Genomic DNA, 72089 nt, shown 5'->3' on the forward strand with positions numbered 1-72089 from the left:
GCGAGGGATGCATGCTCATGCACACTGCTGGCACCGCTCACACCGCTCACTCCCTCTCACACATTCACCTGCGAGGGATGCATGCTCACGCACACTGCTAGCACCGCTCACACCGCTCACTCCCTCTCACACATTCACCCGCGAGGGATGCATGCTCACGCACACTGCTAGCACCGCTCACACCGCTCACTCCCTCTCACACATTCACCCGGGCGAGATGCATGCTCACGCACACTTCTGCCACCGCTCACTCCCTCTCACACATTCACCCGCGGGGGATGCATGCTCACGCACACTGCTGGCACCGCTCACACCTCTCACTCCCTCTCACACATTCACCCGCGAGGGATGCATGCTCACGCACACTGCTGGCACCGCTCACACCGCTCACTCCCTCTCACACATTCACCTGCGAAGGATGCATGCTCATGCACACTGCTGGCACCGCTCACACCGCTCACTCCCTCTCACACATTCACCCGCGAGGGATGCATGCTCACGCACACTGCTAGCACCGCTCACACCGCTCACTCCCTCTCACACATTCACCCGCGAGGGATGCATGCTCTTGCACACTGCTGGCACCGCTCACACTGCTCACTCCCTCTCACACATTGACCTGTGAGGGATGCATGCTCACGCACACTGCTGCCACCGCTCACACCGCTCACTCCCTCTCACACATTCACCCGTGAGGGATGCATGCTCACGCACACTGCTGGCACCGCTCACACCGCTCACTCTCTCTCACACATTCACCCGTGCGAGATGCATGCTCACGCACACTGCTGGAACCGCTCACACCGCTCACTCCCTCTCACACATTCACCCGGGCGAGATGCATGCTCACGCACACTGCTGGCACCGCTCACACCACTCACACATTCACCTGCGAGAGATGCATGCTCACGCACACTGCTGGCACCGCTCACTCCCTCTCACACATTCACCCACAAGGGATGCATGCTCAGGCACACTGCTGGCCCCGCTCACACCGCTCACTCCCTCCCACACATTCACCCGCGAGGGATGCATGCTCACGCACACTGATGGCACCGCTCACACCGCTCACTCCTTCTCACACATTCACCCGCGCGAGATGCATGTTCACGCACACTGCTGGCACCGCTCACACTGCTCACTCCCTCTCACACATTCACCCGTGAGTGATGCATGCTCACGCACACTGCTGGCACCGCTCACCCCGCTCACTTCCTCTGACACATTCACCCACGAGGGATGCAGGCTCACGCACACTGCTGGCACCGCTCACACCACTCACTCCCTCTCACACATTCACCCGCAAGGGATGCATGCTCCCGCACACTGCTGGCACCGCTTACACCGCTCACTCCCTCTCACACATTCACCTTGCACCGCTCGCACTGCTCACTCCCTCTCACACATTCACCCACGAGAGATGCATGCTCATGCACACTGCTGGCACCGCTCACAATGCTCACTCCCTCTCACACATTCATCCGCACGAGATGCATGCTCACGCACACTGCTGGCACCGCTCACAATGCTCACTCCCTCTCACACATTCACCCGCGCGAGATGCACGCTCACGCACACTGCTGGCACCGCTCACGCCGCTCACTTTCTTTCATACATTCACCCGCAAGGGATGCATGCTCACGCACTCTGCTGGCACCGCTCACTCCCTCTCACACATTCACCCGCGAGGGATGCATGCTCACCCACACTGCTGGCACCGCTCACACTCCTCACACCCTCTCACACATTCACCAGCGAGGGATGCTTGCTCACGCACACTGCTGGCATCGCTCACAGCGCTCACTCCCTCTCACACATTCACCCGCGAGGGATGCATGCTCATGCACACTGCTGGCACCGCTCACACCGCTCACTCCCTCTCACACATTCACCCGCGAGGGATGCATGCTCACACACACTGCTGCCACCGCTCACACCGCTCACTCCCTCTCACATATTCACCCGTGAGAGATGCATGCATTGCTCACACTGCTCACACCACTCACCCCTCCCACACATTCACCCGCTAGAGATGCATGCACACACACACTGCTCACACTGCTCACACCACTCACTCCCTCCCACACATTCACCCGCGAGGGATGCATGCTCACGCACAATGCTGGCACCGCTCACACCGCTCACGCCCTCCCACACATTCACCCGCGAGGGATGCATGCTCACGCACTCTGCTGGCACCGCTCACTCCCTCTCACACATTCACCCACGAGAGATGCAGGCTCATGCACAATGCTGGCACCGTTCACACCGCTCACTCCTTCTCACACATTCACCCGCGAGGGATGCATGCTCACGCACACTGCTGGCCCCGCTCACTGCTCACACCGCTCACACCACTCACTCCCTCCCACACATTCACCCGCTAGAGATGCATGCACACGCACACTGCTCACACCGCTCACACGCTCACTCCCTCCCACACATTCACCCGCGAGGGAAGCATGCTCACGCACACTGCTGGCACCGCTCACACCGCTCACTCCCTCTCACACATTCACCCGCGAGGGATGCATGCTCACGCACACTGCTGGCACCACTCACAACGCTCACTCCTTCTCACACATTCACCCGCGAGGGATGCATGCTCACACACTCTGCTGGCACCGCTCACTCCCTCTCACACATTCACCCACGAGAGATGCAGGCTCACGCACACTGCTGGCACCGCTCACACCGCTCACTCCTTCTCACACATTCACCCGCGAGTGATGCAGGCTCACGCACACTGCTGGCACCGCTCACACCTCTCACTCCCTCTGACACATTCACCCACGAGGGATGCAGGCTCACGCACACTGCTGGCACCGCTCACACCTCTCACTCCCTCTCACACATTCACCCACGAGGGATGCATGCTCGCGCACACTGCTGGCACCGCTCACACTGCTCACTCCATCTCACACATTCACCCGCGAGGGATGCATGCTCACGCACACTGCTGGCACCGCTCACACCGCTCACTCTTTCTCACACATTTACCCGCGAGGGATGCATGCTCACGCACACTGTTGGCACCGCTCACACCACTCACTCCTTCTCACACATTCACCCGCGAGGGGTGCATGCTCACGCACACTGCTGGCACCGCTCACACCTCTCACTCCCTCTCACACATTCACCCACAAGGGATGCATGCTCACGCACACTGCTGGCACCGCTCACTCCCTCTCACACATTCACCCACGAGGGATGCATGCTCACGCACACTGCGGGCACCGTTCATACCGCTCACTCCTTCTCACACATTCACCCTCGAGGGATGCATGCTCACGCACACTGCTGGCACCGCTCACACCACTCACACATTCACCTGCGAGAGATGCATGCTCACGCACATTGCTGGCACCACTCACTCCCTCTCACACATTCACCCACAAGGGATGCATGCTTGTTAGACGGACCGGGAGGGTCGGCCGAGATTACGGGGAGAGGTCTCCAGGGAGAGCCGTCTCCAACGACTGTACAGATAAGTAACTTCCCCCCCACAGACGGACACCACACAAGATTGAAGGTTAACGAGACTTTATATGCACTTCTTAGGTTACGTTGATATAATACAAGGAGGTCTGGACTCAGGGGTCCCCTCGGTTCTGATCTCTGGTTGAGGAAAAGGGTAGCGGGACAGTCTTAGTTACCAATGAGTTCAATAGCTCTCAATCCTCGAGCTCGGTGTGGTTGCTGGTCGGGCCGTGGAGGAGCCAAGCAGGTCCCGAGATGGATGAAGGGTGGTCGGCGGGCCGTGGAGAAGCCAAGCAGGTCCCGATATGGATGAAGGATGGTCGACGGGCCGTGGAGAAGCCAAGCAGGTCCCGATGCAGATGACAGTTACAACGGTCCGCGGCCTCGCCAGCAGATCCGGACGACGGTGAAGGATGAAGGTTACGACGGCTGTGGCAGCGCCAACAGGCAGGATGATGGTGCACAGGACAGAGCTACGGCAGCGCCAGTAGTCCGTCCAGGATGAGTTCTTCTTTCGTCTCTCGACTCCAAGATACAACTGCCTTCCTGTTCTGGAGCTGCCCCAGTTATAGGGCTGGCGTGCTTTGATGTCCGGACCCTCGCACTTGGAGGTCGGGAGGTCCGGGATGAGGGAGTCCAGACACCCAGCAGGGGGGTGGAGCCAGCGCCCGGGGAGGCGATGGGCGAGCGGCACTTGGCGGGGGAGAGCCATCGGCACCTCTTTCTCCCATTGACTTGCCAAGTAGCCCGCTCACCTCCTGGGTGGAGGGTGGTGCCGGAATGTCTGAGGCCGGGCTAGGCCCGGGGTTGAGGTCGATCGGGGGCCAGGCGGCCTCGTGGCGAAGTGTCCAAGATGGCGGCCCGGGCTGGGCGCGTGGGTCGGCCGTGGATCGGACCCACGAGGTTATCATGCTCGAGGGCAGGTGTCCCTGAGGGGACGTAGGACGTGCAATGGTGGTGCGTGGTGCTTGTATGACTGGCTCGGGCTTGGTCGAGCCGGGGGAGAGTGGCCCGTCATGTGGCCTGTCCAACATGCGTCCCCCCCAGCTGAAGGCGGGGAGAGTTACCCATCCTCTTGGGGACTCTCTTCGTCGAGGCGGAAAAACCGGGACAGGCCATCCGCGTTGGCGTGGTCAGACCCAGGCCGGTGTTCAACGGTAAAGTCCATACCTTGCAAGGAGATGGACCAGCGTAGCAGTTTTGGGTTTTCCCCCCGCATATGCATCAACCACTGCAGGGGTCGGTGGTCAGTCTGCACCCGGAAGTGGGTGCCAAAAAGGTAGGGTCGGAGCTTCTTGAGGGCCCATACCACAGCGAAGGCTTCCCTCTCTATGGTGCTCCAGCGTTGCTCCCGTGGTAGGAGTCTCCGGCTGATGAAGGCCACCGGTTGATCAAGGCCTTCGGTGTTCACCTGGGACAGGACCGCCCCAATGCCCTGGTCGGAGGCATCCGTCTGGACGACGAACTCCCGGCTGTAGTCTGGGGCCTGGAGTACAGGAGCGGAACACATGGCGGCCTTTAGCTGTTCGAAGGCCGCTTGACACTCTGGGGTCCAGTTCACCTTCTTGGGCTGATTTTTCGACGTGAGTTCGGTGAGAGGCCCCACGATGGTACCATAGTCTTTCACGAACCTTCGGTAGTAGCCCGTGAGGCCCAGGAAGGCTCGCACCTCAGTTTGAGTGTTAGGGGGTTGCCAGTTCTGGATGGCAGCAATTTTCAGTTGAAGAGGGGCCACTAGACCGCTTCCCACTTGGTGTCCGAGGTAGGTTACTGACCCTTGTCCAATTTGACATTTGCTGGCCTTGATCGTGAGGCCAGCTCGCTGAAGGGCTTGCAACACTGCTTGGAGGTGGTGGAGGTGCTCGGTCCAGTGGTGGCTGTACACAGCGATGTCGTCCAGGTAGGCGGCGCTGAACTCTTCGAGCCCCGCCAGGACCTGATTGACGAGCCGTTGGAACGTCGCTGGGGCATTTTTCATGCCGAAGGGCATGACCGTGAAGTGATAGTGGCCATCGGGGGTGGAGAAGGCCGAACGTTCTTGTGCTCGGGGTGTGAGGCCGATCTGCCAATATCCTGCCGTTAGATCGAAGATGCTGAGGTAGCGGGCAGCGCCCATTCGGTCGACCAGTTCATCTGCCCGGGGGATGGGGTGTGCGTCCGTTCTGGTGACTTCATTCAGGCCCCGGTAGTCGACACAGAACCGGAGTTCGGGTGTGGTTCCGGGGGCGGCTGCTTTGGGGACCAGTACGACCGGGCTGGCCCATGGACTGTCGGAGGGCTCGATGACCCCGAGCGTGAGCATCTTAGTTACTTCCGCCTGGATGCAGGCCCGTACCCGATCAGGTACGCGGTAGGCCCGGTGGCGGATAGGAGGGCTGTCTCCGGTGTCCACATCGTGCACACACCAGGAAGTGACACCTGGGGTGAGGGAGAACAGGCTGGCAAACCGTGATAGGAGGGCTTGGCACTCTTGGCGTTGTTCCTGGGAGAGGGTCTCCGAGAGTCGGACCCCATCCACGGAGCCGTCTTGCTCCTGGGTCCGCAAGAGGTCAGGGAGAGGCTCGGAGTCGTCCTCAACCCCGTTGTCTGTGGCCATCAAGAGGCTGAGTTCTGTTCGTGCAAAGTGGGGTTTCAGTCTGTTGGTGTGGAGGACTCGGAGCGGATTCCGGGCGGACTCCATATCGATCAGATAGGTGGCGGGTCCCTTGCGCTCGATTACTTTGAAGGGTCCCGTCCATTTGTCTTGGAGAGCGCACGGTTCTGTGGGGGACATTACCCAGACCTGTTGCCCCGGCTCGAATTCAATAGATGAGGCGTTCTGGTCATACCATCTCTTCATGTCCTCTTGACTGGCCTCTAGGTTGGTTTTCGCTAGGTCTCTGAACCGCTGGGACTGGTTGCGGAGGGTGAGGAGGTATCGGAAGACATCTGGAGGACTCTTGGCCGGAGGCAACTCCCAGCCTTCTTTGATCAGGCTGAGTGGCCCCCGTACTGGGTGCCCATAGAGCAGCTCGAATGGGCTGAAGCCTAGGGACTTCTGTGGGACCTCCCGGTAGGCGAAGAGGAGGCACGGCAGCAGCACGTCCCACTGGCGACGGAGGGGTTCTTCCAATCCCCCGATCATCCCTTTTAGAGTGCGATTGAACCGCTCAACAAGTCCGTTTCCTTGGGGGTGATAGGGGGTCGTGAAGCGGTAGGTGACCCCACACTGTTGCCAGAGGGACTTCATGTATTTGGAAATAAAGTTCGTGCCTCTGTCACTGACGACTTCTCGGGGGAACCCCACACGGGAGAAGATCCCCATCAGGGCCCTGCCGACCACTGGGGCTGTGACGGTCCGGAGAGGAATAGCCTCAGGGTAGCGGGTGGCGTGGTCCACTAGTACTAGGATGAAGCGATGGCCTTGTCTTGTACGTGGGTCTAGGGGTCCCACAATGTCTATTCCGACCCTCTCAAATGGGGTCGTGACTACGGGAAAGGGTTGCAGGGGGGCCTTTAATTTGCGGCCGCTCTTCCCACTGGCTTGGCACGTGGGGCAAGATCGGCAATGCTGGTGCACATCGTTTCTCATTTTTGGCCAGAAGAAGTGGGTCACTAGGCGGCTGTAGGTTTTATCTTGTCCCAGGTGCCCTGCCAGGGGGACATCGTGGGCCAGATTTAGCAGGAAGTCTCTAAAGCGGAGTGGCACCACTAGTACTCGGTTGGCCCCCAGCTCGGCGATTCGTTGCTCGCTGTACAGTAGGTCATTGTCCCAGTAGACCCAATGAGTTCCGGAGGTATCCCCTGCGCTTTGGGCGAGCGCTTGTTGTCGGAGTCCCTCAAGGGAGGGACAGGTCTTCTGCTCCTGACGAAATTGTTCTTGTGTGGGCCCCCCTTCTTGAGCCCACTGGTCGAGATTAGCAAGGTCGGAAGGTTGAGCAGGTTCGAGGGGGATGCCCTGGTCGGGGGTCTCGGCGGGGGCGACCGGAGGCGGAGGCGCCGGCCATTCTGGTTCTTCCGGGTGATGGTTGGCACGGGCGGCCATAGACCGGGTGGTGACGCACGCCCAGTCTGGGACGCCCAACATCCCCAAGTGTTCTTTTCGCTCCACGGCTGCCCACGGGGAGCTTTCCAGGTCATTTCCGAGGAGGCAGTCCACGGGGGCGTCGTCTCGGACCGTTACTTTCAACATGCCGGAGACCCCTCCCCACTCAAAGAGGACGCAGGCCATCCGACACAGACTCTCCGAGTTGTCGGCTGATCGTACAGGGCAGAGAATGTTCGGTAGATATTGTTCTGGGGTCACCAGATGACAGCGGACGGCTGTCACACTGGCCCCGGTGTCTCGAAGGGCTTCGGCCCGTTGTCCATTGATGCTCACCCATTGGCTGTACTTCTGGGTGTTAGCGGGTAGGGGGACCCGCGGGACCATGTCTCTTCCCCCTAAGCACGCGAGAGTCATGGCGGCTGGCTCCCACCCTTGATACTCTTGCTCGTCTGTTTCTGGTTCCTCGGAGATCTGTTCTTCCCCTAGTGCCGCGGCGGCCACCTGGCGGGGTCTTGGGCTCGGATACTGCGGGCAGCTTGGGTCATTTGCATAGTGGCCTACTCGTTGGCATCGGTGACATGTAACATTGGTTCTGTATCCCGGTCGCGCCGGGGTGCTGCCCCGGTTGGCCGGGGGGGTGGTGCTGGTAGTGGGGGCGGCCGGAGTGTTGTCTCTTCCTCGTCCTTGGCCCCCTCCTCCTCCTCTGGATCGGTGGTGACCATTGTTGTTCCTGTTCTGCTCGTAGGACCCAATCCGGCCCACTCGGGTGATCTCCCACCGGTCAGCTTCGGCTGCGAGCTGCCGGGGATCGGTTAACTTGCTGTCGAGGAGGTGTTGGCGTAGTTCAATGAAGCAGTTGTTGGACAGATGCTCCCATACCATCAGATTGAACAACTGCTCGTAGGTCGTGACGTTGTTCCCTCTGATCCAGCCTTCGAAGGCTCGGCTGAAGTACGTTACATAGTCCACCCAAGTTGTACCTGGAATGCGTGTGCAGTCTCGGAACCTCTGACGGTACATCTCGGGCGTGAGGCCATAGCGAGTGAGGAGGGCCGCTTTCATATGGTCGTAGGAGGTCATCTGGTGGTCTGGGAGCTGTAACAGAGTATCGCGGCCCTCATTGAGGAATTTGCCCCATAGGCCGGCTCCCCAGTCGGCTCTATCGATCCGGTGCGCAGTCATCGCGATTTCATATGCCTTAAACCATTGCTGGATGTCGTCTTCTCGAAAATATTCTCGGACCACATCCTTGGGGATGTGCACTTTTTTGTCCGTGGTCCCGGGGGTGGACGGTCTGTCGGGCACCCCTAATTCTTTATTCTGTTTGCGCAGGTTGATCTCGGCTAGGTTCCGCTCGTGCTCGTACGTTAGCCTTTTTTCCTCGAGCTCCCTTTGCCTCTGTTTCTCCTCTCTTTCTTCTCGGAGGCGAAGGTGCTCTAAGTTTATTTTTTGCTCGGCCAATTTGAGTTCTATGTCCATCTTGAGTCGGGCCATTTCAAGTTCGTGTAGTCGGGCTTTTTCTCTTTCTTGGATCTCGTCTTGCGAGAGACCCGTTCTTTGCTCTTCAGGGGCCGTGTTGGTCTTTTTCGCGGTGCTTTGCTCCGGGGCTTCGACATCCCCGGTCTCTGCCCAAGATTCTAGGGCATGCTTAAAATCGTCCTTGGTACTTAGTCCGGTGGTAGCGATACCTAGTTCGATGCAGAACTGCTTTAGTTCACGATGGCTGTATTCCTCTAGCTTTTCCATTTGGAACTTCTCAGTTGATCCGCTCTCTTTAGTCGACATTGTTGTTCGTTGTGGGGTGAGCTACTCTCTGTACGTTATGCGGTGATTCGGATCGCGCCGCTGGCCACCAATGTTAGACGGACCGGGAGGGTCGGCCGAGATTACGGGGAGAGGTCTCCAGGGAGAGCCGTCTCCAACGACTGTACAGATAAGTAACTTCCCCCCCACAGACGGACACCACACAAGATTGAAGGTTAACGAGACTTTATATGCACTTCTTAGGTTACGTTGATATAATACAAGGAGGTCTGGACTCAGGGGTCCCCTCGGTTCTGATCTCTGGTTGAGGAAAAGGGTAGCGGGACAGTCTTAGTTACCAATGAGTTCAATAGCTCTCAATCCTCGAGCTCGGTGTGGTTGCTGGTCGGGCCGTGGAGGAGCCAAGCAGGTCCCGAGATGGATGAAGGGTGGTCGGCGGGCCGTGGAGAAGCCAAGCAGGTCCCGATATGGATGAAGGATGGTCGACGGGCCGTGGAGAAGCCAAGCAGGTCCCGATGCAGATGACAGTTACAACGGTCCGCGGCCTCGCCAGCAGATCCGGACGACGGTGAAGGATGAAGGTTACGACGGCTGTGGCAGCGCCAACAGGCAGGATGATGGTGCACAGGACAGAGCTACGGCAGCGCCAGTAGTCCGTCCAGGATGAGTTCTTCTTTCGTCTCTCGACTCCAAGATACAACTGCCTTCCTGTTCTGGAGCTGCCCCAGTTATAGGGCTGGCGTGCTTTGATGTCCGGACCCTCGCACTTGGAGGTCGGGAGGTCCGGGATGAGGGAGTCCAGACACCCAGCAGGGGGGTGGAGCCAGCGCCCGGGGAGGCGATGGGCGAGCGGCACTTGGCGGGGGAGAGCCATCGGCACCTCTTTCTCCCATTGACTTGCCAAGTAGCCCGCTCACCTCCTGGGTGGAGGGTGGTGCCGGAATGTCTGAGGCCGGGCTAGGCCCGGGGTTGAGGTCGATCGGGGGCCAGGCGGCCTCGTGGCGAAGTGTCCAAGATGGCGGCCCGGGCTGGGCGCGTGGGTCGGCCGTGGATCGGACCCACGAGGTTATCATGCTCGAGGGCAGGTGTCCCTGAGGGGACGTAGGACGTGCAATGGTGGTGCGTGGTGCTTGTATGACTGGCTCGGGCTTGGTCGAGCCGGGGGAGAGTGGCCCGTCATGTGGCCTGTCCAACAATGCTCAGGCACACTGCTGGCCCCGCTCACACCGCTCACTCCCTCCCACACATTCACCCGCGAGGGATGCATGCTCACGCACACTGCTGGCCGCGCTCACACCGCTCACTCCCTCCCACACATTCACCCGCGAGGGATGCATGCTCACGCACACTGCTGGCACCGCTCACACCGCTCACTCCCTCTCACACATTCACCCGCGCGAGATGCATGCTCACGCACACTGCTGGCACCGCTCACACCACTCACACATTCACCTGCGAGAGATGCATGCTCATGCACACTGCTGGCACCGCTCACTCCCTCTCACACATTCACCCGCGAGGGATGCATGCTCATGCACACTGCTCACACCGCTCACACCGCTCACTCCCACCCACACATTCACCCGCGAGAGATGCCTGCTCACGCACACTGCTGGCACCGCTCACACCGCTCACTCCCTCTCATACATTCGCCCGCGAGGGATGCCTGCTCACGCACACTGCTGGCACCCCTCACACCGCTCACTCCCTCTCATACATTCACCCGCGAGGGATGCATGCTCACGCACACTGCTGGCACCGCTCACACCTCTCACACATTCACCCATGAGAGATGCCTGCTCACGCACACTGCTAGCACCGCTCACACATTCACCCGCGAGTGATGCATGCTCACGCACTCTGCTGGCACCGCTCACACCCTCTCACACATTCATCCGTGAGTGATTCATGCTCACGCACCCTGCTGGCACCGCTCACACCCTCTCACACATTCATCCGTGAGTGATTCATGCTCACACACACTGCTGGCACCGCTCACACCCTCTCACACATTCATCCGTGGGTGATTCATGCTCACGCACACTGCTGGCACCGCTCACACCCTCTCACACATTCATCCGCGAGTGATTGATGCTCACGCACACTGCTGGCACCGCTCACACCTCTCACTCCCTCTCACACATTCACCCATGAGGGATGCATGCTCACGCACACTGCTGGCACCGCTCACTCCCTCTCACACATTCACCCGCGAGGGATGCATGCTCACGCACACTGCGGGCACCGTTCATACCGCTCACTCCTTCTCACACATTCACCCTCGAGGGATGCATGCTCACGCACACTGCTGGCCCCGCTCACACCGCTCACTCCCTCTCATACATTCGCCCGCGAGGGATGCCTGCTCACGCACACTGCTGGCACCCCTCACACCGCTCACTCCCTCTCATACATTCACCCACGAGGGATGCATGCTCACGCACACTGCTGGCACCGCTCACACCTCTCACACATTCACCCGCGAGAGATGCATGCTCACGCACACTGCTGGCACCGCTCACACCTCTCACACATTCACCCGCGAGAGATGCCTGCTCACGCACACTGCTAGCACCGCTCACACATTCACCCGCGAGTGATGCATGCTCACGCACTCTGCTGGCACCGCTCACACCCTCTCACACATTCATCCGTGAGTGATTCATGCTCACGCACACTGCTGGCACCGCTCACACCCTCTCACACATTCATCCGTGAGTGATTCATGCTCACACACACTGCTGGCACCGCTCACACCCTCTCACACATTCATCCGTGAGTGATTCATGCTCACGCACACTGCTGGCACCGCTCACACCCTCTCACACATTAATCCGCGAGTGATTCATGCTCACGCACACTGCTGGCACCGCTCACACCTCTCACTCCCTCTCACACATACACTGCTGGCACCACTCACTCCCTCTCACACATTCACCCGCGAGGGATGCATGCTCATGCACACTGCGGGCACCGTTCATACCGCTCACTCCTTCTCACACATTCACCCTCGAGGGATGCATGCTCACGCACAGTGCTGGCACCGCTCACTCCCTCTCACACATTCACCCACAAGGGATGCATGCTCCCGCACACTGCTGGCCCCGCTCACACCGCTCACTCCCTCCCACACATTCACCCGCGAGGGATGCATGCTCACGCACACTGCTGGCCCCGCTCACACCGCTCACTCCTTCCCACACATTCACCCTCGAGGGATGCATGCTCACGCACACTGCTGGCACCGCTCACACCGCTCACTCCCTCCCACACATTCACCCTCGAGTGATGCCTGCTCATGCACACTGCTGGCACTGCTCACTCCCTCTCACACATTCACCCACGAGGGATGCATGCTCACGCACACTGCTCACACCGCTCACACCGCTCACTCCCTCCCACACATTCACCCGCGAGAGATGCCTGCTCACGCACACTGCTGGCACCGCTCACACTGCTCACTCCCTCTCATACATTCACCCGCGAGGGATGCATGCTCACGCACACTGCTGGCACCGCTCACACCGCTCACTCCCTCTCATACATTCACCCGCGAGGGATGCATGCTCACGCACACTGCTGGCACCGCTCACACTGCTCACTCCCTCTCACACATTCACCCGCGAGGGATGCATGCTCACGCACACTGCTGGCACCGCTCACACCGCTCACTCCCTCTCATACATTCACCCGCGAGGGATGCATGCTCACGCACACTGCTGGCACCGCTCACACCGCTCACTCCCTCCCATACATTCACCCGCGAGGGATGCATGCTCACACACACTGCTCTCACCGCTCACACTCACTCAAACATTTACCCGCGAGAGATGCATGCTCACGCACACTGCTGCCACCGCTCACACCCTCTCACACATTCACCCGCGAGGGATGCATGCTCACGCACACTGCTCTCACCGCTCACACCCACTCACACATTTACCCGCGAGAGATGCATGCTCACGCACACTGCTGGCACCGCTCGCACTGCTCACTCCCTCTGACACATTCACCCACGAGGGATGCCTTCTCACGCACACTGCTGGCACCGCTCACACCCCTCACACCCTCTCACACATTCACCCGCGAGGGATGCATGCTCACGCAAACTGCTAGCACCGCTCACACCGCTCACACCCACTCACACATTTACCCGCGAGAGATGCATGCTCACGCACACTGCTGGCACCGCTCGCACTGCTCACTCCCTCTGACACATTCACCCGCAAGGGATGCCTGCTCACGCACACTGCTGGCACCGCTCACACTGCTCACTCTCTCTCACACATTCACCCGCAAGGGATGCATGCTCACGCACACTGCTGGCAACACTCAAACCGCTCACTCCCTCTCACACATTCACCCTCAAGGGATGCATGCTCACGCACACTGCTGGCACCGCGCACACCACTCACTCCCTCTCACACATTCACCCATGAGAGATGCCTGCTCACGCACACTGCTGGCACCGCGCACACCACTCACTCCCTCTCACACATTCACCCGCGAGAGATGCCTGCTCACGCACACTGCTGGCACCGCTCACACTGCTCACTCCCTCTCATACATTCACCCGCGAGGGATGCATGCTCACGCACACTGCTGGCACCGCTCACACCGCTCACTCCCTCTCATACATTCACCCGCGAGGGATGCATGCTCACGCACACTGCTGGCACCGCTCACACCGCCCACTCCCTCTCATACATTCACCCGCGAGGGATGCATGCTCACGCACACTGCTGGCACCGCTCACACCGCTCACTCCCTCTCATACATTCACCCGCGAGGGATGCATGCTCACGCACACTGCTGGCACCGCTCACACCGCTCACTCCCTCGCATACATTCACCCGCGAGCGATGCATGCTCACGCACACTGCTCTCACCGCTCACACCCACTCACACATTTACCCGCGAGAGATGCATGCTCACGCACACTGCTGCCACCGCTCACACCCTTTCACACATTCACCCGCGAGGGATGCATGCTCACGCACACTGCTCTCACCGCTCACACCCACTCACACATTTACCCGCGAGAGATGCATGCTCACGCACACTGCTGGCACCGCTCGCACTGCTCACTCCCTTTGACACATTCACCCACGAGGGATGCCTTCTCACGCACACTGCTGGCACCGCTCACACCCCTCACACCCTCTCACACATTCACCCGCGAGGGATGCATGCTCACGCAAACTGCTAGCACCGCTCACACCGCTCACACCCACTCACACATTTACCCGCGAGAGATGCATGCTCACGCACACTGCTGGCACCGCTCGCACTGCTCACTCCCTCTGACACATTCACCCGCAAGGGATGCCTGCTCACGCACACTGCTGGCACCGCTCACACTGCTCACTCTCTCTCACACATTCACCCGCAAGGGATGCATGCTCACGCACACTGCTGGCAACACTCAAACCGCTCACTCCCTCTCACACATTCACCCTCAAGGGATGCATGCTCACGCACACTGCTGGCACTGCTCACTCCCTCTGACACATTCACCCGCGAGGGATGCATGCTCACACACACTGCTGCCACTGCTCACACCGCTCACTCCCTCTCACACATTCACCCGCGAGGGATGCATGCTCACGCACACTGCTGGCACCGCGCACACCACTCACTCCCTCTCACACATTCACCCGCGAGAGATGCCTGCTCACGCACACTGCTGGCACCGCTCACACTGCTCACTCCCTCTCACACATTCACCCGCGAGGGATGCATGCTCACGCACACTGATGGCACCACTCACACCTCTCACACATTCACCCGCGAGGGATGCCTGCTCACGCACACTGCGGGCACCGTTCATACCGCTCACTCCTTCTCACACATTCACCCTCGAGGGATGCATGCTCACGCACACTGCTGGCACCGCTCACACCACTCACACATTCACCTGCGAGAGATGCCTGCTCACGCACACTGCTGGCACTGCTCACACCTCTCACACATTCACCCGCGAGGGATGCCTGCTCAAGCACACTGCTGGCACCGCTCACGCACACTGCTGGCACCGCTCACACCGCAGTCCACACAGCTCCACAGTCTGAGCCAAACCAAGGGCTGACGGAAGCCTCGGGGCCGTTGCAAAGTCGTCTCTGGCCCAGTCAAAGCGCTGCAAAGCCACTCCCAGGCACTGGGCAGACCGTCCTCTACAAAACCCACTGGACAGCAACGACACAGCGACAAAAGGGCATCTGTCTCTGCACGTACACACGCACACGTCCACACGCGCCACCCTGTAGCAACAGCACGAATCTCACAGAAACATGCACACGTGCAAACATGCAACGCACGGCTCGCGCGGGGACACGCACAGCATGAGGCACGTGCAAATACACATGGCTACACAAGGCCACACACAAACACACGTGTACACAGAAAATGCACATAAATACGGAAAGCAAACGTGTCAAGAACGCCCCCCACAGAATGGAGGTGTCTGTGCCGTTTTAAAGTGCTTCGGCCCGAGCCTCAAATGTAAATGTACACGTTCGGGTGGCCTCTACTTAGAGCGTGTATCCTCCTGTCAAGTGCAGGTACCCTTCCCTTCAAATTAAAGAAGTGCAGGTACTCCGTACCGGACAGTACCGGCCCATTTAAAGCACTGTTTCCGCCTTCTGCTGCAGCTTCACACTAACACCCCCAGACTACAACTCCCACCTACATGTTTTATCGCTTAAACTAAGGGGCGTCCAGGCTCCTACGCACGCGGCACTCACGCACACCCCGAGATACACAGCTACAGGTGAGAAGTGGAAACCAAGGGAGGGGGCGCAGCAGAAGCATGGCACATACCTCTAGGCACTATGTTTACCCCCCTCACCCATGCTACCCACACCCATGGGATTCCCGAGTTCCAGTCAAGCCCTGGCATGGCCTGTGCGCCCAGAAGGACCCGAAGACCCCTTCCAAGCGCTTGGAACACCCCCTTCAGAGCGCGTCTCTGGTTCTCTCCGCAGGTTGCTGAACGACGCCTCCTTCTGCGCGCAGCCCGGGCCCGCAGGGGCCCCAGAGGGCCCTCGACCGCGGGCGCCCGGCCTGCCTCACCGCAGAATGATTAAACGCCCGCGCCAGACAAAGTTTAAGGCCCATGCGGTTCCTTCAGCTAATCAGCGCATGTCATCTGCGGAGTGAAGACTTGTTTAAAGAGATTTAGGGCACGAATCAATAGGAAATTTAAAAATCAATGCAGTTAGTATGAGGAAATCAATGCCGTTTAATCGCCTTGCCGATTCCGAGTCAAAACAATTAGAAGCGAGAAATGCTCGACATCTTACCTACACGGCATTAGCGTCAATATTTGTGTAAGTGATGGGGGCGGCGGGGGGGATTCCTGGGACCACCTTAAAGACACAGTGCTGGCTGCCGACTGCAGACTGGGCTTCCCCGCGAGGCTGCAGGATGGAGAAATGGAGAGAACAGATCGATGAAGAAAGAGAAACAGCAACAGAACAGACAGCCGCGTGCAAGCCAAGCAACTAGAAACCAGAAACCCAATGCACCGTTGTATACAAGCCCGACAGCCATAAAACAGCAGCAAAACACACCGCTGCATGCAAGCCCGACAGCCATAAAACAACAACCAAACACACCGCTGCATGCAAGCCCGACAGCCATAAAACAGCAACAAAACACACCACTGTATACAAGCCGGACATCCTTAAAACAAGAATCACACACACCGCTGCATGCAAGCCCGCCAGCCATAAAACAGCAGCTAAACACACCCCTGCATGCAAGCCCGACATCCAAAAAACAACAGCCAAACACACCGCTGCATGCAAGCCTGACAGCCATAAAATAGCAACAAAACACACCACTGTATACAAGCCGGACATCCTTAAAACAAGAATCAAACACACCGCTGCATGCAAGCCCGCCAGCCATAAAACAGCAGCTAAACACACCCCTGCATGCAAGCCCGACCTCCAAAAAACAACAGCCAAACACACCGCTGCATGCAAGCCTTACAGCCATGAAATAGCAGAAAAACACACCGCTGCATGCAAGCCCAACATCCATAAAACAGCAACAAAACACACCGCCTTATAAAACAGAGACAAAATACATCGCTGCATGCAAGCCCAACATCTACAAAACAGCAACAAAACACACCGATGCATACACACCCGACATCCATAAAACAGCAGCAGATCATACCGCTGCAGTCAAACCCAACTTCCATAAAACAGCAGCAAATCACACCGCTGCAGTCAAGCCCGACATCCATAAAACAACAACCAAACACACCGCTGCATGCAAGCCTGACATCCATAAAACAGCAACAAAACACACCGCTGCATGCAAGCCCCACATCCATAAAACAGCAACAAAACACACCACTGTATACAAACCTAAAAAAACAAAAAACAACAACCAAACACACCGCTACATGCAAGCCCGTCATCCGTAAAACAACCAAAAACACCACTGCATGCAACACCAACATCCATAAAACAACAACCAAACACACTGCAGCATACAAACCCGACAGCCATAAAATAGCAGCAAAACACACCGCTGCATGTAAGCCTGACATCCATAAAACAGCAGCAAAACACACCGCTGCATGCAAGCCCGAAAGTCAAAAAACATCAGCCAAACACACCGCTGCATGCAAGCCCGATATCCATAAAACGAGAACCAAACAGACCGCTGCATGCAAGCCCGACAGCCATAAAACAGCAACAAAACACACCGCTGCATACAAGCCTGACAACCAAAAAAGCACAACCAAACACACTGCTGTATAGAAGCCTGACAGCCATAAAACAGCAACAAAACACACAGCTGCATACAAGCCAGAGATTCATAAAATAGCAACAAAACACACCGCTGCATAAACACCAGACAGCCATAAAATAGCAACAAAACACACCACTGTAAACAAACCTGACATCCTTAAAACAAGAATCACACACACCGCTGCATGCAAGCCCGCCAGCCATAAAACAGCAGCCAAATACACCCCTGCATGCAAGCCCGACATCCAAAAAACAACAACCAAACACACCGCTGCATGCAAGCCAGACAGCCATAAAATAGCAGCAAAACACACCGCTGCATGCAAGCCCAACTTCCATAAAACAGCACCAAAACACACCGATGCATACACACCCGACATCCATAAAACAGCAGCAAATCACACCGCTGCAGTCAAACCCAACATCCATAAAACAGCAGCAAATACACCGCTGCAGTCAAGCCCGACATACATAAAACAACAACCAAACACATCGCTGCATGCAAGCCCGACTTCCATAAAACAGCAACAAAACACACAGCTGCATGCAAGCCCGACATCCATAAAACAGCAACAAAACACACCATTGTATACAAACCTAAAAAACATAAAACAACAACCAAACACACGGCTACATGCAAGTCCGACATCCATAAAAAAACAACCAAACACACCACTGCATGCAACCCCAACATCCATAAAACAACAACCAAACACCCTGCTGCATACAAGCCAGACAGCCATACAATAGCAGCAAAGCACACCGCTGCATGCAAGCCCGACATCCATAAAATAGCAACAAAACACACTGCTGTATAGAACCCGACATCCATAAAACATCAACCAAACACTGCTGCATGAAAGCTTGACATCCATAAAACAGCAGCAAATCACACCCCTGCATGCAAACCCGACAGCCATAAAATAGCAACAAAACACACCGCTGCATAAACGCCAGACAGCCATAAAATAGCAACAAAACACACCACTGTATACAAGCCTGAGATCCTTAAAACAAGAATCACACACACCGCTGCATGCAAGCCCGACAGCCATAAAACAGCAGTCAGACACACCGCTGCATGCAAGCCCGACATCCATGAAACAAGAACCAAACACACCGCTGCATGCAAGCCTGACAGCCATAAAATAGCAGCAAAACACACCGCTGCATGCAAGTCCAATCTCCATAAAAGAGAAACAAAACACACCGCCTTATAAAACAGAGACAAAATACATGGCTGCATGCAAGCCCAACATCCATAAAACAGCAACAAAACACACCAATGCATACACACCCGACATCCATAAAACAGCAGCAAATGACACCGCTGCAGTCAAACCCAACATCCCTAAAACAGCAGCAAATGACACCGCTGCAGTCAAGCCCGACATCCATAAAACAACAACCAAACACACAGCTGCATGCAAGCCCGACATCCATAAAACAACAGCCAAACACACCACTGCATGCATGCCCGACATCCATAAAACAACAACCAAACACACTACTGCATACAAGCCCGACATTCATAAAACAGAAATAAAACACACAGCTGCATACAAACCTAACATCCATAAAACACCAACCAAACACACTGCTGCGATTGCGGACGGGGCAGAAAGAAATTACGGCACGCGAGCGACCTCTGAACAGCAACTATAATCCTCAAGACTACGTCTGGGCCATGCATCGCCTACCTTCACCCTTGATAATTAATTGTACAAGTGGATTGCATTAATTAAGCACCATCGATCTTTGAGAATCACTGAACTAAGGGGCCCATTAGGATGGCGGGCGGATTGCCCCCGCCGGGCCCGCTGTAGCTATCGCCATCCCGGCGGGGGCAATCCGCCCGCCATCCTCAACAAAATGACCCCCTGCCATATTAGGATGGCTGGGGGGTCCGCGGCGGACAGAAAGTCTGTCTGCCACATTTCCGCCGGTCGCGAAGTCGACCAGCGGAAAAAGTGCTTTCCTATGGTGGCGGTGTCTGCGATACACCGCCACCATAGGAAAGCGGATGAGGGCGGGAGGGTGCCTTTCCGTGGTGGTATTTCTGCCACGGAAAGGCATGCAGTCTTTCTGTTTGGGGGCCCGTTGTGGGCCCACAGGATGATGGGTAGGTGGTGGAGGCACATGGGGGCTACCTATGGTATCCCCCTACATGTACATGCACAACATGGCAGGCACCGCACGGTGCCTGCCACGTTGTGCATGCACATGCACGACAAGCATTTTTAGCATTGTGGCGGGCGATGCTGAGAGCACCGCCCGCCACAATGTTAAACATGCAGGATGCGTCCGCCACTGTGGCGGGCGCATCCTAATACCCCCACGGGACCCCCGCCCTTGGAGGTGGGCAGTCACGTTATTCGATAGAATGGCGGGCAGACAAAGTCCGCCCGTCATCCTAATGGCCCTCTAAGTGAGCCAGTACCCTTAGCCTGCCACAGAACAACAAGTGGCCCTGCTTGAGCCAGTCCCAGGGAAGCCTACCTGCCCCCCACCTCTTTGAGGCTGTCGAAACCCCCTTTATCCAGACCTGATGAAGTCCCGCATTGACACTTTAAGAGTGATTTTTCAGGGTTGAAACGTCGACTTTAGAACCTTTTGGACCAGCTTTATGGACTCTGCGATGAGACTAACTCATGTGGTCCGCAGAACTATCTGAAAAAACCTTGCATTACTGGCCAATCCCCCCCCTTTTTTTCCTCCCCTTACCCAAAATTATCACTGTATATATTACACTTTCACGAATATCACTGAGCACTGAAAGTCCCCAGGCAGAAGGGGGCGGGCAGCAGGACGAACCAGGGTCCCCTGAGAGGGAGAGAACAGTGACCCCTGCATGTGGCGGCACACTAGAGAAAGGCCTGTCCCCAGAGGAACTGGCAGATCGAGTGAAGAGCACAGCCCACAAGTTAGAGCTAGCCAAGCTGAAAATTGAAGGGGCGTTAAAGTTAGCAGAAAGGAAGTTAGCTATAGAAGAGTTGAGGTTGCAAGGAGAGTTGGAGGAAAAGAAATTGCAGCGAGAGCATGAGGGCTGGAAACTCCAGTTAGAGCACGAGAGGAGATTGAAGGAGCTCGAGCTTAAGGCTAGGAGTGAGGAAGCCGGGCCCCCGGGGAACCGAGGAACCCCCCCCCTGTGGACACAAAGGTACACATCCCCAAAGACGTAGTCAAGGAATACTACAGGAACGATGACATTCAGCAATGGTTTAAAGCCTATGAGGTCGCAATGACCTCCCACCGAGACTCAGAGAAAGATTGGGGGGCCGGGATGTGGGGGCGATTCCTGAGCGAGGGGAGGGATACCTTGCTGGAACTCCCATCCACAGTACTGAATTCCTACAGCCATATGAAGGAGGCCCTAGTAGCCAGATATGGGCTCACCCCGGAGATGTACAGGCAGCGATTCCAGGGTTGCAAAAAGCTCCCTGGCACCACCTGGGTGGACTATGTCAACTTTTACACTAGAGCCTTAGACGGATGAATCAAGGGCAGCAGGGTCACCACGTTTGAAGAGTTATTCGATCTGAATGCCTGGGAGCACCTGTCCTTAAACTGCTTTGTGGAACTGTGCCAGCACCTCCAGGACAGCAAGCTTCCCAACCCTAGAAAGCTGGCTGCAGAGGCCGACCGCTGGGTGAACACCCGGGTCCCCAAGGGCCCAGTGGGTGACTATGTGTGGAATGAGATGGGCCACCGGCAGCGAAGGGTGGGAGGCCAAGGTAGGCCGCGGGAGTTCCCACCAGGGCCCCAATGTACCCCCCAAAGAAACCAGCAGCCAGTATCACCCTCTCCCCCCTACCAAGCCCTGGGACCCCCGGCAGACCAGGGCTAAGGATCTCCACCACCTGTTACAAATGCCAAAAACCCGGCCACTATGCCAGTGACCCCCAGTGTCCCCTCTTCAAAAAACCCACCATCTCTGGCAACCCCCGTCACCTGACCGCAATCGCCCCGAGGAAGAGTTCGAAACTCCCGGGGAGTCGGAACCCGTAGCGATGTCCCTGGTTTCCCTCGGGATGGAGGAATAGTCCCCGGGACCCCGCTACCCCCAAACACTACGAAATAAGCGCAGTGGGTGACTGTCAACGGACACCGGGTAGAGGCACTTCGCGACACCGGGGCCAGCGTCACGTCTGTTCGCTGTCACTTGGTATCCAAGGAACAGGTTGTCCCTCACTTCCTCTGTCCCGTCATTGCGGCCGACAACTCTGAAAGCCTCTGCGAAATGGCCCAAATTCCCTTTGAATGGGAGGGGGTATCAGGCACCCTGCAGGTAGCAGTCCAAACCTCCATGCCAGATGATTGTCTACTGGGCAATGACCTGGAGACCTCCCCGTGGACCCAGGCAGAACGAAAGACCCATCTGAGGATGATGGGTCTACCCGAGTGGGTGTGCGCCACCACTCGGGCCATGGCCGCCTGGATGAGTGCTCCCGAGGGAGTGGGGCCAGAGAGAAGGGCCCAGAGCCCCACCTTAGAGGGAGGAGAAGGGGAGGGCAGATAGCCTGACCCCTCTGGTCCCGACCCCCTGGGGGAAACTGACCCGGAAGGAGCTGCCCGGGGCCCCACCAGCAAACAGAACGCAGAGCTGGGGGGCCTCCCGGGGTTATACCACTGGCGACAGTAGGGCGGACCTTCCCGGGAAGAGTTCTGCCAGGAACAGACCACCTGCCCCACTCTCCTGGGCGTACGGCAACAGGCCACCGCCCAGGCGGCCGAAGACCAGTCCGGGTCCCACTGGATCTACTGGGAGAATGGTTTCCTCTACAGCGAGCCCAAGTCTGCTGAGCTAGGGTCCGCCCGGGTGCTGGTAGTGCCCCTGCGTTTCAGGGACTTCCTGCTGGGCCTAGCCCACGACGTACCTCTAGCCGAGCACCTGGGACAAGATAAGACCTACCACCGGCTAGTCACCCATTTCTATTGGCCCAGGATGCGCAAAAATGTAGCGACCCACTGCCAGTCCTGCCAGAACTGCCAGGCTAGTGGGAAGAGTGGGGGAAAGCACAAGGCACCGCTCCAGCCCTTTCCGATGGTCAGTACCCCCTTTGAGCAAGTAGGAATCGATATTGTGGGACCTCTGGAGTCCCGTACCGCCATGGGCCACAGATTCATCCTCGTCCTGGTGGACCATGCCACCAGGTACCCTGAGGCCATCCTCCTCCGGACCGTGACGCCCCCCTGGTGGGGCGGGCCCTGATGGGAATATTCTCCCGAGTAGGGTTCCCCCTGGAGGTAGTGAGCGACTGGGGGACCAACTTAATTTCAAAATACAGGAAGTCCCTGTGGCAGGAGTGTGGGGTGACGTACAAATTCACCACTCCGTACCACCCCCAAGGCAATGGTCTGGTTGAGCGATTCAACCGGACCCTCAGAGGAATGATCATGGGGCGGAGGCGAAAATGGGATATCCTCCTGCCCTGCCTCTTGTTCGCATACCGGGAAGTACCCCAGAAGTCCCTGGGGTTCAGCCCTTTTGAACTACTCTGTGGACACCCTGTCCAAGGACCACTAAGTCTAGTCAAAGAGGGCTGGGAGACAGCCCGCCAGAACCCTCCCGAGGAGGTATTCCGGTACATCCTGGCCCTGAGGAATCAGGCTTGAAAGTTCAGGGAACTTGCGGAGGCCAACCTCGAGACTAGCCAGGAGGAAATGAAACGCTGGTATGACCAGAACGCTATCCTGGTAGAGTTTCAGCCTGGTCAGCAAGTGTGGGTGATGGCCCCGGTAGAGCCCTGCGCCCTCCAAGGCAAATGGACCGGGCCCTTCAAGGTAGTAGAGCGCAAGAGCCAGGTCACCTACCTGGTAGATGTCCAGTCCCCAAGGAACCCTTTGAGGGTCCTTCACGTGAACCGCCTCAAACCCCACTTCAAGCGATCTGAGGTGAGCATGCTCCTCGCTACTGATGACGGGGCGGAGGAAGAGACCGAACCCCTGCCCGACCTTCTGTGTGCTACGGAGCAGGATGTCTCCGTGGAGGGCGTAATTCTTTCCCCCTCCCTGACCCATGAACAGCGCGAAGACTGTCACCGACTGCTGGGACAGTTCTCGGACTTATTTTACCTGGTCCCCAGCATCACCGATTGGTGCGTCCATGACGTGGACACTGGGGACAGCACCCCTGTGCTGCACAAGGCCTACCGTGTCCCTGACCGAGTCCGGTCCTGCATTAAGGAGGAGGTCTCCAAGATGCTTGCCCTGGGAGTTGTGGAGTCCTCTGACAGTCCGTGGGCCAGCCCCGTGGTGCTAGTCCCGAAAGCGGCCACCCCAGGGGCCAAGCCCGAACTAAGGTTCTGCGTGGATTACCGTGGACTCAATTCATTCACCCAAACAGATGCACACCCCATTCCCTGGGCTGACGAACTCATTGACCGTCTGGGGGAGGCACACTATCTCAGTACTTTCAACCTGACCTCAGGATACTGGCAAATTGCCCTTACCAAAGGAGCCAAAGAAAGGTCCGCCTTCTCCACCCCCGATGGGCACTACCAATTCCAGGTGATGCCCTTCGGGATGAAGAACGCCCCGGCCATGTTCCATAGATTGGTCAACCGGTTGCTGGCGGGGCTTGAAGAGTTCAGCGCCGCCTACCTGGATGATATTGCAGTTTTCAGCACCGACTGGGGGGGACACTTGCGACACCTCTGGGAGGTGCTGCTAGCCCTAACCCGGGCCGGCCTCACCATCAATGCCAATAAGTGCCAGATTGGCCAAGGGACAGTGTTCTACCTCGGGCACCAAGTAGGGAGAGGTCAGGTAGCACCCCTTCAACCCAAAATCGACGCCATCTTGGCTTGGGAACCCCCAAGCACCCAGACCGGAGTGAGGGCCTTCCTCGGCCTCACCGGCTACTGACAGAGATTCATCAAGGGGTATGGCAGCATAGTGGGGCCCCTAACTGAATTAACCTCTAACAAACAGCCTAAGAAGGTACACTGGACTCCCACCTGTCAGAAGGAGTTTGACACCTTGAAGACCGCCGTGTGCACTGCCCAAGTACTCCAGGCCCCTGACTACTCTCAGGAGTTTGTTGTCCAGACCGACGCCTCCAAGCACGGCATAGGGGAGTGCTATCCCAACTAAACGAGGAGGGCCAAGACCAACCAGTCACCTTCCTCAGCAGGAGATTACTACCCAGGGAGCGAAAGTGGAGCACCATCGAGTGGGAGGCCTTTGCAGTGGTATGGGCCCTAAAGAAACTGAGATCCTACCTGTTCGGAACTCACTTCCAGGTACAAACAGACCACCGGCCCCTCAGGTGACTAATGCAGATGAGGGGGAAGAATCCCAAACTGTTGCGGTGGTCCATTTCCCTCCAGGGGATGGACTTCACCGGCGAACACCGACCAGGGACTAACCACGCCAATGCGGACGGTCTATCAAGATTTTTCCACCTCAGTGAGGAGAGCTCCCAAGGGAATGAGTAGTTCTCCCCCCCTTTCAACTGGGGGGGGGGGGACGTGTGTTAGACCCGTCCTTCTTGGTGTGGGACTCATTACCGCCAGAACCCCCTGATCCCCGCAAACTAGTAACTAACCCACTGATCCCCGCACCCTAGTAACCCCCCTCCGCAGGGCAATCCCCAATCCCCTCCCAGTAGCAGGCAGCCTAGCCCTGAAAAGCCCCAGATAGACACCGGGGTCCCTCAGCACCTTCCCCCCACAGAGTCCCTACTCTACCAAAACCAGACCCCCCTGTCCAGCTGTGGGCCGCGGTCCTTTCCCCAGAGGAAGAGGGCGGAGGAGTTTCATTCACACCTCTGCCCAGAACGACCCCGCTCAATGCCGGGTGGCGGGAAAGACTACTGTTGGACAGGCCACATGACGGGCCGCTCTCCCCCGGCTCGACCAAGCCCGAGCCAGTCATACAAGCACCACACACCACCATTGCACGTCCTACGTCCCCTCAGGGACACCTGCCCTCGAGCATGATAACCTCGTGGGTCCGATCCACGGCCGACCCACGCGCCCAGCCCGGGCCGCCATCTTGGACACTTCGCCACGAGGCCGCCTGGCCCCCGATCGACCTCAACCCTGGGCCTAGCCCGGCCTCAGACATTCCGGCACCACCCTCCACCCAGGAGGCGAGCGAGCTACTTGGCCAGTCAATGGGAGAAAGAGGTGTCGATGGTTCTCCCCCGGCCAGTGCCGCTCGCCCATCGCCTCCCCGGGCGCTGGCTCCACCCCCCTGCTGGGTGTCTGGACTCCCTCATCCCGGACCTCCCGACCTCCAAGTGCGAGGGTCCGGACATCAAAGCACGCCAGCCCTATAACTGGGGCAGCTCCAGAACAGGAAGGCAGTTGTATCTTGGAGTCGAGAGACGAAAGAAGAACTCATCCTGGACGGACTACTGGCGCTGCCGTAGCTCTGTCCTGTGCACCATCATCCTGCCTGTTGGCGCTGCCACAGCCGTCGTAACCTTCATCCTTCACCGTCGTCCGGATCTGCTGGCGAGGCCGCGGACCGTTGTAACTGTCATCTGCATCGGGACCTGCTTGGCTTCTCCACGGCCCGTCGACCATCCTTCATCCATATCGGGACCTGCTTGGCTTCTCCACGGCCCGCCGACCACCCTTCATCCATCTCGGGACCTGCTTGGCTCCTCCACGGCCCGATCAGCAACCACGCCGAGCTCGAGGATTGAGAGCTATTGAACTCATTGGTAACTAAGACTGTCCCGCTACCCTTTTCCTCAACCAGAGATCAGAACCGAGGGGACCCCCGAGTCCAGACCTCCTTGTATTATATCAACGTAACCTAAGAAGTGCATATAAAATCTCGTTAACCTTCAATCTTGTGTGGTGTCCGTCTGTGGGGGGGAAGTTACTTATCTGTACAGTCGTTGGAGACGGCTCTCCCTGGAGACCTCTCCCCGTAATCTCGGCCGACCCTCCCGGTCCGTCTAACATTGGTGGCCAGCGGCGCGATCCGAATCACCGCATAACGTACAGAGAGTAGCTCACCCCACAACGAACAACAATGTCGACTAAAGAGAGCGGATCAACTGAGAAGTTCCAAATGGAAAAGCTAGAGTCACCGCATAACGTACAGAGAGTAGCTCACCCCACAACGAACAACAATGTCGACTAAAGAGAGCGGATCAACTGAGAAGTTCCAAATGGAAAAGCTAGAGGAATACAGCCATCGTGAACTAAAGCAGTTCTGCATCGAACTAGGTATCGCTACCACCGGACTAAGTACCAAGGACGATTTTAAGCATGCCCTAGAATCTTGGGCAGAGACCGGGGATGTCGAAGCCCCGGAGCAAAGCACCGCGAAAAAGACCAACACGGCCCCTGAAGAGCAAAGAACGGGTCTCTCGCAAGACGAGATCCAAGAAAGAGAAAAAGCCCGACTACACGAACTTGAAATGGCCCGACTCAAGATGGACATAGAACTCAAATTGGCCGAGCAAAAAATAAACTTAGAGCACCTTCGCCTCCGAGAAGAAAGAGAGGAGAAACAGAGGCAAAGGGAGCTCGAGGAAAAAAGACTAACGTACGAGCACGAGCGGAACCTAGCCGAGATCAACCTGCGCAAACAGAATAAAGAATTAGGGGTGCCCGACAGACCGTCCACCCCCGGGACCACGGACAAAAAAGTGCACATCCCCAAGGATGTGGTCCGAGAATATTTTCGAGAAGACGACATCCAGCAATGGTTTAAGGCATATGAAATCGCGATGACTGCGCACCGGATCGATAGAGCCGACTGGGGAGCCGGCCTATGGGGCAAATTCCTCAATGAGGGCCGCGATACTCTGTTACAGCTCCCAGACCACCAGATGACCTCCTACGACCATATGAAGGCGGCCCTCCTCACTCGCTATGGCCTCACGCCCGAGATGTACCGTCAGAGGTTCCGAGACTGCACACGCATTCCAGGTACAACTTGGGTGGACTATGTAACGTACTTCAGCCGAGCCTTCGAAGGCTGGATCAGAGGGAACAACGTCACGACCTACGAGCAGTTGTTCAATCTGATGGTATGGGAGCATCTGTCCAACAACTGCTTCATTGAACTACGCCAACACCTCCTCGACAGCAAGTTAACCGATCCCCGGCAGCTCGCAGCCGAAGCTGACCGGTGGGAGATCACCCGAGTGGGCCGGAATGGGTCCTACGAGCAGAACAGGAACAACAATGGTCACCACCGATCCAGAGGAGGAGGAGGGGGCCAAGGACGAGGAAGAGACAACACTCCGGCCGCCCCCACTACCAGCACCACCCCCCCGGCCAACCGGGGCAGCACCCCGGCGCGACCGGGATACAGAGCCAATGTTACATGTCACCGATGCCAACGAGTAGGCCACTATGCAAATGACCCAAGCTGCCCGCAGTATCCGAGCCCAAGACCCCGCCAGGTGGCCGCCGCGGCACTAGGGGAAGAACAGATCTCCGAGGAACCAGAAACAGACGAGCAAGAGTATCAAGGGTGGGAGCCAGCCGCCATGACTCTCGCGTGCTTAGGGGGAAGAGACATGGTCCCGCGGGTCCCCCTACCCGCTAACACCCAGAAGTACAGCCAATGGGTGAGCATCAATGGACAACGGGCCGAAGCCCTTCGAGACACCGGGGCCAGTGTGACAGCCGTCCGCTGTCATCTGGTGACCCCAGAACAATATCTACCGAACATTCTCTGCCCTGTACGATCAGCCGACAACTCGGAGAGTCTGTGTCGGATGGCCTGCGTCCCCTTTGAGTGGGGAGGGGTCTCCGGCATGTTGAAAGTAACGGTCCGAGACGACGCCCCCGTGGACTGCCTCCTCGGAAATGACCTGGAAAGCTCCCCGTGGGCAGCCGTGGAGCGAAAAGAACACTTGGGGATGTTGGGCGTCCCAGACTGGGCGTGCGTCACCACCCGGTCTATGGCCGCCCGTGCCAACCATCACCCGGAAGAACCAGAATGGCCGGCGCCTCCGCCTCCGGTCGCCCCCGCCGAGACCCCCGACCAGGGCATCCCCCTCGAACCTGCTCAACCTTCCGACCTTGCTAATCTCGACCAGTGGGCTCAAGAAGGGGGGCCCACACAAGAACAATTTCGTCAGGAGCAGAAGACCTGTCCCTCCCTTGAGGGACTCCGACAACAAGCGCTCGCCCAAAGCGCAGGGGATACCTCCGGAACTCATTGGGTCTACTGGGACAATGACCTACTGTACAGCGAGCAACGAATCGCCGAGCTGGGGGCCAACCGAGTACTAGTGGTGCCACTCCGCTTTAGAGACTTCCTGCTAAATCTGGCCCACGATGTCCCCCTGGCAGGGCACCTGGGACAAGATAAAACCTACAGCCGCCTAGTGACCCACTTCTTCTGGCCAAAAATGAGAAACGATGTGCACCAGCATTGCCGATCTTGCCCCACGTGCCAAGCCAGTGGGAAGAGCGGCCGCAAATTAAAGGCCCCCCTGCAACCCTTTCCCGTAGTCACGACCCCATTTGAGAGGGTCGGAATAGACATTGTGGGACCCCTAGACCCACGTACAAGACAAGGCCATCGCTTCATCCTAGTACTAGTGGACCACGCCACCCGCTACCCTGAGGCTATTCCTCTCCGGACCGTCACAGCCCCAGTGGTCGGCAGGGCCCTGATGGGGATCTTCTCCCGTGTGGGGTTCCCCCGAGAAGTCGTCAGTGACAGAGGCACGAACTTTATTTCCAAATACATGAAGTCCCTCTGGCAACAGTGTGGGGTCACCTACCGCTTCACGACCCCCTATCACCCCCAAGGAAACGGACTTGTTGAGCGGTTCAATCGCACTCTAAAAGGGATGATCGGGGGATTGGAAGAACCCCTCCGTCGCCAGTGGGACGTGCTGCTGCCGTGCCTCCTCTTCGCCTACCGGGAGGTCCCACAGAAGTCCCTAGGCTTCAGCCCATTCGAGCTGCTCTATGGGCACCCAGTACGGGGGCCACTCAGCCTGATCAAAGAAGGCTGGGAGTTGCCTCCGGCCAAGAGTCCTCCAGATGTCTTCCGGTACCTCCTCACCCTCCGCAACCAGTCCCAGCGGTTCAGAGACCTAGCGAAAGCCAACCTAGAGGCCAGTCAAGAGGACATGAAGAGATGGTATGACCAGAACGCCTCATCTATTGAATTCGAGCCGGGGCAACAGGTCTGGGTAATGTCCCCCACAGAACCGTGCGCTCTCCAAGACAAATGGACGGGACCCTTCAAAGTAATCGAGCGCAAGGGACCCGCCACCTATCTGATCGATATGGAGTCCGCCCGGAATCCGCTCCGAGTCCTCCACACCAACAGACTGAAACCCCACTTTGCACGAACAGAACTCAGCCTCTTGATGGCCACAGACAACGGGGTTGAGGACGACTCCGAGCCTCTCCCTGACCTCTTGCGGACCCAGGAGCAAGACGGCTCCGTGGATGGGGTCCGACTCTCGGAGACCCTCTCCCAGGAACAACGCCAAGAGTGCCAAGCCCTCCTATCACGGTTTGCCAGCCTGTTCTCCCTCACCCCAGGTGTCACTTCCTGGTGTGTGCACGATGTGGACACCGGAGACAGCCCTCCTATCCGCCACCGGGCCTACCGCGTACCTGATCGGGTACGGGCCTGCATCCAGGCGGAAGTGACTAAGATGCTCACGCTCGGGGTCATCGAGCCCTCCGACAGTCCATGGGCCAGCCCGGTCGTACTGGTCCCCAAAGCAGCCGCCCCCGGAACCACACCCGAACTCCGGTTCTGTGTCGACTACCGGGGCCTGAATGAAGTCACCAGAACGGACGCACACCCCATCCCCCGGGCAGATGAACTGGTCGACCGAATGGGCGCTGCCCGCTACCTCAGCATCTTCGATCTAACGGCAGGATATTGGCAGATCGGCCTCACACCCCGAGCACAAGAACGTTCTGCCTTCTCCACCCCCGATGGCCACTATCACTTCACGGTCATGCCCTTCGGCATGAAAAATGCCCCAGCGACGTTCCAACGGCTCGTCAATCAGGTCCTGGCGGGGCTCGAAGAGTTCAGCGCCGCCTACCTGGACGACATCGCTGTGTACAGCCACCACTGGACCGAGCACCTCCACCACCTCCAAGCAGTGTTGCAAGCCCTTCAGCGAGCTGGCCTCACGATCAAGGCCAGCAAATGTCAAATTGGACAAGGGTCAGTGACCTACCTCGGACACCAAGTGGGAAGCGGTCTAGTGGCCCCTCTTCAACTGAAAATTGCCGCCATCCAGAACTGGCAACCCCCTAACACTCAAACTGAGGTGCGAGCCTTCCTGGGCCTCACGGGCTACTACCGAAGGTTCGTGAAAGACTATGGTACCATCGTGGGGCCTCTCACCGAACTCACGTCGAAAAATCAGCCCAAGAAGGTGAACTGGACCCCAGAGTGTCAAGCGGCCTTCGAACAGCTAAAGGCCGCCATGTGTTCCGCTCCTGTACTCCAGGCCCCAGACTACAGCCGGGAGTTCGTCGTCCAGACGGATGCCTCCGACCAGGGCATTGGGGCGGTCCTGTCCCAGGTGAACACCGAAGGCCTTGATCAACCGGTGGCCTTCATCAGCCGGAGACTCCTACCACGGGAGCAACGCTGGAGCACCATAGAGAGGGAAGCCTTCGCTGTGGTATGGGCCCTCAAGAAGCTCCGACCCTACCTTTTTGGCACCCACTTCCGGGTGCAGACTGACCACCGACCCCTGCAGTGGTTGATGCATATGCGGGGGGAAAACCCAAAACTGCTACGCTGGTCCATCTCCTTGCAAGGTATGGACTTTACCGTTGAACACCGGCCTGGGTCTGACCACGCCAACGCGGATGGCCTGTCCCGGTTTTTCCGCCTCGACGAAGAGAGTCCCCAAGAGGATGGGTAACTCTCCCCGCCTTCAGCTGGGGGGGACGCATGTTGGACAGGCCACATGACGGGCCGCTCTCCCCCGGCTCGACCAAGCCCGAGCCAGTCATACAAGCACCACACACCACCATTGCACGTCCTACGTCCCCTCAGGGACACCTGCCCTCGAGCATGATAACCTCGTGGGTCCGATCCACGGCCGACCCACGCGCCCAGCCCGGGCCGCCATCTTGGACACTTCGCCACGAGGCCGCCTGGCCCCCGATCGACCTCAACCCTGGGCCTAGCCCGGCCTCAGACATTCCGGCACCACCCTCCACCCAGGAGGCGAGCGAGCTACTTGGCCAGTCAATGGGAGAAAGAGGTGTCGATGGTTCTCCCCCGGCCAGTGCCGCTCGCCCATCGCCTCCCCGGGCGCTGGCTCCACCCCCCTGCTGGGTGTCTGGACTCCCTCATCCCGGACCTCCCGACCTCCAAGTGCGAGGGTCCGGACATCAAAGCACGCCAGCCCTATAACTGGGGCAGCTCCAGAACAGGAAGGCAGTTGTATCTTGGAGTCGAGAGACGAAAGAAGAACTCATCCTGGACGGACTACTGGCGCTGCCGTAGCTCTGTCCTGTGCACCATCATCCTGCCTGTTGGCGCTGCCACAGCCGTCGTAACCTTCATCCTTCACCGTCGTCCGGATCTGCTGGCGAGGCCGCGGACCGTTGTAACTGTCATCTGCATCGGGACCTGCTTGGCTTCTCCACGGCCCGTCGACCATCCTTCATCCATATCGGGACCTGCTTGGCTTCTCCACGGCCCGCCGACCACCCTTCATCCATCTCGGGACCTGCTTGGCTCCTCCACGGCCCGATCAGCAACCACGCCGAGCTCGAGGATTGAGAGCTATTGAACTCATTGGTAACTAAGACTGTCCCGCTACCCTTTTCCTCAACCAGAGATCAGAACCGAGGGGACCCCCGAGTCCAGACCTCCTTGTATTATATCAACGTAACCTAAGAAGTGCATATAAAATCTCGTTAACCTTCAATCTTGTGTGGTGTCCGTCTGTGGGGGGGAAGTTACTTATCTGTACAGTCGTTGGAGACGGCTCTCCCTGGAGACCTCTCCCCGTAATCTCGGCCGACCCTCCCGGTCCGTCTAACAACTACCTCTGGACTTCAAGGGGAGACAAGGGCCAGATGGCCGGAGGCACCAACAATTAGACCCGGACCCAAGGAGCCATCTGGGAGGGACTGGGACTTGAAAGGGAACAACACAGATATAACAAAGAGGACTTGAGGAAGACGGCAGTTGGATCTTGGACACGACGAGAGCCCTGCTGACACGGCTCTGAGACGGACGCATTGTGAAGACCCCCGAGCCCTGCTGACCCTGTCGCGGCTCCGGGACGGACGCCTCGTGAAGACCCCCGAGCCCTGCTGGCCCTGTCGCAGGTTCCGCAACGGAAACATCGTGGGGAGTCCCCGAGTCCTGCTGACACTGTCGCGGCTCCGAGACGGACGCATCGTGAAGATTCCCAGAGCCCTGCAGGCCCTATCTTGGCTCCAGGCCGGAACTAGCAGAGAGACCCCCGTGCCCTGCTGACACTGTCACGGCTTCGGGGTGGAAATACTGTGAAGGATCCCGAGCCCGGTGGACAGTGTCGCGGCTCCTACAGCGGGTATAGCAGGGGACGCCCCGTATCATTGGCCGCACTGAGGGGTGCAGTAAGGATCAACTATCCCACCAGTACGTCCCGTACCCCTGGCCGCCCCGTGGAGCGCACCGAAGTCTACCCTCGGCCGGGACGCGCCGAACCCCCCGCATGCCCGGTTAGTGTGCCAGTAGGATCCCGAATGGAGAGTACGGACCGTAATCAGGGACGCCTGCCCCGTGCGCAACGTCAGCTGCCCGACTGCCGGAGGAGATATCCCAGTGGCCATAAGAGGGGCAACTCGGACACTGCGCCCACCTTGCATCAAGAGTACCAACGTACCCCGCGGCTCTAGGATTGGGACCGTTCACTGGGTACGCCACACACCAAACAGGCAGCACCCGGTCCAACTTAAGGATTGAGAGTTGGGTACCGGATACCGCTGCGCGGCCACTCCCCCGTGATCCCGCAGCTCGAGGATTGAGAGCCGTGCGCCGGACACAGACTTCCAGCCCCCGCACCAGGTGTGCAAGCACTTTGGCCAGAGCAGGCCGGCCAGACTAAAAACTGTGAGTAGAGCCAGGACGCCCTGAAGTCTCCCGCACACCTCCCCTCCGTACTCTGGCCCCCCCTTTTCAAGAAGAATCTACCTTCCCGATTGATATATAGAACCTGTGACAAGAGAATCAGCTGTATATAAAGAAATTGTTATACTTAAACTCACTGGTGTGGTGTCGATTTGTAGTGTGGTGTTGATTCTGTACACAAAACCCCAAGTGCTTAATCCCCCTCGGGAGGGTCTGACTCCAGTACTCGGTATCTTTTTCCTACAGGATACAAGCCCGACATCCATTAAACAGCAACAAAACACACTGCTGTATAGAACCTGACATCCATAAACAACAACCAAACACACCGCTGCATGCAAGCCCAACATCCATAAAACAGCAACAAAACACACCGCTGCATGCAAGCCCAACATGCATAAATCAGCAACAAAACACACCAATGTATACAAACCTAAAATCCATAAAACAACAACCAAACACACCGCTACATCCAAGCCCGACATCCGTAAAACAACAACCAAACACACCACTGCATGCAAGCCCGACATCCATAAAACAACAACCAAACACACTGCTGCATACAAGCCAGACATACATAAACCAGAAATAAAACACACCACTGCATACAAGCCTCACATCCATAAAACAACAACCACACACACCACTGCATACACACCTGACATCCATAAAACAACAACCAAACACGCCCCTGCATACAAGCCCGACATCCATAAAACAGAAACAAAACACACCCCTACATAAAAGCCTGACATCCATAGAACAACAACCAAACACACTGCTGCATACAAGCCCGACATCTGTAAAACAGCAACAAAACACACCGCTGTATACAAACCCGACATCCATAAAACAGCAACCAAACACACCGCTGAATACAAGCCTGACATCCATCAACCAGCAACCAAACAGACGCTGAATACTAGTCCGAGATCCATAAACCAGGAACCAAACACACTGCTGTATACAAGCCTGACATGCATAAAACAGCAACCAAACACACAACTGTAAGGAAGCCTGACATCCATAAGCCAGTAACCCAATACATTGCTGTATATAAGCTCGACATGCATAAAACAGCAACCAAACATACCGCTGTATACTAGCCCACCATCCATAAACCAGCAACCGAACACACTGCTGTATGTATACAAGCCCAACATGCATAAAACAACAACCATTCACACCGCAGTATACAAGCCCAACATGCATAAAACTACAACCAAACATACAGCTGTATACTAGCCCACCATCCATAAACCAGCAACCATTCACACCGCAGTATACAAGCTTGACATCCATAAACCAGCAACCAAACACACTGCTGTATACAAGCCCACCATCCATAAACCAGCAACCAAACACAGCGCTGTATACAAGCCCACCATCCAAAAACCAGCAACCAAACACACCATTGTATAGAAGCTTGTCAACCATAAACCAGCAACCAAACACACTGCTGTATAACAACCCACCATCCATGAAACAGCAATCAAACACACAGCTGGAGTCAAGACTGACATCGATAAACTTGGAATGAAACACACCACTGTATACAAGCCTGACATCCATAAAGCAGCAACCATGCGCACCTCCATATACAAGACCCGTCATCCATAAAACAGCAACCAAGCGCACCACTGTATACAAGCACAACATCCATTAAACAGTGATCAAGCACACCACTGTATACATGCCCAACATGAAAAAAGTAACCACTCACACCTCTGTATACAAGCTGAATAGCCATAAAACAGCAACTAAACAATTCGCAGTATACAAGCCAGCCATACATAAACCAGCAACCAAACACACTGCAGTATACAAGCCTCAACCATAAACAAGCAACAGCTGTATGCCAGCCTACCATCCAGAGGAAACAACTAAACACACCATGGTATAAGCTCAGTATACAGACATAAACAGTCAAGCACACTTCTACATGCAAAGTCATCCTCAAATAACAGCATCCAAAATACACTTCAAATACAAGTCAGCCATACAGAAAGCAGCAACCAAATACACTGGTATTTACAAGCCCACCATCCAAAAAGAAGCAGCAAAACATAACATATCTACGTGCCCTACGTCCAGAAACAAGTAATCTGAACACACTGCTGTATATAAGACTATCATACAAAAAACAACACTATAGCAAATCAACATATATATGATCCCACCCAGGAGCCAGCAACCAAACATACAACTATCATATAGGGATTAGCTACCAAACACACATCTGGCATCTGAAGCCAGCAAAAAAATATATTGCCATATACACGTCCATCACTAAGAACCCCGCTGCCAAAACAAATTATCTACAACTATCAAGAATTCAGCTGCCAGAGAAAATCACCATAAAAAGTCTGCCATCCAGATACATGCAAACACACCACAAAATGTAAGCCCACCATCCAGAAAGCTAGCATCCAAACACACACACACACACACATACAACCCCACCATCAAAAAGTAGCAACCAAGCACACCCCTATGTAAGCCTGCCATATAGTAACCAGCTTCCAAACAAACAAGCGCATACAAGCCAGATAGAAACACACCAGTCATACATACTAGCTAAATAAATCAGCCTTCCAGAAATCAGCAGCCAAATACATCCATGTTTACAAGCCTACCTTCCTGAAACCAGCATTCAAGCACAACCAAGTATATAAACCATCCATCCAGAAACAAGCAACTAAATGCACAGCACCATACTAACCCAGTATCAATAAACAATCAACAAAACACTCAACCAGAGCCGAGGCCACAATAAAGAAACCTATTCAGATACCAGCAACAAAACACATGTGAAAGTTACATACAAATCCACCATCCTAGAAAGTTGCAGCACAGAATCCTGCCATCTAGAAACCAGCAACCAAATGCACTGCCCCATACAAACGCTCCATCTTGAACCAAGCAAGCAAACATATCACCTCATACAAGACCAACCTTCAGTGACCAGCAATCAAACTTATAATCACACACAATCCAGCCACCCAAAAAATATTCAGTGTGCACTCCAGCTTTGAGAAACCAGCAACCACCTATTCTCTCCTAAAACCCCCCTCTAGAAACACAGGATGCTACAGGTAATCCCCTAACCAGAACCTAGCCAAGTCTTTCCACCATAATTAAGTCGGGTCCGGTGGGGCAGTGGACTAATGTGTCCACTCGAGGGGCCTCATGATCACAGGTTCAAATCCTGGTGGGTCCACTCAACCTTTCATCCTTCTGAGGTTGATAAAATGAGTACCATTGAATTGAATCTGGCATTCAATGCCAGAATACACTTAAGTGAATATGCGTGTTACAAAATACAGAAACCAGCAACCATGCACACTAATGTATACAACACCTGCATCGTTGGCAGCACACCCCATTGGACCTGGTCTTCTCTGTTTTGTGTGTTTTTGTACAACACCAGCTACCAAATATGTTATTTAGCTAAATCCATCATCCAGAAACTAGCAATCATATATGTGTATCTAGAAAACCAGGAACAATATAGCAATATATAGAGCCCACCCTACAAAACATTGGTCAAACACACCACCTAATACAAACCTGACTTTCAGCAGCCAAGCACACAGGCATGAACCGGCCTCTCATCCAGAAACAGACAACCAAACACTGTGTCATGTACAAATCTGCCTTTTAGAAACCAACAACCAAGCACACTGCCATATGTAAGTGAGACATTTGCAAAACAGCAGCCAGACCCAGTTTCATATACAAGCCAGTCATCCTGCAACTAGCATCCAAACACACAGCAATATGTATGAACAACAAAACACACAAACTTTCAAAGTTTCATTTTGCAAACATCACTAACTGAAGTCACCGTAATATAAAATCCCACTGGACAGAAACCAGTACCAGAAATTCCCATTGTATACAAGCACAAGTCTCAAAAACTAGTAGCAAAACACACAATGCCATAAAAGCTGGCTTTGCAACAAGCAGCCAAGCACCATATACTAGCCCCTCTCAGAAATTAGCAGCAGCTGTGTATGCTAGCTAAGCCACCACTGTCAAACAAGGAAGAGATCCTAACATCACCTAAAAGCCCAGCCTCTTGACAAGATTCCATAGTGGTATAAAAGACCACTCTCGAGAAACCAGTAATAAACCTAAGCACAGCAAACCACCCTCCAGAAACCAGCCATAGAACCCACCACCATATGCCAGACCACCCTCCAGAAACCAGCCATAGAACCCACCACCATACGCCAGACCACCCGCCAGAAACCATCCATAGAACCCACCGCCATACACCAGACCACCCTCCAGAAACCAGCCATAGAACCCACCACCATATGCCAGACCACCCTCCAGAAACCAGCCATAGAACCCACCACCATACGCCAGACCACCCGCCAGAAACCATCCATAGAACCCACCGCCATACACCAGACCACCCTCCAGAAACTAGCCATAGAACCCACCACCATATGCCAGACCACCCTCCAGAAACCAGCCATAGAACCCGCCACCATGTGCCGGAGCACCATTCAGAAACCTCCACTGTATTCAAGCTTGTCCCCTATAAACCAGTACATACTTCAGAATCAAGCAACAACATTCTTACTCATGTGCACATAAGCCAGCCCCCACAAAGCCATCAACCAAAGAAGGCCTACCCTCCAGAAACCTGTAAAACAAGTATTTCTCTGAGTATAGTCCTGTAAAGCACGCAGGAACAATATTAATTGTAGAGATAGGTACACTTTGCTGCTCTGGGGTCAATAAATCAGAGATTAATCCAACTTTATGTTTTTAACAACCTGTGTGGCCTTGACCTAAATACTGCACACCTCTCTTCCTCAGACTCCTTCACTATTGACCAACACCCCTTATAGAAGAACACGTGTGTATTAGCTGCTATGCAGGGTTTTAGAACAACATAATCCACACCAACCATGCTAAAGTAAAAGTCATCACAAAAGCCCCAAGATGAGAACAATGTTGGAACTAACAACAGCAGGGCCTGACCATCTTCTATACATAAGTAATGCCACACATTAGAAAAAATGTGTCCTCTGCTAATGGACTTTGAAAAACATTCCTAACGCCTACAACTCAAGGTATGGGAATGCCCCGTGCAAAACAATAACAAATGCTCCATCACGAAATAAAAAAACAAGGGGTATATTCACAAGAAAATGGAGCAGCACTGCGGCAAATTTCGCAGTGAGCGCTGCGTCATTTAAAAAATGCAGGGATGCACCGTATTCAGGTGAAAGTGTTTCCCCTTGTGCTAAAAATAGCTGCCTAGCACCAACGCAGAAACACTTGTGCTATAGTGCAAAGGTGCCGGCCTTGCAGGAATGATTTCCTGCAATCATTTACTCCACACAAACACAGAACAATGCACAGGATTATTGGACCTCGGTGTATAGGAACTGGGTGATCCTATCACCTTAGTACCCACGAGCCCAGAAGTGTCTCACTTGCTCTCTTACTCACTCATAGAGAAACAAGTTAATTCACACCCCAGAACGCAACACCCCCAGATCTCTCAGGAATCGCGGTAACAAGACACACCCTTTCGCTCGCACTCTTGTACTTGTCCACAATAAGATCTGACGGAGACACGAAACAGTTTAAAATATTTATTTTAAATAACGTGCCCTAACATGCAGCATACATGCCACAACAAGCAGGAAAATGCACAGTACAAATACAGTCAGCATAGCAGCTAGCACAGCAGCTAGTCCATAAATCAGGCCTGGGCGTAGTTTTGCGAGGCCGAACTCCGCGAAGTTACAAAAAATTCCGCGAGTGGCGGAGTGCAGTGCGAACTGCAATTTGTGCTGGTAACTTACCGTTTGCGATCGTAAACTTACTGTTCGCGGTCGCGAGCGGGAAAAAAACTCCGCTGCACATCGCAAAGCGGAGTTTTGTGCACTCCGCGAGCTCCGCGGAGTGCAGTTAACTCTGCAAACTACATTAATAGAGTGAAGTTCACTGCCTAGGCCTACCATAAATCATGAAGGGAGATGGCCTCATGGAAAGACAATAGAAAATAATCTCCCTCCCCTTGCTAAGAAGCAGGAATATTATATATTAGAAGATCTCTAGGCTTTGTCAGCAGACCCCATACCTTAACCTATAGATGGTGGATCTACATCATAGGTGCTGTCTCGCTCTTCACACTGGAAAGATCCCTCTCCAAGTGTGTGCTACCTATTTGTGTATTCTAATAAAACCAAAGTACGTTGTCAAAACAACAGCTGCATCAGTATGCTTTGTCTAAGGGCTAATACCTGGCAAGAACAAAATAACAAGGGGCATTGTTGTTCGCCCTTGCTCACAATCTTCTGTCAAAATCCCAGGAACTTGCAGAAGACAGTGATGAGTTCTCATGTGAAAACAGCCAAAGGAATTATTGCAAAAAAAAGCTGCGTTAGTAACGTGCGCAAAGCAGCAGGCAAGCTGCAGCGTGCTCATGCTAACTTAAGGAAAACGACAATGTCTCCATGGGCCATGTGATAACAGGCACCCTTGCACCGTAGAGCACGGATACCTGTGCTGCAGGAAATGATTGTTTGTGTGCAGGAAGGGACACGTTAAAAGCGGTTTGCTCCTTCTACGTGTGCCGCAGAATGCAGCAGACATAGAACGAGCGAAAACACAGACAAATAAAAGTATTTCTCCTAGTTGTGCCAATATAATACCTGCTTTTTCATGGCATTAGTTTTTGGTGCTGCCTTCGATTTACACATCCTTGTAAATCTAAGGTAGCGTCAAAATGCAATGGATGTTATGGTGGAATGCCCTATTGCACGCCCCTTTCACAGGTACCATATTAACAAAGCAGTGTTAAGCCACGCAAAGTGGCTTAACGTCGCATTGTAAATATGGTGCAGGTCATTGCGCCACCGCGACATCGAAAAAAGGGAAGTTACAGTGGCGCAATCCCCTTTGTAAAGGGGATTGCACCACCGGAACATCAGCGCAATGCCCTGCACCATATTTACAAAATGGTGGTCAGGCACTTTTTGGGGCTTAATACCACTTTGTCAGTAAGGTGCCCATTCACCCAGGCATCTGGGGATGCAATGGGTGTTGCTGTGGGCGTTCCACCGCGGCAACACGCATTGCTTTTTGACGCTGCCCCAGACTTACAAGGATGTGTAAATCTCAGGCTGCGCCACAAACGAACGCCGTGCATAGAATGGAGCAACGAGGAGAAATACTTTTATTTCTACCGATTTTGCTTTTTCCATGTGTGCTGCATTCCCCAGCACACATAGAACGAGCCCATTGCCATTAATGATTGTTTATGCGCAGGAAGGTCTCTCTTCCTGCACATAAACAATCATTAAATAATGCTGATTTGCTACTTCTTTGTGCGCTGCAGAGTGCAGCACACATAGTAGTAACAGATGGCCAAGTTGATTATTTCTTTGCGGGAAGAGACACCTTCCTGCACATAAACAATCATTCCCTTCAACGCCGGCAAGGCCTTCGTTGGCGCTAGGCAGCTAATTATAGTGCCAACACTAGGGAAAACACAGGGGTGCGCTATATTGTTGTAAATGAAGTGCTTCCCTGCACTTTGGAAATGGCGGAACGGGGCACTACAGCAATGCCACGCTCCGCCATTTGCTTGTAAATATGGCCCATAGTGTAATATCCAGTACACTAAACTTCTACAAGACTGGGAACAAAAGCAACATTTACAACACGGTACCAGCCCAAGGCATCACCAGGCATAACAACGCCATCAAGTTTGATACCACCACAACGCCAAGTGCTTACCTCAGACATAAGGATGAATTTACTATTTGCAACAACGCCGTCTCCAAAAACAACTCTTGCATTCACAAGAATTAAAGAGCACTATTCGAATCAGACAAAGCATATCCAATCCAACTCCTAAACACAACAGCAACACAGCCACAAGCTGAGCAGTGTACACGCCCATGCATGGCACCAATCTACTAACAAGATCATTCCCAATGCCACCTCCATGAGCAGAACAGCCCCAGAGGAAATGACCAACAACACCTACACCAGCTGTATTGAATCCTAGAAGCAACATCAGCGTCAGTGTTTGCAGCACATTCACTAACAAGGCAAACACAATCCACACCAGGCATTAGTTCACCAATACATCATTCACAGTCAACAACTATAGCAGCAAAACCATTCCCAGCAACGTGGATCCTAGCACCTCCACATCAGCAACACCTTTGCTGTCAATGCCACAAAAAGCAAACTCTGAATCTGAAACAACCACACGTTTGCAAACCCAGCGTCTAAATTAAGAACACTGTTGAAGCAAGGCCACCAACTACACTGTTCACATCTGTAACATGGTCCTTAAATAGATCACAAACAGGAGAACACCCTTCAGAATGGCATCACAGAAGCATGAACATGAGCAAAACCTTTAGGAATGACACCACAGAACTATGTACATGAGGAAACCCCTTCAGAACAACACCACAGACCCATGAGCAGGAACGAATCCTTCAGAATGATACCACAACACCATGAACATAAGCAAAACCCTAAGGAATGACACAACAACACCATGAACATGAGCAAAACCCTAAGGAATGACACCACAACACCATGAACATGAGCAAAACCCTAAGGAATGACACCACCACACCATGAACATGAGCAAAACCCTAAGGAATGACACCACAACACCATGAACTTGAGCAAAACCCTAAGGAATGACACCACAGAACCATGAACAATAGCGAAACACTTGGGAATTACACCACAACACCCTGAACATGAGCGACAACCTTCAGAATGATGCCACACTGCAATGAACATGAGCAGCACGCTTAAGAAAGACACCACAACACAATGTATATGAGCAAAACCCTTCAAAACAACATCACAACACCATGAACATAAGCAAAACCCTTAGGAATGACACCACAACACCATGAATATGAGCAAAACCCTAAGGAATGACACCACAGAACCATGAACATGAGTGAAACCCTTAGGAATGATACACAACACCACGAACATGAACAAAGCCCTTCAAAACAATATCACAGGAGGGAGGAGCCAAGATGGCGACCGGAGCGGACGTGTAGTCGCCCGGCTCCACCGGCCCTTGAGCTCCGCAACGAAATCCTGTTATCCTTCCTGATCGAGTCCGGCGGCGGAACGCGTGTGAGGACGAGCTGAGCGCTTCGATCTTTTTCCGACCTTCTAACATGCTCGGGTGCCGGGGAAACTCGAAGTAAAGTCTCCCGCCCCGGACCCTCGCCTGCATTGCCGCTCGTCGTCGGCTCCTGGAGGCTCGGAAATGGCCTGATCAGTTGAATAGCGCAGAGGACTCAGAGGCGGCGCCTTTCCATGTGAGGCAATCGCCACCGCACTGATGCTGATGTCCATTGCAGGCTGCCCCTGTAACGAGACGGCCGAGTTGGGAAGCCCAGGGACGGCGGATTTTTGTGCTCCGAGTGGAAGGTGAGCGGCGCATGGTGCCCGGCGAACCAGCTCAGCGCAGGCTATTGACTTTTTATCCGCTGCCCAGCCTGGTGCGAGACGGCTTATGGGAGGTGTGCTTGTTTTGCCTTCGACGCTGGTGGTGTCGAGGTCTCTGGGAGATATTCGCCTATGCTGAGCCCTCCCCAGCTCCACTATCGTATGACCGGCACCATGGCCCCCTTTGATCATCCGCGGCTGGAGAGAGCTCACGCATTCCTGCCCGTGGACAGCCTTGCCCTGCCGGCGCGGTACACCGACCTGCGAGCACCGGCGCTGGAACCTGACTCAAGGGAACTGCAACTTGCACCATCCTATGGATCTATCCTGGCCGCCCTCCGTGATCTCCGCTCGGAGATGTGTGATGGCTTCCAAGCACTGGGTGAGCGATTGGATAATATGATGTCTAATGGGGCTCGCGAACGCAGCGTCTGCCCCCAGCTAAGTGTGAGTCTGCCTTTGCCGATCTATGATGATACAATCTTTCCCTGTGCCTGTGCTGATACTAAACTTGCTGTTGCCTCTACCGGAGCCGACGACTGGCAGCCCTCCAGTCCCGTGACTGCTACATTGTCTCCCCTTCCCCCCGGGCTTGACTTATTGCTGCCTGCACCACCGAGTTTACTTGAGGACCCAGCTGAGCAACTTTTGTCCTACTTGTCGACTTTTCACTGGTGGCCTTCACCCTTCTCCCCGTGGAATCCCTACTCTTCAGATGCCCTTATGGACCTAAGTATGGTGGACAAAGGACCTTATACCGATGGCCGGTGGCCATTTTGGGATCCTGCTTCGTCTTCTTCTTTCAAGCGGCCATGTTGTCCTGATGTGCACGGGGGGAGGGGCTCTCCTGGGGAAGTCTGCTCGAGGTTACATCCACGATCGGGTCAGGGCTAGGCTGCTCTCTCGTCGCTGACTGATTTTGCTGGCTGAAGGGGATGGGGTTGGAACTGGCTAACGTGTTTAATGGGCACACATCGCACGATGTTTTTCTACAATTGCATTGTATGATTAATTGATTCTGTACTGACGCTTCAGTAATGGCCGATGTTTATGATGTGGGTCTCTGTGAAGGGCCGGGATCTCCGGGTGATTTGGTATCGAGTGGGCTCCTCCCCGCCTTCTTCTTTTTGGGAGTTTAGGTTGATTCATTCTTTCTCACTCCCTATATCATAGGTATTGATGTTCTTTTTCTTTTTTCATTCTCTTCCTTCTTCTTCCTTGTCTATATTTCGGGTTTTACGGGGCGACAGGCACTCTGTGGGGGGAGGGGGCAGGCCGTAGCCTCCACAATGTTGCAGGGTGGGCGGGGTAATTTGATATATTCTTAGTTCTATGGGCCTTCTTTTTCTAATCTCCGCGCTTTCTTACTTTGGTTCGATTCCGGGTCTGGGTTGGGGTTGGCAGGGAGGGGGCGGCGATGTTTGGGGTGCATAAATGATAGTAGATAACTTGCCTCTGTTTTGCACCGCCACACTACATTTGATGTTAACTTCCGTTGTTGTTTTCAGATACAACGCCGCCTACCCATACTGTGAAGCCATTGTGCGGACTCGAATCCTCTTAGTACTTATTCTTCACTGACTTCCTTATGACGAAAACGCATAAAAACTTTAAAAAATTAACCTTCACTTCTCCTCTCCCCCGGCGACATGATTCTTTCCAATGTAACGTTCATTGCTTGCAAACCTTAACTACAGCTGCTGGGGAACTGTACTGTTCGCACCTGTGCTGACGAAGTATCGTGGCCGGCCTGATGGTTGTAGGCCCGTATTTGTTCTTTTATTCATGCACAATAAAGGTTTTCAAAAATTTTAAAAAAAAAAAAAACAATATCACAACACCATGAACATAAGCAAACCCCTTAAGAAGGACACCACAACACCATGAACATGAGCAAAACCCTAAGGAATGACACCACAGAACCATGAACAATAGCGAAACACTTGGGAATGACACCACAACACCATGAACATGAGCAAAGCCCTTCAGAATGATGCCACACTGCAATGAACATGAGCAGCACGCTTAAGAAAGGCACCACAACACAATGTATATGAGCAAAACCCTTCAAAACAACATCACAACACCATGAACATAAGCAAAACCCTTAGGAATGACACCACAACACCATGAATATGAGCAAAACCCTAAGGAATGACACCACAGAACCATGAACATGAGTGAAACCCTTAGGAATGATACCACAACACCACGAACATGGGCAATGCCCCTAAAAATGACACCACAAAACCAAAAACACGAGCGACAACCTTCACAATGACACCACAACACGATGAACATTAGCGGCACCCTTAAGAAAGACACCACTGAACCATGAAAATGAGCCAAACCTCTAAAAATGACAGCACAACACAACAAACATGAGCAATGCCCCTAAGAATGAACATGAGTGACACCCTTCAGAACAACATCACAACACCATGAACATGAGTGACACAACCTTCACAATTACATCACAACACCATGAACGGGAACGAAACACTTCAGAATGACACCACAACACCATGAAGATGAGTGAAACCCTTCAGAATGACACCACAACACCATGAACATAAGTGAAACCCTTCAGAATGACACCACAACACCATGAACATGAGCGACACCCTTCAGAACAACATCACAACACCATGAACATGAGCGACAACCTTCACAATGACATCACAACACTATGAACAGGAGCAAAACCCTTCACAATGACACCGCAGAACTAAGAACATTAGCAACACCCTTCAGAATGACACCACAACACCATGAACATGAGCGGCAACCTTCACAATTACATCACAACACCATGAATATGAGTGGCAACCTTCACAATGACATCATAACACTATGAACATGAGCAAAACTCTTCAGAATGACACCACAGAACCATGAACATGAGCGACAACCTTCACAATTATATCACAACACCATGAACATGAGAGGCAACCTTCACAATGACATCAAAACACTATGAACAGGAGCGAAACCCTTCAGAATTACACCACAGAACCATGAACATGAGCGACACCCTTCAGAATGACACCAGAACACTGAATATGAGCGACAACCTTCACAATGACACCCCAACACAATTAACATGGTCAACAACCTTCACAATGACACCACAACACCATGAATATGAGGGAAACCCTTAGGAAGGAACCCACAATACCATGAACTTAAGAAACGCCCTTAACAATGACACCACAACACAATGAACCTGAGTAACACTTTTTAGAAAGACACCACAACACAATGAACATGAGTGACACCTTTTAGACAGACACCACAACACCATGAACAGGAGTGAAACCCTTAAGAGTGACACCACAGAACTATGAACATGAGCGACACCCTTCAGAATGACACCACAACACCATGAACATGAGCGACAACCTTCACAATTACATCACACCATTAACATGGTCCACAACCTTCCGAATGACATCACAACACCGTGAACATGAGCGACAACCTTCACAATGACACCACAACACCATGAATATAAGCTACAACCTTCACAATGACACCACAACACCAGGATCATGAGCAACAACCTTCACAATGACACCACAACACCATGAATATGAGCGAAACCCTTAGGAAGGAACCCACAATACCATGAATATAAGCAATGCCCTTAACAATGACACCACAACACAATGAACATGAGTGACACTTTTTAGAAAGACACCACAACACAATGGACATGAGTTACACTTTTTAGAAAGACACCACAACACCATGAACAGGAGCGACACTTTTTAGAGAGACACCACAACACCATGAACAGGAGCGAAACCCTTCAGAGTGACACCATAGAACTATGAACATGAGCGACACCCTTCAGAATGACACCACAACACCATGAAGATGAGTGAAACCCTTCAGAATGACACCACAACACCATGAACATAAGTGAAACCCTTCAGAATGACACCACAACACCATGAACATGAGCGACACCCTTCAGAACAACATCACAACACCATGAACATGAGCGACAACCTTCACAATGACATCACAACACTATGAACAGGAGCAAAACCCTTCACAATGACACCGCAGAACTAAGAACATTAGCAACACCCTTCAGAATGACACCACAACACCATGAACATGAGCGGCAACCTTCACAATTACATCACAACACCATGAATATGAGTGGCAACCTTCACAATGACATCATAACACTATGAACATGAGCAAAACTCTTCAGAATGACACCACAGAACCATGAACATGAGCGACAACCTTCACAATTATATCACAACACCATGAACATGAGAGGCAACCTTCACAATGACATCAAAACACTATGAACAGGAGCGAAACCCTTCAGAATGACACCACAGAACCATGAACATGAGCGACACCCTTCAGAATGACACCAGAACACTGAATATGAGCGACAACCTTCACAATGACACCCCAACACAATTAACATGGTCAACAACCTTCACAATGACACCACAACACCATGAATATGAGGGAAACCCTTAGGAAGGAACCCACAATACCATGAACTTAAGAAACGCCCTTAACAATGACACCACAACACAATGAACCTGAGTAACACTTTTTAGAAAGACACCACAACACAATGAACATGAGTGACACCTTTTAGACAGACACCACAACACCATGAACAGGAGTGAAACCCTTAAGAGTGACACCACAGAACTATGAACATGAGCGACACCCTTCAGAATGACACCACAACACCATGAACATGAGCGACAACCTTCACAATTACATCACACCATTAACATGGTCCACAACCTTCCGAATGACATCACAACACCGTGAACATGAGCGACAACCTTCACAATGACACCACAACACCATGAATATAAGCTACAACCTTCACAATGACACCACAACACCAGGATCATGAGCAACAACCTTCACAATGACACCACAACACCATGAATATGAGCGAAACCCTTAGGAAGGAACCCACAATACCATGAATATAAGCAATGCCCTTAACAATGACACCACAACACAATGAACATGAGTGACACTTTTTAGAAAGACACCACAACACAATGGACATGAGTTACACTTTTTAGAAAGACACCACAACACCATGAACAGGAGCGACACTTTTTAGAGAGACACCACAACACCATGAACAGGAGCGAAACCCTTCAGAGTGACACCATAGAACTATGAACATGAGCGACACCCTTCAGAATGACACCACAACACCATGAACATGAGCGGCAACCTTCACAATTACATCACAACACCATGAATATGAGCTACAACTTTCACAATGACACTACAACACCATGAACATGAGCGACAACCTTCACAATGACACCACAACACCATGGATATGAGCTACAACCTTCACAATGACACCACAACACCATGAACATGAGCGATAACCTTCACAATGACACCACAACACCATGAATATGAGCGAAACCCTTAGGAAGGAGCCCACAAAACCATGAATATAAGCAATGCCCTTAACAATGACACCACAACACAATGAACATGAGTGACACTTTTTAGAAAAACACCACAACACCATGAACATGAGTGACACTTATTAGAAAGACACCACAACACAATGAACATGAGTGACACTTTTTAGAAAGACACCACAACACAATGAACATGAGTGACACTTTTTAGAAAGACACCACATCACCATGAACATGCGTGACACTTTTTAGAAAGACACCACAACACAATGAACATGAGTGACACTTTTTAGAAAGACACCACAACACCATGAACATGAGTGACACTTTTTAGAAAGACACCACAACACCATGAACATGAGTGACACTTTTTAGAAAGACACCACAACACCATGACCAGGAGCGACACTTTTTAGAAAGACACCACAACACCATGACCAGGAGCGACACTTTTTAGAAAGACACCACAACACCATGAACATGAGTGACACTTTTTAGAAAAACACCACAACACCATGAACAGGAGTGACACTTATTAGAAAGACACCACAACACAATGAACATGAGTGACACTTTTTAGAAAGACACCACAACACAATGAACATGAGTGACACTTTTTAGAAAGACACCACAACACAATGAACATGAGTGACACTTTTTAGAAAGACACCACAACACCATGAACATGCGTGACACTTTTTAGAAAGACACAACACAATGAACATGAGTGACACTTTTTAGAAAGACACCACAACACCATGACCAGGAGCGACACTTTTTAGAAAGACACCACAACACAATGAACATGAGTGACACTTTTTAGAAAGACACCACAACACCATGAACATGCGTGACACTTTATAGAAAGACACCACAACACCATGAACATGAGCGACACCCTTCAGAACAACATCACAACACCATGAACATGAGCGACAACCTTCACAATGACATCACAACACTATGAACAGGAGCAAAACCCTTCACAATGACACCGCAGAACTAAGAACATTAGCAACACCCTTCAGAATGACACCACAACACCATGAATATGAGTGGCAACCTTCACAATGACATCATAACACTATGAACATGAGCAAAACTCTTCAGAATGACACCACAGAACCATGAACATGAGCGACAACCTTCACAATGATATCACAACACCATGAACATGAGAGGCAACCTTCACAATGACATCAAAACACTATGAACAGGAGCGAAACCCTTCAGAATGACACCACAGAACCATGAACATGAGCGACACCCTTCAGAATGACACCAGAACACTGAATATGAGCGACAACCTTCACAATGACACCCCAACACAATTAACATGGTCAACAACCTTCACAATGACACCACAACACCATGAATATGAGGGAAACCCTTAGGAAGGAACCCGCAATACCATGAACTTAAGAAACGCCCTTAACAATGACACCACAACACAATGAACCTGAGTAACACTTTTTAGAAAGACACCACAACACAATGAACATGAGTGACACCTTTTAGACAGACACCACAACACCATGAACAGGAGTGAAACCCTTAAGAGTGACACCACAGAACTATGAACATGAGCGACACCCTTCAGAATGACACCACAACACCATGAACATGAGCGACAACCTTCACAATTACATCACAACACCATTAACATGGTCCACAACCTTCCGAATGACATCACAACACCGTGAACATGAGCGACAACCTTCACAATGACACCACAACACCATGAATATAAGCTACAACCTTCACAATGACACCACAACACCAGGATCATGAGCAACAACCTTCACAATGACACCACAACACCATGAATATGAGCGAAACCCTTAGGAAGGAACCCACAATACCATGAATATAAGCAATGCCCTTAACAATGACACCACAACACAATGAACATGAGTGACACTTTTTAGAAAGACACCACAACACAATGGACATGAGTTACACTTTTTAGAAAGACACCACAACACCATGAACAGGAGCGACACTTTTTAGAGAGACACCACAACACCATGAACAGGAGCGAAACCCTTCAGAGTGACACCATAGAACTATGAACATGAGCGACACCCTTCAGAATGACACCACAACACCATGAACATGAGCGGCAACCTTCACAATTACATCACAACACCATGAATATGAGCTACAACTTTCACAATGACACTACAACACCATGAACATGAGCGACAACCTTCACAATGACACCACAACACCATGGATATGAGCTACAACCTTCACAATGACACCACAACACCATGAACATGAGCGATAACCTTCACAATGACACCACAACACCATGAATATGAGCGAAACCCTTAGGAAGGAGCCCACAAAACCATGAATATAAGCAATGCCCTTAACAATGACACCACAACACAATGAACATGAGTGACACTTTTTAGAAAAACACCACAACACCATGAACATGAGTGACACTTATTAGAAAGACACCACAACACAATGAACATGAGTGACACTTTTTAGAAAGACACCACAACACAATGAACATGAGTGACACTTTTTAGAAAGACACCACATCACCATGAACATGCGTGACACTTTTTAGAAAGACACCACAACACAATGAACATGAGTGACACTTTTTAGAAAGACACCACAACACCATGAACATGAGTGACACTTTTTAGAAAGACACCACAACACCATGAACATGAGTGACACTTTTTAGAAAGACACCACAACACCATGACCAGGAGCGACACTTTTTAGAAAGACACCACAACACCATGACCAGGAGCGACACTTTTTAGAAAGACACCACAACACCATGAACATGAGTGACACTTTTTAGAAAAACACCACAACACCATGAACAGGAGTGACACTTATTAGAAAGACACCACAACACAATGAACATGAGTGACACTTTTTAGAAAGACACCACAACACAATGAACATGAGTGACACTTTTTAGAAAGACACCACAACACAATGAACATGAGTGACACTTTTTAGAAAGACACCACAACACCATGAACATGCGTGACACTTTTTAGAAAGACACAACACAATGAACATGAGTGACACTTTTTAGAAAGACACCACAACACCATGACCAGGAGCGACACTTTTTAGAAAGACACCACAACACAATGAACATGAGTGACACTTTTTAGAAAGACACCACAACACCATGAACATGCGTGACACTTTTTAGAAAGACACCACAACACAATGAACATGAGTGACACTTTTTAGAAAGACACCACAACACCATGAACATGAGTGACACTTTTTAGAAAGACACCACAACATCCTGATACAACAGGTAGAATGTGGGACCCAAATAATTGTTAATTTCCTCACTGTCATGACAGCCATCATCCTTTGTACTAATATATTTGTATTAATTCTGCTACTAATATGCTTTGTTATACCCGTTGTTACAGATATGACCATCATGTATTTCCTCATTACACTTAGTGCTGTCAGTAGGGTAAGTGTAGCGTTGCGGTTCTCTTGGCTTCTTGTTATTCTTCCTCTTTCGATCCACGGGGTCTTGCAAGGGATGCTCTGGGGGGTGCTTTGAGTTCTCTGTCTCAAGCCAGAGGTCCCTGGGTTGCTGAGTTCTGAGAGACTTGCAGAGGCTCCACCTCTCTGCAGCTCTGAAGCTGCAGCCATGGGCTCCCCACATCCACCAGAGGGGACCCCTCATTGACACAAGTCACCTCCTCTTCACAGTGCTTTAAATGGGCCGGTACTGTCCGGTACAGAGTGCCGGTACTGTCCGGTATGGAGTACTGGCACTTTTTTATTTTGAGAGGGAGAGTACCAGCACTTCTCAAGAGAAATGCAATACTTTTAATTGGAGAGTGCTGGCACTTCTCAGACACAATCAGGTACTCTAGTACAGAGTCCCTGCAAGTCTATTTTTCCATTTCAAGCACTGCTTCTTATGCATGTCTGATTTTGTTTTTTGTCTTATGCCAGTTCTCTCCTCCATCTTTAGGTAAAGAAGGTTTGCTTGAAGCCTGGATGTCTCTACCTTTAACCAGCGGTGTAACTTCTCTGGTCGTTCCCTCTCTTTAGCCCCCTGCCCACCTTCTGAGTTACAATGGCACTTCCGGTGCCACTCACACCTGGGTGACCATCAATATTCATTCTTTAACCCTTTGGGGTCATTTGTGGGGCAGAACTTCTGGCTTTTCGAACTCGCTTGCTCGGGGAGCCGAGGGCGCAGGTGCATGTTGGCAGCTTTTACAGGGCACCCTCTTATGCTCCATGGGCCTCAGTGGAAGAAGGACCCGGATGTGGAACTCATTCGAATTTGTACCATGCATGGAACCTACAGGAGGATTAACGAAGAGCTCCGAACAGATTCTACTCCGGAAGGAACTAAGGAAAAAAAATCATAGAGCAGTGCAAAAGGTGAATGGCTTTCAAGAACAAACATTGGCAAAGCCAATCGGTCTCGGCTGAAATGAGGAGTGTGGTTACTGACGATGCAACACTTCTTTGTGTTTGCCATCTTTTATGACATAACACACTGAAATATGACCAACCATACAGACACAGGTGGGTGCAAGTATAGCTACCATGTTTAAATGGTTTTGTTAATCATTATCACAAAAGTCACTCCAAGATGGCCGCTGCCCTTGCATGCGCACCGAGAGGTGGCTGCTCGAGAGAGAAGCCCCCCCCATGCTGTTGCAAGGGTGCACCTCAGCCCGGAGTCACCCACAAGGGGGTTCGCACCGGGCTGACGCTGGACGCCGTGCCACGCGCCTCGCCACCTCCGGGGACGGGTCGCGAGACCCGCCATCATCTAGATTGGAGGCGCGCGCCTCCGGCATCATTATACCGTGAGAACCACTGAGTGAATTACGGACTCGAGAGACGGGGCCGCCTCATGAATAATGCATTGAGTTTCGCTGTAATATCCTGATGAAGCTTTATGCAAAACGCATGTTGTCATTTTAAAAGGAGTAAAATCAGATGTGAACAAAGATCGGAGATTTGGAAGAAAGTCTTTGCGGAATGAATGCAGCGAGTGACTATGAACCAGGAACAAGTGTCAATGACTTTATCTTCATTTACATGGAACCGGAAACACGCGCTGCTGATGAAGAGTGGAGCTGCCTCAAGGGAGCCTCGGGCATCACTTACCGGCTTTGGGCCTTGACTCAACCAGCGTGGTGTGTGCTGAGCACCGCTGCAGTTATGATTCCAATCCAAAATGTCTTTATTTCGGCCATTTGAGACCATAAAAGATACAGTAAAAACATTTAAAACACATGCAAACATACAATGTAAAAACAGTGCAAGGAAGCAAGGGACTCATTGATTCCGTTCATAAAAGACTCTGGAAAATTAAAAACCCAATTAGCTTCAGTTCAGTACAGTTCATTTCACATTTAGAAGTTAGAAGTTACCCTTTCTTATCTGCCACGTGGCCATTAGATACTTGGCTACGGCAAAGACGATAAAGTGCAGGGTGCTTGTCTTCAGAATTCTGACGATTGTAAATAGTTTCTAAAGCCCAGATTCCTACATAGTGGCACTAGCCAGTACTTTCTCGGTCTGCTGTAAGCAGGGCAAAAAAACAGCACGTGTTTCATCCTCCACATTCATGCTGCACCCAGGGCAGATTTTGGCGTCCAGCATTGTCCATTTGCTTGTGAAGGATTTAAGGGGCAATGTGCCAAACCTCCACTGGATAAAAAGTTTCCTTGCGGTGATAGAGAATATGATGTCCATATATCCTTCAACGCAGAAAGAACTTTTGATGGCCAGGAATTATTCGGTGAGGGAGCCAATTTTCAGGGCACACACGAGCGAAGTTAGGCTCTTGTCTTTAAAAGTCTTGGAGAGCCTTTTGCGGGACACCCCTAAACAGCCTCTTTCGGGATCATCCCACAGATCAGCGAGTCCCAGTCGATAGAATTCTCGTTTTACGTATGCCACCCATGGAATTCTGTCGCAGGTTACGATTCACAACTTATAGGGGAGCGTGAGGTCCAGAGAGACTATACATCCCCGGTGAGCATGACAACTAGACAGCTGTCAGCTCACCCGTGAGCCCTGGATTAGACAACTGTCAGCTCACCAGCGAGCCCTGGACGAGACAACTGTCAGCTCACCAGTGAGCCCTGCACTAGACAACTTTCAGCAAGACCTGGACTAGACTAGACTACTGTCAGCTCACCAGCGAGCCCTGGACTAGACACCTGTCAGCTCACCCGCGAGCCCTGGATTAGACAACTGTCAGCTCACCAGCGAGCTCTGGACGAGACAACTGTCAGCTCACCAGTGAGCCCTGCACTAGACAACTTTCAGCAAGACCTGGACTAGACTAGACTACTGTCAGCTCACCAGCGAGCCCTGGACTACACAACTGTCAGCTAGCCCTGTACTAGACAACTGTCAGCTCACTCGCGAGCCCTGGACTAGACACCTGTCAGCTCACCCGCGAGCCCTGTACTAGACAACTGTCAGCTCACCAGTGAGCCCTGCACTAGACAACTGTCAGCTAGCCCTGGACTAGACTAGACTACTGTCAGCTCACCAGCGAGCCCTGGACTAGACACCTGTCAGCTCACCCGCGAGCCCTGGACTACACAACTGTCAGCTCACCAGCGAGCCCTGGACTAGACAACTGTCAGCTAGCCCTGGACTAGACTAGACTACTGTCAGCTCACCAGCGAGCCCTGGATTAGACACCTGTCAGCTCACCCGCGAGCCCTGGACTAGACAACTGTCAGCTCACAAGCGAGCCCTGGACTAGACAGCTGTCAGCTCACCAGTGAGTCCTGGACTAGATAACTATCAGCAAGACCTGGACTAGACTAGACTACTGTCAGCTCACCAGCTAGCCCTGGACTAGACAACTATCAGCCAGACTTGTCCTGGACAAGACAACTGTCAGCTCACCCGCGAGCCCTGGACTAGACAACTGTCAGCTAGCCCTGGACTAGAAAGCTGTCAGCTCATCAGCGAGCCCTGGACTAGACAACTCTCAGCTCACCAGTGAGTCCTGGACTAGACACCTGTCAGCTCACCAGCGAGCCCTGGACTAGACACCTGTCAGCTCCCCAGCGAGCCCTGGACTAGACACCTGTCAGCTCACCAGCGAGCCCTGGACTAGACACCTGTCAGCTCACCAGCGAGCCCTGGACTAGACAACTGTCAGCAAGACCTGGACTAGACTAGACTACTGTCAGCTCACCAGATAGCCCTGGACTAGACAACTATCAGCCAGACTCGTCCTGGACAAGACAACTGTCAGCTCACCAGTGAGCCCTGAACTAGACAATTGTCAGCTAGCCCTGGACTAAACTACTATCAGCTCACCAGTGAGACCTGGACCAAACTGTCAGCTAGCCCTAGACTAGACAACTGTCAGCTAGCCCTGCACTAGACAACTGTCAGCTAGCCCTGCACTAGACAACTGTCAGCTAGCCCTGCACTAGACAACTGTCAGCTCACCCGCGAGCCCTGGACTAGACACCTGTCAGCTCACCAGCGAGCCCTGGACTAGACAGCTGTCAGCTCACCAGTGAGTCCTGGACTAGATAACTATCAGCAAGACCTGGACTAGACTAGACTACTGTCAGCTCACCAACGAGCCCTGGACTAGACAACTATCAGCCAGACTTGTCCTGGACAAGACAACTGTCAGCTCACCAGTGAGCCCTGGACCAGACAACTGTCAGCTAGCCCTGGACTAGACAACTGTCAGCTCACCAGTGAGCCCTGAACTAGACAATTGTCAGCTAGCCCTGGACTAGACAACTGTCAGCTCACCAGTGAGACCTCAACTAGATAATTGTCAGCTAGCCCTGGGCTAAACTACTTTCAGCTCACCAGCTAGCCCTAGACTAGACTAAGGTCAACTCTCCAACTAGCCCTAGACTACTGTCAGCTCACCAGACAGTACTAGACTAGACTTACAGTCAAGGTAGTGCTGATTTATAGTCAGTGGGACTGGTCCTTGACAACCAGGAACTCTGAAGCATCCTGTGCGCGTGGGTCATTTGTGCGCGGTGCTGTCAATGCACAGCCGATGTACCAGGATCCTGTGTGTCATGGAGGACTATGGGCACAGTGAAATTCCTTCTGGGAACCCCACTCTAGGGGTGACAGGATGTGGCATTATGACCAGACCTGTGGACTTTGGACTTGGGACTGCAAGTTTAAGTCTCAGTGCCAACTCAACATTAACCTTGGGCGTAGTTCGCAAAGTAGCTCTTTGCGTAGCTACGCCAAGTGCACTTCGCACTACGCGAGCTACGCGAACTGCGTAGTGCACTGTGCAAAATGCTGTTCGCACTAATTGCACTGTTCTGGATACTTGTCCGCACTGTGCAATCAGCGGAAACTGCATCTTGCACAGTGCAAGTGGTAGCTTTCAACCGCTCAAGTCAATTTCTACTCGAGCAGCAGTTTCTCACCGCGAGTGGTCGCCAGGGCCAAACTGGGGACCACAACCGGCCCTGGCAAAGTGCTCGGCCGACCCCCCCTCCCCACTCGGGGGGGTTGGAGGTGCCGACGAGCTCTTTGCCGGGGCCGGTTTTTGGCCGAGTTTGGTACAGGGCCAATTTTGCAAAAACTGCCCTGTAACAAAAACAGCCCCCAGGGGCCCAAAACTGCCCCCCACCCGTGCGGCCCACCGGGGGATTGCCCGGTGCCTGCTATGGCCAGTCTGGCCCTTGTGATCGCTAGCATACGCGACTACTCGCAATGAGAAACCTGACCTCCCCGCGTTGAGAATCTCGGCGGGAGGTTTATTTTCCATGCTTGCGATCGGCAACTTGATGTTGCTGATCGCGAACGAGGAAAAAGTCTCACCGAGATGTCATTTTGCTTGCTCGCAGTCGCCAACTTGAGGTTGAGGACCGCGAGCAAGCAAAAAATGACCGCTGCACTACGCTACGCGTGTTTGCACTGTGCTACGTGCAATTTGCATAGTGCGAAGTAGCGCAAACTTCACAAACTACATGAGCGTAGCGTCGTGCTTTGCCCAGGATTACTCAACATCCTGTGATTCTGGCCAAATCAGTTAATTTCCATATGTCTTTAAAGAACAAAGATGAATGTGACCTTATGTAATGCAACTGGTGCTCATGTAAAGCCCTCCAATAACTTTGGGACGAGTTTGTGCTGTATGAAACTGCAACCAAGCTGCCTACCAGACAAGCCATGCCTACTGCTAGCAATTCTGAAGGTTTTGTGCTGAGACTGGCTCTGTGGATTGGAAGGAGGGGATGCAACAGCCTCTCAGAAGTTCAGGAATGGCACTTTCTCCTGAGCTGCCCTTGTGTTACCTTCATGTGCTGCCCCCTATCGGGTTGACAGGTGGTGCAGGACAACAGGAGACAGCAGTCTGTGTAGCAGGTCAGGGGGTCAGGAGCCACCAAACGTGCAATCAAGGGAGTATGTTCCTGTTCTGCGCAGTGGTGCTCCAGGTAGGTTGTTCAGTACAGGAGCATACTCCACCAGTACCGTTGGTGTGAGCTCTCCAGGTGCGCCCTCAGCGTGAGTACCCTCCAATAGTTCCCTCCGTGTGCGCTCTCCAGTGGTTCCGTTGGTGTGAGCTCTACAGGTGCGCCCTCAGCGTGAGTTCCCTCCAGTAGTTCCATTGGTGTGAGCTCTCCAGGTGCACCCTCAGCGCGAGTTCCCTCCAGTAGTTCCGTTGGTGTGAGCTCTCCAGGTGCGCCCTCAGTGTAAGTTCCCTCCAATAGTTCCCTTCGTATGCGCTCTCCAGTAGTTCTGTTTGTGTGAGCTCTCCAGGTGTGTGTGTTCCTTCCAGTAGTTCCCTCTGAGGGTGCTCTCCAGTAGTTCCCTCGATGTGAGCTATCCAGGTGCGCCCTCAGTGTAAGTTCCCTCCAACAGTTCCCTCCGTGTGCGCTCTTCAGTAGTTCCCATGAGGTGAGCTCTCCAGGTGCACCCTCAGCGTGAGTTCCCTCCAGTAGTTCCGTTGGTGTGAGCTCTCCAGGTGCGCCCTCAGTGTAAGTTCCCTCCAATAGTTCCCTTCGTATGCGCTCTCCAGTAGTTCTGTTGGTGTGAGCTCTCCAGGTGCGTGTGTTCCTTCCAGTAGTTCCCTCTGAGGGTGCTCTCCAGTAGTTCCCTTGATGTGAGCTCTCCAGGTGCGCCCTCAGTGTAAGTTCCCTCCAACAGTTCCCTCCGTGTGCGCTCTTCAGTAGTTCCCTCGAGGTGAGCTCTCCAGGTGCGCCCTCAGTGTAAGTTCCCTCCAATAGTTCCCTCTGTGTGCGCTCTCCAGTAGTTCCCTCGAGGTGAGCTCTCCAGGTGCGCCCTCAGTGTAAGTTCCCACCAATAGTTCCCTCGGTGTGCGCTCTCCAGTAGTTCCGTTGGTGTGAGCTCTTCAGGTGCGTGTGTTCCCTCCAGTAGTTCCCTCTTAGGGCGCTCAGACTCTCCAGTAATTCCGTTGGTGTAAGCTCTCCAGGTGCGCCCTCAGCGTGAGTTCCCTCCAGTAGTTCCCTCTGAGGGCGCACTTAGTCCTCTACAGTGCTCCATCAGCACAGCTGGAGCACACATGTGCCACGCCCGCTCCTGCGCTTCCATCGCCCTCCCAGGGGTTTCACACCCCCGTCCCTGCCGCCGACGGACACGGACCCTCCTAATGCAGATATCGATACAGAGGCCCCGTTACAAGCTGCTAATGGCATTACAGCCCCCGGGGGGCGGCGCCCCCGGCGGAGAGGGAGCTCGGATCAATGTGTCAGCGCCGGGGTCAGTGCCGGAGCCACATCCGCGGACAGACACACGCACACGGGCTGCGGCGAGAAATCAATGCGCAGAGTTAATGTTTTAGGGCCCGGGCAGGAGGGGAGGGGGCGGGGGTGTGGGGGGCGAAGATTAACAAGGAATTGATCTGACAAGATCCTAATCAAATGGTCAATACCGCTGACCTCAGCCGCTTAACCTATCGATGGGGACTGAAGGCCTTGGCGCACAGGGGCTGAAGGCTGGACTCGAGCCACAGGCTGCAGAGAGGCAAGGAAGGGCACACCTGTGGCTGCTGAGAGGCAAGGAAGGGCACACCTGTGGCTGCTGGTGGGGGCTCACCTGTGGGGCTCAGTGATCTGTGCCACTGTGTGCCATAGACTTCTGGGTGGGGCTCACCTGTGCGCCCTGCTGATCTGTGCCCACTGTGTGCCACAGGCTGCTGGGAGGCAAGGAAGGGCACACCTGTGGCTGCTGGGAGGCAAGGAAGGGCACACCTGTGGCTGCTGGGAGGCAAGGAAGGGCTGCTGGGAGGCAAGGAAGGGCTGCTGGGAGGCAAGGAAGGGCACACCTGTGGCTGCTGGGAGGCAAGGAAGGGCACACCTGTGGCTGCTGGGAGGTAAGGAAGGGCACACCTGTGGCTTCTGGTAGGGGCTCACCTGTGGGGCTCAGTGATCTGTGCCACTGTGTGCCACAGACTGCAGGTTGGGGCTCACCTGTGCGCCCTGCTGATCTTGGCCCACCGTGTGCCACAGACTTCCTGGAGGCAAGGAAGGGCACACCTGTGGCTGCTGGGAGGCAAGGAAGGGCTGCTGGGAGGTAAGGAAGGACACACCTGTGGCTGCTGGTGGGGGCTCACCGGTGGGACTCAGTGATCTATGCCCACTGTGTGCCACAGGCTGCTGGGAGGTGAGAAAGGGCACACCTATGGCTGCTGGTGGGGGCTCACCTGTGCGCCCTGGTGATCTGTGCCCACTGTGTGCCACAGACTGCTGGGAGGCAAGGAAGGGCACACCTGTGGCTGCTGGGAGGCAAGGAAGGGCACACCTGTGGCTGCTGGTAGGCAAGGAAGGGCACACCTGTGGCTGTTGGGAGGTAAGGAAGGGCACACCTGTGGCTTCTGGTAGGGGCTCACCTGTGGGGCTCAGTGATCTGTGCCACTGTGTGCCACAGACTGCAGGTTGGGGCTCACCTGTGCGCCCTGCTGATCTTGGCCCACCGTGTGCCACAGACTGCCTGGAGGCAAGGAAGGGCACACCTGTGGCTGCTGGGAGGTAAGGAAGGGCTGCTGGGAGGTAAGGAAGGGCACACCTGTGGCTGCTGGGAGGTAAGGAAGGTCCCACCGGTGGCTGCTGGGAGGTAAGGAAGGACACACCTGTGGCTGCTGGTGGGGGCTCACCTGTGGGACTCAGTGCCCACTGTGTGCCCCAGACTGCTGGGAGGCAAGGAAGGGCACACCTGTGACTGCTGGGAGGTAAGGAAGGGCACACCTGTGACTGCTGGGAGGTAAGGAAGGGCACACCTGTGACTGCTGGGAGGTAAGGAAGGGCACACCTGTGACTGCTGGGAGGTAAGGAAGGGAAGGGCACACCTGTGACTGCTGGGAGGTAAGGAAGGGCACACCTGTGACTGCTGGGAGGTAAGGAAGGGCACACCTGTGACTGCTGGGAAGTAAGGAAGGGCACACCTGTGACTGCTGGGAGGTAAGGAAGGGCACACCTGTGACTGCTGGGAGGTAAGGAAGGGCACACCTGTGACTGCTGGGAGGTAAGGAAGGGCACACCTATGGCTGCTGGTGGGGGCTCACCTGTGGGACTCAGTGATCTATGTCCACCGTGTGCCACAGGCTGCTGGGAGGTAAGAAAGGACACACCTGTGGCTGCTGGGAGGTAAGGAAGGGCACACCTGTGACTGCTGGGAGGTAAGGAAGGGCACACCTGTGACTGCTGGGAGGTAAGGAAGGGCACACCTGTGACTGCTGGGAGGTAAGGAAGGGCACACCTGTGACTGCTGGGAGGTAAGGAAGAGCACACCTATGGCTGCTGGTGGGGGCTCACCTGTGGGACTCAGTGATCTATGTCCACCGTGTGCCACAGGCTGCTGGGAGGTAAGAAAGGACACACCTGTGGCTGCTGGGAGGTAAGGAAGGGCACACCTGTGACTGCTGGGAGGTAAGGAAGGGCACACCTGTGACTGCTGGGAGGTAAGGAAGGGCACACCTGTGACTGCTGGGAGGTAAGGAAGGGCACACCTGTGACTGCTGGGAGGTAAGGAAGGGCACACCTGTGACTGCTGGGAGGTAAGGAAGGGCACACCTATGGCTGCTGGTGGGGGCTCACCTGTGGGACTCAGTGATCTATGTCCACCGTGTGCCACAGGCTGCTGGGAGGTAAGAAAGGACACACCTGTGGCTGCTGGGAGGTAAGGAAGGGCACACCTATGGCTGCTGGTGGGGGCTCACCTGTGCGCCCTGGTGATCTGTGCCCACTGTGTGCCACAGACTGCTGGGAGGTAAGGAAGGGCACACCTGTGGCTGCTGGTGGGGTGCACCTGTGGGACCTGGTGATCTGTGCCCACAGTGTGCTGGTGGGGCTCACCTGTGGAACTGAAGGCCTGAGGGCACAGAGTCGGGGGGTAAAGAGGGCAAATCTATGGGTGTCAATAATCTGTGCCTATGGGTGTCACAGGCTGCTGGGAGGCAAGCAGAGGTTCACCTTTGTGACACATTGCTCTGTTCTTACTGTGGGCCACAGGCTGCTGGGAGGCAATGAGAGGGATGTCTGTGGGTCTCTGTGCCCACTGTGTGCCAGGTTCTGCGGGGGCAGGTCTTGAAGGCTAAGGAGTCTCCTACCCTTCACTCACCTACCCTTCATGTGCAGGATTACAGAAAAAGCGGTCTGTGCTCAACTTGAAGATCTCATCTATGCCATCCTTCTCCTGCTCGACTGCCAATCCAGCTTCAGCTCAGGAGGGAGCTCCCTTGGAAAACAGGGGCGGCTCTCTCTTGGACATAGATTAGGATGCACCCTGCCTCCGGACCCCTTATCCGCTTTTGCCACTGTGAGCCATCTCATCCTCATCCACACCCTGAAGTCTCAAATACGCTCACTGGAAACATCCTTCACTGGTTCTTTAATTACCTATCCAACCAACACCAGCCAGTGCTTAATTTGAGCTGGTGGTGTCCGGTGCTCGGCACTGGCACTGCATTGTCAACACCGGCTCTTATGACAGCCTGCCACATGGTGGCGCTGTTTGTCTTATTTTAGGAGTAGCAAAACAGCTGTTGCTTAATATTTAAATATTCATTATAATTGCTACTTCCTGTCTCTCAACGCGATAAGAATAGCTTGGGCAGCATGTATTAGTCATTTTAATGTATATTTAAAGTTTGAATTGTCACACGTGTATGAGTGTGAGGGCTAGTTGTGTTGGTACTGTCATCGGCAGCGCTGGCGGGGGCCATGGGTGGTGCACGCTGCAGTGGCCGCCAGACAAGGGTCCTGGCACTTACTTTTTTTGGACAAATTAAGCACTGGGCTCCACCTCATTCACATTATTAAATTGAGGTCTCAGAAGATCACTATCACCTACAGAGCCCCCCACCCAAGGTCTCATCTTTTCACCTGTCATTTTCATCCTCTACGTGGAGCCCCCGGGGGCTCAATTCACTGAAACTGCATCCAAATTCATCTAGAAGCCCCTTCCATGGAATTATAATTGAGTCTCCTCTGCTACAAACACCCAATGCCTCGAACTCTGCTTGCAGCTCATCTGCACCTACATGGCCATCCCTACCTGAACTCCACCCACCAAGACAGACCTCTTGTCATTCACAAAGAACAGGCAACAGGGCAATTATTTTAACCGAGCAACTCAAAGTCCACAAAATTCTTTTTAAAATGAGGTAGTTATAGTTTTATTCTTGATATGTCTCAATTCGCATCTTCATTGAAAACATTCTTCAGTACAATCTTCAAACCAAGTGCAGCCAACAGGTCTTTCGTCTGGTCAAGTTCGACCAAAGACTTCCTCAGGGCTATATGACTCCACGATGCTCAATTCTAAAGCGACACCTTGACACTACGGCCCATTACACTTGGGAAAATTCTAAAGGAAGTAGATTAAAGTGCAATATGAACATGGGATTAATTTGAAAATTAGAATTGAGCATCGTGGAGGCATATAGCCCTGAGGAAGTCTTTGGTCGAACTTGACCAGACGAAACACGTGTTGGCTGCACTTGGTTTGAAGATTGTACTGAAGAATGTTTTCAATGAAGATGCGAATTGAGACATATCAAGAATAAAACTATAACTACCTCATTTGAAAAAGAATTTTGTGGACTTTGAGTTGCTCGGTGAAAATAATTGCCTTGTTTGAGCTATCTTTATAGCACATAGATCTTGTCATGGTAACCGACTTGTTTCATTCGGAGCACCATACTTACAATTCTGTTTTGTGACATACCTTTACCTGCTGTGCGCTCAAACCCAAACAGTTACCGTATTTTTCTTGTTGAACAGGCAACAGGCAGCCCAAACCCAACTCATCTACACGTGTCCGCACGGATTTGAACCTCAACTTCTATCAGATACTAAGTCAACCATATTCACCCAGGACACGCCCCCTTCAAGGAACACATTATAAGTCAAGCAGGAAAGTCTGATCCCAGATTTCTATGCTGAAGAAAGTCAAACCATTCCTTCCAGAAAGCACCTTCAGAACGGACATTCAAGCCCTTGTTGTCTCCACCCAGGATTGCGGCAACGGACGGCTCCACTGCCTCCCAGACTCCATAATGGCAACATGTCTCGTTAGAGGCCTGAAGAAATACGAGCACATCACCCCACTCTGATAGAGCTACAGTGGCCCCACTTGCCGCTTGCATCATCCAGAAAGCCATCACGAAGGACAAGATAACCATTTCCAGTGGCTCTCAGCACACCTGTCGCCAGGACACCATCAGACCTGAGACAAAGTGGGTCAAAAAGTAAAGAACAGAGAAAGAGCCCGGTTCGCCTACGCACCCGGGGTCTGGAGTGACATCTCTGCATCCATCAGGACTGCGCTGGTCCTGTTCCATTTCAGAGAAGAGCTCCAGACTCGCCTCTTTAAAGAACAATGTGTCACGATGCAGTACCAGTCCGCAACCACTCTTGGAAAACCACTGACCATCGGCCACATGTTCACTGTATCCTTGCCTCTGAGTCTGCACAGCTCTACATACATACATACATACACACATACATACATACATCACTTGCCTGACCCCACCAGATCACTTGCCAGACCCCCAGACAGATCACTTGCATTCCCCCGCTAATCACTTGCCTGACTCCAGCACAACACTTGCCTGACCCCACCAGATTACTTGTCTGCCCCTAGCAAATCACTTGCCTGACCCCAGCAGATCACTTGCCTGACCCCAGCAGATCACTTGCCTGACCCCACCAGATTACTTGTCTGCCCCTAGCATATCACTTGCCTGACCCCAGTAGATCACTTGCCTGACCCCAGCAGATCACTTGCCTGACTGGGGACACTACCGCCTGAATACGGCGATTTTGCTCCAGGAATAGAGGGGCATATGCTCTCGTCTTTTCACACAATTGACAAGACCTTCACATGAGCCTATTTATTTCGCCAAAACCTTCACCAACCACATGCAGTAGCATACACATATAATGCAGTGACAGAGTACATAATTATTATTGGAAGGACAAATGCAGAAAATACTCTTCCGCTATCCACTTTTTCTATTGATTATTTGATTGGCTGGAGACTGGCACAAAACAGATGGTCCCCCATTACCCCTATGCAAATAACGGGATTTGTTTCGCATTTGGGACAATCCTTAATTATTAGGAACAACTCTTTCTGACATCTAAGCCGTGAAGAAGTTACAATCGCAACGAAACATGTGTCGGCGGTTTCCTTCGTTGACAACAGGGAGGTTATATGAATAGGACCTCCGTGGGACAACTAGCGAAAACAACACTCTTGTAGCAAGATATGTCTTTGTTTTTGGATTGTACTTTAAACATTAGGTCTCCACAATTTGAATGTAACATTGTCAAGTGTTATTAAATTGAATTTTGCTAAAATAGATCTGTTGGATTACTTACCTTTGAGCAGTTATACTGTTGAATTGTAAACTGATTACACTATTTACAATAGTGACACAAAAACTTGAAGAGTGCTGAGGTAAATTTATTTTGTTAAGCCCAGCAGATTACTTACCTGACTCCAGAAGAGTAATTGTCTGACCCCAGTGGATCACTTGCCTGAATCCAGGAGAGCACTTGCCTGACTCTGGAAAATCACTTCCCTGACCCCAGTAGATCACTTGCCTGACCCCAGCAGATCCCTTGCCTGACCCCAGTAGATCACTTGCCTGACTCCAGCAGAGTTCTTGCCTGACTCCAGCATTGTACTTGCCGGACTCCAGGAGAGCACTTGCCTGACTCCATAAGAGCACTTGTCTGACCGCAGCAGATCACCTGCCTGAACCCAGCAGATCACTTGCCTGACTCCAGCAGAGCACTTGCCTGACTCCAGCAGAACACTTGCCTGACTCCAGCAGAACACTTGCTTGACTTCAGCAGAGTTCTTGCCTGACCCCAGCAGATCACTTGCCTGTCCAGCATTGTACTTGCCGGACACCAGGAGAGCCGTTGCCTGACTCCAGCAGAGCACTTGCCTGACCCCAGCAGATCACTTGCATGAACCCAGCATATCACTTGCCTGACTCCAGCAGAGCACTTGCCTGACTCCAGCAGAACACTTGCCTGACTCCAGCAGAACACTTGCTTGACTTCAGCAGAGTTCTTGCCTGACCCCAGCAGATCACTTGCCTGTCCAGCATTGTACTTGCCGGACACCAGGAGAGCCGTTGCCTGACTCCAGCAGAGCACTTGCCTGACCCCAGCAGATCACTTGCATGAACCCAGCATATCACTTGCCTGACTCCAGCAGACCAGATCACTTGTCTGACTCCAGCAGAACACTTGCTTGACTCCAGCAGAATTCTTGCCTGACTCCAGCATTGTACTTGCCTGACTCCAGCAGATCACTTGCCTGACCCCAGCAGATCACTTGCATGAACCCAGCATATCACTTGCCTGACTCCAGCAGACCAGATCACTTGTCTGACTCCAGCAGAACACTTGCTTGACTCCAGCAGAATTCTTGCCTGACTCCAGCATTGTACTTGCCTGACTCCAGCAGATCACTTGTCTGACCGCAGCAGATCCCCTGCCTGAACCCAGCAGATCACTTGCCTGACTCCAGCAGAGCACTTGCCTGACTCCAGCAGAACCCTTGCTTGACTTCAGCAGAGTTCTTGCCTGACCCCAGCAGATCACTTGGCTGACTACAGCAGAGTTCTTGCCTGACTCCAGCATTGTACTTGCCGGACACCAGGAGAGCCGTTGCCTGACTCCAGCAGAGCACTTGCCTGACCCCAGCAGATCACTTGCATGAACCCAGCATATCACTTGCCTGACTCCAGCAGACCAGATCACTTGTCTGACTCCAGCAGAACACTTGCTTGACTCCAGCAGAATTCTTGCCTGACTCCAGCATTGTACTTGCCTGACTCCAGCAGATCACTTGTCTGACCCCAGCAGAGCACTTGCTTGACCCCTATCATGGACTAGCTTAACCTCTTTGATGCTCATGACGGCCCCCGGCCGTCATGAGTCATGGTGGGTGTGTGCTCATGATGGCAGGGAGCCGTCATGACCATGCCTGTGATCGGAATGTCCAGCACTGTTGCAGAATTCATGCCGCAGTGAAGAGGGTAAGACAGGGATTAATCCTAGCACAGAACTAGCCTGCCTCAGCAGGGCCTGAGCCTGACGCCGGCACGGCACTAGGTCAAACTCAGCATGGCTCTGGTCCTACACTGGTCGAGTACCCTATCCAGCTGGAGGAACGTAACCCCTGTGAGCTCAGTCTGTCCCTCTGGGATGATCCTATTCCCTGCAATAGAGTAACCAGCCCCTCAGAAGCAACCTGCCCTCGTGGGGTCAGGATCTAATTCGTAGGTCAGCCTGCCCCGCTATTGAACCCTACCCAGCCACTCTGAGGCCACCATGCGCCGCTACGGTCAGCTAAGTACTCTATGGTAAACCTGCCCTCTTTGTGGACAGACAGCCCGAGATAAGCAGATGATGCTCTTTGGACCAGTACTGAAGCTGCCCTGAACATTCTTACTGCCAGAACTCTGTTCTGTTACTGCCAGCAAAGAAGCTGCTGCCAGTACTGGAGCTCCGCCTATGTACCGTTACTGCCAGTTCTGGAGCTCCTCCGCTGTACTGTGATTGCCAGCAGTGGATCTCCGCCTATGTACCGTTACTGCCAGTTCTGGAGCTCCTCCGCTGTACTGCGATTACCAGCAGTGGCTCTCCGCCTATATACTGTTACTGCCAGTACTGGAGCTCCGCCTATATACTGTTACTGCCAGTACTGGAGCTCCTCCTATGTACTGTTACTGCAAATACCGGAGCTCCTCCTATGTACTGTTACTGCAATACTGGAGTTCCTCCTATGTACTGTTACTGTAAATACTGGAGCTCCTCCTATGTACTGTTACTGTAAATACTGGAGCTCCTCCTATGTACTGTTACTGCAAATACCGGAGCTCCTCCTATGTACTGTTACTGCAATACTGGAGCTCCTCCTATGTACTGTTACTGTAAATGCTGGAGCTCCTCCTATGTACTGTTACTGCAAATACCGGAGCTCCTCCTATGGACTGTTACTGCAATACTGGAGTTCCTCCTATGTACTGTTACTGTAAATACTGGAGCTCCTCCTATGTACTGTTACTGTAAATACTGGAGCTCCTCCTATGTACTGTTACTGCAAATACCGGAGCTCCTCCTATGTACTGTTACTGCAGTACTGGAGTTCCTCCTATGTACTGTTACTGTAAATACTGGAGCTCCTCCTATGTACTGTTACTGCAATACCGGAGCTCCTCCTATGGACTGTTACTGCAATACTGGAGTTCCTCCTATGTACTGTTACTGTAAATACTGGAGCTCCTCCTATGTACTGTTACTGCAATACCGGAGCTCCTCCTATGGACTGTTACTGCAATACTGGAGTTCCTCCTATGTACTGTTACTGTAAATACTGGAGCTCCTCCTATGTACTGTTACTGCAAATACCGGAGCTCCTCCTATGTACTGTTACTGCCAGTACTGGAGCTGTCCCTATGTACTGTTACTAATAGAACTGAAGCTCCTACTATGCACTGTTAAATGCCTGTACTGGAGCTCCTCCTACGTACAGTTCCTACCAGTACTGGGGATCCTCCTATGTACTGTTTATGGCAGTCCTGGAGCTCTTACTATCTACTGGTACTGACAGTACTGTACTGCCCTGTACTGCCCTGTTTACTATCACTGTCAGTATTGGAGCTCCCCCTCTTTACTGTTCTAAAAGTACAAGATCAGCACCAACATACTGTTACAGCCAGTACTGGAGCTCTTTCTCCTTTGTACTGATGCAGCCAGTATTTGACCTCCTCCTGTGTACTGGTAATGACAGTTCGACAGCTCTTTGTATCTACGATTCCTGTCAGTAAGGGGATGTGGCGTGTACTGTTATCGCCAGAACTGGAGTTACTCTCTGTACTGTACTATCAGAAAAGGAGCTGTCCTGTGTATTGTTAGTAATAGTACTTAAGTTCCTTCTGTTTACTGTTAATGCCAATATTGGAGCCATTTGTATGTACTGTTACTGTTACTGATGGCAAAGGAACTGCCCTTAAGCACTGTGACTGTCAGTACTAAGCTGCCCATGAATGCTCTCATTGTGGGAGCAGCCTTTGATATGTTTCTAATGATCCTTTAAGCTGTTACCTCCAATGCTGGGTCTGCAACATCTGTTGTTGTTGCTAACCCTGGGCTGGGCTGCTCACGGAGTTTGCAGAGTTTTCCGCACTCTGCGTTACCGGAGCTCACAGAGTTACGAAAAACTCTGCTCCACTTTTTTCCTCGCTCGCGGTCATCAACATCAAGTTGGCTAGTGCAAGCGAAAAAATCCACCTCACGGTGAGATTTTTTCTTGTTTGCTATTGTCAATGTGATGTTGGCGAGAACGAGCGTGGGAAATCAACACCCCAGCGATATTTCTGAATGTGGGTGGTCAGATTTCTTATTGCAAGTGGTCGTGTATGCTCGCGACTGCTCGTGTTGAGAAACCGTTTGTTCGCGTTGAGAAAACTGCCGCTCCAGAAATAAATCTACTCGGGTGCTAGAAAGGAAGCTGCTCCTGCTTGCACTCTGCATGGTACTGTTCCCGATGATTGCACAGTGCGGACAAACACCCGGCGCTGAAAATCACCGCAATCAGCTTTTATCTACAGCACTCGGCAGCTTGCGGAGCTCCTCATAGCGCAGTAGAGGTTTTTTTTGCTCTCAGGCATAATTATTGCCCGTACTGGAGCTCCGACTATGCACTGGTACCAGGAGGATTAGAGCTCCTCCTATGTACTGGTAGAAGTAGATCACCCTCTATCGACTATTACTGCTGGTACTGAAGCTTCGCCCATGTACTGAATGCCAGTTGTGACTGCCAGTAAAGGAACCGCCCCTAGGTACTGTCACTGTCAGTAATGAAGATGCCCGGAAGTATTAGCATCACTGGAACTGCCCTTTGACGTGTTTCTGCTTAGTACTGGAGACAGTCCTCTGTGGTAATTGTAGCACTGGAGCTGTCCCATGTACTGTTGAGGCGTACCTAAAGTTATCATTACTTTCCCCCAGCAATAGCAGAGCTGCCCTTTTCCCTGTTACTGCCAGTACTAGAGGTGCTCTATGGTGCCAGAGCCAGTGACGGAGCACTCATTGGTGCAGTGTACTGGGGCTGCTGTTTGATACGCTGTCACCTTTACTGGGGCTGCTAATTGATACGCTGTCACCAGTACTGGGGCTGCTATTTGATACGCTGTCACCAGTACTGGGGCTGCTATTTGATACGCTGTCACCAGTACTGGGGCTGCTAATTGATACGCTGTCACCAGTACTGGGGCTGCTATTTGATACGCTGTCGATACGCTGTCAACAGGACTGGGTCTGCTAATTGATACGCTGTCGATACGCTGTCACCAGTACTAGGGCTGCTATTTGATACGCTGTCACCAGTACTGGGGCTGCTATTTGATACGCTGTCACCAGGACTGGGTCTGCTAATTGATACGCTGTCGATACGCTGTCACCAGTACTGGGGCTGCTATTTGATACGCTGTCACCAATACTGGGGCTGCTAATTGATACGCTGTTGATAAGCTGTCACCAGTACTGGGGCTGCTAATTGATATGCTGTCACCTTTACTGGGGCTGCTAATTGATACGCTGTCACCAGTACTGGGGCTGCTATTTGATACGCTGTCACCAGTACTGGGGCTGCTATTTGATATGCTGTCACCAGTACTGGGGCTGCTAATTGATACGCTGTCACCAGTACTGGGGCTGCTATTTGATACGCTGTCACCAGTACTGGGGCTGCTGTTTGATACGCTGTCACCAGTACTGGGGCTGCTATTTGATACGCTGCCACCAGTACTGGGGCTGCTATTTGATACGCTGTCACCAGTACTGGGGCTGCTGTTTGATACGCTGTCACCAGTACTGGGGCTGCTAATTGATACGCTGTCACCAGTACTGGGGCTGCTATATGATACGCTGTCACCAGTACTGGGGCTGCTGTTTGATACGCTGTCACCAATACTGGGGCTGCTAATTGATACGCTGTCGATACGCTGTCACCAGTACTGGGGCTGCTAATTGATACGCTGTCACCAGTACTGGGGCTGCTATTTGATACGCGGTCACCAGTACTGGGGCTGCTGTTTGATACGCTGTCACCTTTACTGGGGCTGCTAATTGATACGCTGTCACCAGTACTGGGGCTGCTATTTGATACGCTGTCACCAGTACTGGGGCTGCTATTTGATACGCTGTCACCAGTACTGGGGCTGCTAATTGATACGCTGTCACCAGTACTGGGGCTGCTATTTGATACGCTGTCGATACGCTGTCAACAGGACTGGGTCTGCTAATTGATACGCTGTCGATACGCTGTCACCAGTACTAGGGCTGCTATTTGATACGCTGTCACCAGTACTGGGGCTGCTATTTGATACGCTGTCACCAGGACTGGGTCTGCTAATTGATACGCTGTCGATACGCTGTCACCAGTACTGGGGCTGCTATTTGATACGCTGTCACCAATACTGGGGCTGCTAATTGATACGCTGTTGATACGCTGTCACCAGTACTGGGGCTGCTAATTGATATGCTGTCACCTTTACTGGGGCTGCTAATTGATACGCTGTCACCAGTACTG

Source organism: Lissotriton vulgaris, chromosome 7 (genome assembly GCF_964263255.1).
Source record: "Lissotriton vulgaris chromosome 7, aLisVul1.2, whole genome shotgun sequence".
NCBI classification, from domain to species: Eukaryota; Metazoa; Chordata; class Amphibia; order Caudata; family Salamandridae; genus Lissotriton; species Lissotriton vulgaris.